Source organism: Alligator mississippiensis, chromosome 3 (genome assembly GCF_030867095.1).
Source record: "Alligator mississippiensis isolate rAllMis1 chromosome 3, rAllMis1, whole genome shotgun sequence".
Taxonomy (NCBI): Eukaryota; Metazoa; Chordata; order Crocodylia; family Alligatoridae; genus Alligator; species Alligator mississippiensis.
In genome coordinates this window covers 216,235,540-216,298,119 of record NC_081826.1, presented here as the reverse complement: position 1 = coordinate 216,298,119, position 62,580 = coordinate 216,235,540, and the positions used below count along the sequence as shown (strand labels likewise).

At 40.8% G+C, this 62,580-nt stretch overlaps 1 protein-coding gene across 4 annotated transcripts; it reads left to right on the top strand.

Annotated features, from left to right (window-relative positions):
- Positions 1-2,263: 2,263 nt before the first annotated feature.
- On the top strand, positions 2,264-37,418 carry PRRC1 (proline rich coiled-coil 1). 4 transcript variants are annotated; one of them, XM_059724896.1, is made up of 11 exons: positions 2,267-2,373; positions 6,318-6,400; positions 9,647-9,754; positions 10,826-10,951; positions 14,416-14,823; positions 15,902-16,065; positions 20,091-20,193; positions 26,344-26,507; positions 27,317-27,420; positions 30,304-30,406; positions 35,837-37,418. In XM_059724896.1, the coding sequence occupies exons 4-11, from the start codon at positions 10,846-10,848 to the stop codon at positions 36,044-36,046; spliced, it is 1,362 nt and encodes a 453-aa protein (XP_059580879.1). In that variant the 5' UTR covers positions 2,267-2,373; positions 6,318-6,400; positions 9,647-9,754; positions 10,826-10,845; the 3' UTR covers positions 36,047-37,418. The 4 variants fall into 4 exon arrangements, with proteins under 4 accessions (XP_006276722.1, XP_059580879.1, XP_019333685.1 ...); XM_019478140.2 differs by having other exon boundaries at positions 6,246-6,400; XM_019478141.2 differs by lacking the exon at positions 9,647-9,754 and having other exon boundaries at positions 6,246-6,400.
- Positions 37,419-62,580: the final 25,162 nt, after the last annotated feature.

Below are 62,580 nucleotides of genomic sequence, written 5' to 3'. Positions count from 1 at the left end.
TCTGCTGCTCCATTCCTGGGGACTTCAGTGCAGACTGGCAGCCGAGCAATTGCCCTGTCTGCTGGCCCCGTCTTTTGCTTTTCACCTGCTGTCTCCCTGTCAGCGCATAGTGCTGGAAATAGCTCCTGGAGTCCAGGTAGGGCCAATCCAGCTCACTTGGTGAGTTGGTGAGACTGACCCTGGGCGGATCAGAAGCCCCTTCCTGAGCGTGGCCACGCTGCTACTGCCAGATGCGCCCCTCTGACCGGGGAGTTCCCCTGGACAGGTATCATCAATCTTCCCACACATACCCCATTCTTTTTGGTGGCATATGGAACATCAGTCAATAAGAGTACAAAGTGTTCCCCACTATTCTGAAGCTTAGACATGAGCAAATGACCCCAATGAATTTCTTATATGAAACTCTGGAAGAAGAAAAGAGTTTTGTATTGGTTGGGCAATAGGAAATCTACAATCCAAAATGGAAAAAGTTTGCCCATATGATGTACAATCATACAGGGAAATTCTTAAGACACAGCCTAGTTTTGTTCCTGGTATCTGAAATTGTGTGGTTGATTATACTTGGTTACAAAGACGAAATCCAAAGTTAACCATAAAAAACACCTGAAAAGCTGTTAGACTGGCAAGACTTCAGGTTGTCTGTCCCAGAAACTGATAATATAGCTATAAAAACACAAGCTATTGAGAGAGAGGCATTCTTCATTAGAAGGAAAAGGAGAGTCTGATCCAGTCAATAGACTCCAAAGAAACAATAAAGGCTCTTTAGGGGCCCAATGAAGAGGCCCCTCCTGGACGGCTGAAATTTGGCAGGGAGAGAAAAGTTCCCAGGAGATGTGAATAGCTGTAAAATCTGTTGGGATTCTGGTGTGAAAATGTCTTGATAGAAAAACAGTATATAAATATGTGTAAATAAGTATGTATCAATTGTAATTTGAAAAATAATTCTCTATTTTGAGTGAGTCATAGATGGCTTTGCCATTTTGGAGTTCATTGGTACACAGAGCATAGCTGAGGCAATAGGAAGCTTTTTACAGTGGAAGCTGAGTGGCTCCCAGAAAGTATGGTGTTGAATTATGGGCCATCTCAAACTTCACTGCAGTTGATGGGCATGCTAGTGCTCTTTTATTTACGCTAAATGATGCAACAATTAAATGCTCCTTTGTTTAGTGATAGCAGAAAAATTGAGGCTACTATAGAAGGCTAGACTGAATGCAAATGTAATGGCTACTATTAATTTGGATGCATTTATTTGTCAATATGTGAGTAAAAAGGGAAGCAGACAGAGCAGAAGAAAACCAGGAGAAAGTAGCCTAAAAGCAGGACATAGCAAGAAAAGTACTGGTAGGTATGGGTCTCCTGGAAATGACAAACCAATGCTTTTTGTGCAGTGCCAGCTGGAAAGGCAGGCTTGAAACTACTTCCTGTTTTAATTCTATTGTGTTCAGTGAACCAAGAGATTATATATATGTATATCCTGGGTAAATTAATGGGACTGCTTTAAAGGAATGCTCATCTTTATCATTCATTTCTTCTAACAACCTGCAAGGAATAGCCTTGCATAACTGAACAGGCCAAAGGAGCTAAGTGTAGCAACACTGTATGGCTAATCTGAATAAATGACAGGTATTTTTTATTTTGAAATGCTTTCTTTTCAGGGGATTATAAATTTCTGCAAAAAAAAAAAAAAAATTGGGGGATACATTGTTGTAATGCTTCTTTTCAAACCAAAAGTTAACATCTTTGAAACTCTAGTCAAATTTTAATTGGACTTGAGTTATGAGTTTGCTTTTTTTTTTTTTTGTACTAATAGGAAAAGCTTCTTTTTTAGAAGTTCATGCTCAACAAATGTGTAGTTCTTTTAAAAAGCATGCTTTTTAACACTTTTACTGTTACTGATCATACATTGTAGAGAGGTCGAAATTATTGTACAAATAGGATAACGATCATACACGTATCAACTCTGGTATAGCCTAACCCAACCCTAACGCAGGGGCTCTATGACTAACATCCGCACGGCCCCAAAGGTGACACCCCCGGCACAACTCGCGCATGCGCCGCGGCGCCCTTGAGCTGCTTAGCAGCGGCCTGCAACCGCTCCTACGCCGCCCACTGTGCAGGCGCGGCCGGCCCCAGCTAAGCTCACAGGAGCGTTCTCCTCAGTTCGCGGCCAGGTCACGTGGATCTCTGCCCTTGCTGGGGGCGGGGGCAGGGCCAGTGCGGCTCCTCCCCCTGCCGGGCGAACGTGGCAGGGGGCGGTGGCGTCCCGCCCCCCCGCCGCGGCCATTTTAGATGCGGGCAGGGAGGGCGGACGCCGGCAGCAGCGCAGCCGGAGCCCCGCCAAGCAACCAGCGGCCCGGAGCCGGCGGCGCCCAGGTGATCAGGGTTGTTGGGGCGGGTCGGCGGTGTACATTGCTGGGCTGCGGGACAGATCCCCGCCCCTTCCTCTTGCCAGGCTGGGCACCACCGCGCCGCCAGCCGGAGACGTGGCAGCCCGACCGTCGGCTGCATGGCGCGTGCGCAGCACCCGCGGGCATCATGGGAGTTGTAGTCCGCGCCGGCGGGAGGGGGTGGTCAGCTCAGGCTTCTGCGAATGTTGGTGGCTCCAGCGCGCGTCGTGGCTGACTGCGCATGCCCGAGCTCGAGGACGCCGGCTGCGTTTGCGAGCCCGTGCTGAAACCCCCGGCGTGACGTCATAAGGGGGGGGTCCCTGTGCGCGTGCAGAGCGCCCCCCCGCGTCAACGTTCGAAGGCGGGTGGTTCTTCACAGTTTAGACTCGCGCTCCGCATAGATTAGTGCCTCACCCACGCACCACACCGCACCGGTTTAGTCTGCAGTCGTTTCTTGACCAGGGTGGGAATATTAGAGCCTTTCTTCTGTTGCCAGGCAGTTGGAAAGCCCTCGCAGGACAGCCTTTATTTAGTGCTGGGGCTTATTCTGAAACCTCTGGGTTTATGCGGGGAATTGTTTGCACAGCTCATGGGACTAACGTGGCATCCCCCCGCAGCACCCCTGAAAGGCTGCTGAGGTGCTGCGCATGGAAGTCTTTGGCTTAACACATCAGCCAGGGATGGTTTTGCTCACAAGTCCTGGGATCACGGTCTGGTTAGGTCTGAAGGGACATCACAAGGTCACAACTAGTCCGACCCCTTGGATTAAGTGCATAAACTGCTGCTAATAGGATAGCTGTGGCAGCCCTGGGAGCCAAGTCCTCTCTAAGTACATGATGCCGGCAGCAACTTGAATAGATGCTGCTTGCTTCACTGCCTCTTTTGCAGCATGGTCCCGTGTCTGACTGATCTAGTAGGATCACAGGAGAGGAGGGCTGGAAGGGGTCTCAGGAGGTTGCATGTAGTCCAGCCTCTGCTTGAGGCAGGGTCAATCCCTGACTAAACCACTCTAGCCAAATGTCCATCCAACCCGTTCTTGAAACTTTCCGGTGATGGAGATTACACAGTCTCTAGGCAGCCTGTCCCAATGTTTGACCATCCTTACAGTCAGGAAGTTCCTCTAAATCTCCAACTTAAATTTCCCCTGCTGCAACTTGAGGCCATGGCTCCTAGTTCTGGTCCCCTACAGCTACAGAGGAAAAACCTCTCTCTGTCCTTTTTTATAATCAGGTATTTTGAAGACTTATCAAATACCCACTCAGTTGTCTGTTCTCCAGGCTCAGGAGGCCTGATTCACAGATGCTAGGGTTGGAAGGGACCTCAACAGATCATCGAGTCCGACCTCCTGCCCTGGGCAGGAAAGAGTGCTGGGGTCAGATGACCCCAGCCAGATGCCTATCCAGCCTTCTCTTAAAGACCCCTAAGGTAGGGGAGAGCACCACCTCCCTTGGAAGCCCATTCCAAATATTGGCCACCCTTACCATGAAGAAGTTTTTCCTGATATCTAGCCTAAACCTACTCTCTGTCGGTTTGTGACCATTGTTATTTGGTACCCCAAGAGGTGCCCTGGTGAACAGAGCTCTCCGATCCCTTGCTGCATCCTTCTAATTAATTTGTAGGTGACCACAAGATCACCCCTTGGCCTTCTCTTGTGGAGGCTGAAGAGGCCCAGGTCCCTCGGTCTGTCCTCATAGGGCTTGTCCTGTAAGCCCCTGCCTGTAGAAGTGGCCCTCCTCTGAACCGTCTTGAGTCTGTCAACATTCTTCTTGAAGAAAGGTGCCCAAAACTGGACGCAGTACTCCAAATGCGGTCTGACCAATGTCGCAAAGAGAGGAAGTATCACCTCCTTGGGTCTATTTGTCATGCATCTGCTGATGCACGATAAAGTGTGGTTAGCTTTGGTGATGATTTTGTCATGCTGACGACTCATGTTCATCTTGGAGTTCACTATGACTCCAAGATCCCTTTCCGCTTCTGTGTTTCTGAGAGGGTCACTTCGCAGCTGGTAGGTGTGCTGGATATTTTTGCACCGTGGGTGCAGCACTCTGCACTTTTCCTTGTTGTACTGCATCCTATTGTGTCCTGCCCACTTTTCTAACCTGTCCAGGTCCGTCTGCAATCGTTCCTTACCCTCTGGAGTGTGCATTTCACACCACAATTTAGTATCATCCGCAAACTTGAACAGAGTACACGTCACACCCACATCCAAGTCACTGATGAAGATATTGAAGAGTATAGGTCCAAGGACCGAACCCTGCGGGGACCCCACTACTCGCATCCTTCCAGGTCAATACCGACCCATCTACTACCACTCCCTGGGTGTGGCCGATAAGCCAATTTGCCACCCACTGGACTGTGTAAACATCTATATCACAGCCTCTTAATTTATTTATGAGAATGAGATGAGATACCGTATTGAAGGCTTTGCTAAAATCCAAGAAAATGACATCTACCTCTACTCCTGCATCTAAGCATTTTGTGACCCTGTTATAAAAGGAAACCAGATTGGTCAGGCATGATCTACCTGATACGAATCCATCCTGGTTGCCCTGCTGCATTATTTTTCCCTCTGGACTCCCACAGATATGATCCTTCATAATCTTTTCAAAGACCTTTCCAAGGGTGGAGGTGAGACTAACTGACCTGTAATTACTCGGCTCCTCCTTCCTCCCCTTCTTGAAAATAGGGACCACACTGGCCCTTTTCCAGTCCTCCGGGACCTGACCAGAGCACCACAAGTGCTCAAACAGCCGTGCCAGTGGTTCTGCTATGACACTGGCCAATTCCTTCAGTACCCTCAGGTACAGCTCATCCGGGCTTGCTGACTTGAACACAGCCAGTCCATCCAGGTGACTGCACCAAGTCAGCGTCGACAGTTGTGGGATTCTTTCAGACTTTCCTCAGCAGTCTTGCTTCCCAGGCTTCTAATCGCTTTTGTTGCTCTTTGCTGATCTCTTTCCGATCTGTCCATGTCTTTAATGAAGTGGGGGAACCAAAACTAGATGAGATTTGGAGAGAAAATGGTAATGCTACTGCCCCTATTATCTCTTTGCTCAGTGGTTGGGGTATTTGTTCAGGAAGTGTTAGCCTGCTTTCCAAGTCGGGCTGCTGCTTCCTCCTGGCTACAGACTTCTGGAATTGAGGCATTCACTTTTTGTTTATTTAGCCCGAAGTGCGTTTGCTGAAGCTTCTGCTAAAAATTGAAGGTTTGGAACTTGAAGTACAATTGGTGCACGGATTTCACTGAGACTTATGCAAGACTCTTATGGCCTTATTCAGTGCATGGTGTCTGATAAAATATGCTGCTTATTAGATTTATATCCTACCCTATCCAGACAGCTGTGGCTCTGCAAAGAGCAAGCACAGGACTGACAATGGAAAGACTGTTTGAGTTTCTTCTCTCTTTCAATACTCTTTAGGGGTTTGGACAGTTTAGTACTCAGTCATTCAACTGACTCTGTGGAAATGGTTTCTTTATGCATATGTGGAGCACTGTAGAGTAATGGAGCTGTGAGGATCTTTCTATGCAGCAGGCTTCAGGATCTGTGCCTCCTTTTCATTCTCTTCAGTTGTAGATTGGAGCCAATCCCTCTCGTGTAGCTTGTCCAGGTGGTTTTTGAAAATTAAGTAATAGTACCCAGACTTTTGCATAAGATGTCACTTCTGTCACTTCTTTGCTTAAGCAGGCTGACATCACGCCACTTCTGACAACAGCTGTCTCTCATTGATTTTTTTTTTTTTTTTCCCTGGAATTTTTTCTGGACTTTTTCTGTGTTTCTTGCTACTGCTTTTTTTTTTTTTTTTTTTTTTTAATCCTTTCTTCTTTGCTTTTCTCCAAGTAATATTTTTTTGTTGCAGATTTTTCTACGATTCATCAGGTGTGTGTTGCTGAGAGCATGCCCAGCAACATATGCCTCCTTTGTTATCCAGGCCTGAGTGTGATGAGGGAACAAAAGAAAAAGCTTGAAGTGGCAGAGGGATTCTAGGCCCTGAACCCCAATGACACTGCTCTTGTGAGTGAGGGTTTTTTACCACTTTATCTAACTCTGCTTAAAAAACCTGACTGTACTAGGGCTCCAATTTTTTAGTGAGAGATTCTTAGGATTCTTAAGAGTACACAATGCCAGAGAGAAAAGCGTTAGTAATACATTACTTCTTACAGAGATACTTTTACCTATTTTCTATGTACCTTCTTCTAATGTGAGTATGCAGAATGCATTTAAGACTCGTCTTATAACCAGCACTGGCAATTTTCATGAAGTGAACTCATAGTTGCTGACCACTAGATGGAAGCAGTGCTACGAGTTTTGGGTTAGTTGCACAGAATGTGTCTCTTGAACTTTGTACTTTTTGCATTTGGTTGGAACGAGGGGTGGCCTTGTTTGTGTTTTTGTTTTGTTAAGTGAGGTTTGTTTTAGTAAGATTAGCTGTATAGTTGGAAAGAGGTGTTAGACAAGCCAAAAACACAGTGACTTTTCATTTACAAAATGAAGTTAAACAAAAGCCATGGTCTTTACCTGGGATTCAGTTTAGGCTGTCAGACCCTCCAGACCTAAGGAAAGGCACTCCAGCTGCTGACAGACACGAAGGGAAAAATAAGCGCTTTATTGGAAGGAGCAGTGCGCTAGTTCAACCTGGCTCTGCAGCGTCTGTTTAGATTGGGTGCTTCAATGGTGCTTTTGGGTGCTTTTATCTAATAGCTAATTCAATCAGCTATTGGATAAAAGCACCAAAAAGCCCCATTAAAGTGACTGATTTATACAGACATTGGGCGACCCCGGTCCAACTAATGCACACTTTTAAGCATGTGCTGGGTTTGCTGTGGGAGTGTGCAGAGTTTAAAGTAAACACTGAGCTATCAAGGATGCAGCAGTGCTACAGCCTTGCTATTAACTTATTTTGTTACATTTCCTTTGTAGCTATGGCAAAATCCTGGAGCCAGGCACTTTTATTCATTTAAGTGAAGTAAAGCAGCAATAGGTGTCCAGAAGCATTATCTAGGGTACAGTTTTCTCAATTGCACTGACCACTGGATAATCCATGTTTTTTTAGTTCCTTGCAAGTAAACAGATACAATATCACAGTTCATTGTTGATTTATTTGGACAGATGACACCTTTATTTGTAGTAAACAATATTATGCAGTATGTCTTCTCCTTAGAGGGAGAGCCTCATTATGGCTGTCTTATAAGCATGTCTAAGTAAACCTTTGCTGCGAAGCAGAGTTTAAACTTTAAGGGATACTTGCTTTGAATCATGGGCTTGTGGATTGGAAAAGTGAGAATGAAGTTTTTCTGTAGACAAAGCACTTTAGAAAAAGTGAAGATAGGCTGAATGGACAAAAGCATATTGGGATCTGAGCCAGTTGAGGTGAAGTGTTTGTAGCCTGGTCCCAATAACATTTGGAGTAACACTTGAACCACTAGGTTTTTTTTTTACCCCCTTTAATTTATCAAAAATGATCTTGCTGTTGAGGTTCAGTGGTAGACTCCTTGTCTGCCATGTGGGGGACCCTGAGTTTGATTCCCAGGCACATGCATAACAACAGCCATTGAGGCACCAAATGTCCAGACTCGGTCTGGTCTTTGGATTCTATCTCAATGGTTTAAAGTGGGGTTGGACAGTTTTAGGAGCCTCCACTCCACTCCACTCCATAATCCTGCCCAGGCTTATGCATCAAAGGTCCTGGTGACCTTCACACATACACCGTGATTCAGAAGGATCAGTGGTTGCCTACTGCTACCAGAAATGACTGGATTTGGGAGCCTACCACGGCTTGAGGGACTTAAAAGTTTGCTGTAGCTTTGGGTGTACATGCTGTTTATAATACTGGACATTTTATGAAAAGGAAGGCTTCAGCTCTCAATTACTTTCTTCTGTCCTCTCCATTTGTCCTTTACAGTAATATATTTTGTTTTTTTCTCTACTGCCTTGCTCCTTGCATGTTTACACACATGCAAATAGCATGTAAACACAAACAGTAGATTAAATTAGTGGAAAATGTTGCACATGTAGTATGTTTTACCAGTAGCATTGCTAAATTATGACTTTATAGAACACCTCCTGGTATTGAGTGGGTGTCTAAGTTTCTCAGGAAGTTATGACTTTTTGCCTTGAAGCTCAAGTTTCCCTCATTCAGAATGGCATAAAGTAACACAGGGGAGCACTACAGTTACTGGGTGTGGGGAATAGTTTGCTAGTCAAAAAAAATGTGAAGGGTAGGAAACAGAAGGGAGCCATAGCAACATATGGGTGCAGACTGTGGCAGCATAGAAGGGGAGAGAACTGGAACAGGGAGGAGATGGATACAGGCTAGCAATGAGGGTGGGTTGGAGAGGGATAGAATATTGCCCAAATATATGAGCACTAAGAGAATGTAAGGAGACTTCCTCCCTTCACACCATGTAGCCCATGAGGAGAAAATCACTTCAAGTTGAAAACTTTAAAAAATTTTCTTGAGTACTTCTAAGCATTGTTGAGCCTCTGGGGGGCAGACTTAAAATCCCAGGATAGTTTTAGTTAATAATTTTAAAGCTTTGATTTTATATTTTAGCTCTTTTTTTAAAACAGGTATGGTTGACAGTTCTGTACTTGCAGGAGCCTCGAGTGTAAAAGTTAAATGCTACAATACTGTACATACAAAGCAGTTGAGTCAGGGTCACAGAATTCTGTTGCGAGTTTCCCACTTATTCCTTGTTCTCTGGATTGTACGACACACCTACTTTTCCCTTTTTTGCCTTCAATTTGATGATTAGAATGTGTGAACCCTTTTCAGAATTAATTCAGTAACTATATAGACAAGCACTTTACATGGAACGCAACTTTTTGCTAACATGGAAAGAACATGTCACTTTGTAAGCGGAGGTCTTTTTATAGGTGTAGGTATTATTCTTCTCCAGGAAGAGCTCTAAGCCCTTCCCAGCTGCCTTGTTAGAGGAGTATGTTGGCAGAGCTAAATAGCTTCTGATGCAATGGATATTGTGGAAAATGCTTATCAAAACTACATATTTGCCATATATATATATATATATATATATATAATTAGTTCATATGGGATTTGCATTTCATTACAATTCCCTTAGGAAATGTTTTTCCAGTCAGCTAATTATTGCTGTGTGGTTTACCCAACTTATGCAAAGACAGGTTTGTTCATTTTTTTTTAAGGTTACCTGTATGCTATAGAATGCAAATCGGAAATGTACGAACATCCTTTTCCTGGTCCTCTTGATTAATCAAGGATCTCATTTTGTTTTTCTGAAGGCTGTTAGAATGGTGAGACGCTCCTGTTACACTGATGCTGGCAGTGAAAGAAGGCCTGCAGTTTTCTTTCAGTATGGATCTCTGCTGTTCTCTTACTAGATTATTAAGGTAGTTAGGCCTCAGAGGACTTGTCTATGTAAGAAAATTTGAATTAGACTAGCAAAATCAGTATGAAAACCATCCGTTTACACCAAGGTTAACTCCCTTGTGGAAATACAGCAAAACTGGTCTAATTTTTGCTTAAACTAATGCAGCAAATCATTTCAAGTGTGTGGTGGTGTGCTTGTTTGAAACCAGTTAAAAAAACCTGTGGATTTGTATTTAAGTAACTAAATAAATTGAAAAATCCATGTAGTTCATTGTTACAGAACATAAGTTCTCTAACAAAGGCACAATACAATAGTCTGTCTTACTCTAGTTTTCTAGCTAACCACATAAGGGAGTGACGTACTTAGCACTGCATATGACCACTTTTTGACTCCTTCGTCTGAATCATCAGGTACCCATATACAGCAAAAGTCTGGAGCAAGTTTTGCACGCTCATCTGTGGTGCTATAGCAAGGCACCTCTGCCACTATGACCCTCTAAGATAGAGAAGTCAAGGTACAAAGGTTTTGTTCCCCACCATGTCCTTAATGTGTATGTGGGGGGTTTTGGAGGGGAGGGATGGAGAGTTGACCTTAAACAAGTCACTAAGGCTACATTTTTTTTTCAGAGCTGCTGAGCACTATAGCTTCTGTTGAAATGAATACCTTGTGATATGCAGAAATGTTTGGGAAATGAGTGCTCAATTTGAATCCTTTAGTTTAGTTTATCTTATGATAAAAAGTTACCATATGTGGACTTGGGAAGATTTGCTTAATTTTTCAAAAATGTTTTGGTATCCTTGGATGAACAGTGTTGCATACATGAACTAGTGCAATAAGGATTTTAGAGAAAGGTGTCAAAATGTTGTCTCAATAGTACAAGTTAGGGAAGTAGCATTCTACTGAAAAAGGAAGGTAAGTGGAGCTGATGCAGACTGGGTAAACTAAGGCTGTTCAAATCTCATTTTTATAGCTGGAATTGGAAGTAGCGGGTCCTGAGTTTGGGGTCCTAGATCAGAAGTATGACTATATTTTTGTATTTTGAAATGTTTTGATATTCCATTTCTTAATATAGATTTTTCTTTCTCTGCAGCTTGGTGTAGCTGAAGGAAAATGATGGAAGAGAGTGGAATAGAGACGACTCCACCCGGCACTCCCCCACCAAACACAGCAGGGGCTGCTGCTGCCTCAGTTGCTACCAGCACACCTGTCTCATTAGGTATAAGTGGTTCCTAAGCAACTGGGTTCTGTTTGTCCATGTGTTTTTGAAGCAGAGCAATTTGTCCAAGTGAAAGTAATGTTGCAATCAATATAATTACTGCATGCTTTTCCACACTAATTTGAAGAACTTAATTTGATCTTTTTTTAAAGTGTGCTCCTTAACTTGCAGACTCTTTTAAGCATATGAGGGTTTTTTTGCACACAAAGTTGTATATGGAAGTTGTATTTTTTAAGGGATATGGGGCAGTATGTGGTGAAGAGATGTGGAGAGAGAAGCTAACCATAAAAGAAAAAAAGTGCCCCATACTTATTGCAGGGAGTAATAATAAAGTTGGATAGTACTATAGATAATCTACAGGTTTTTCATGATTGCATGGGAAAAGTAAAGCACTTGGTTTGACATTCAACCCTCCCCACCTCTCAATGTGTTCATTTTATCCTGTAGGCCAGTTTTTTCCCCCTGTTTTTGACTCCAATGATTTTGCTGTTTCCAGTTACATTTGTGAATTTTCACTGAGAATTTGATTTTGCAGTCATTATTTGCAGTCGAGTTTCCTTTTCTATTGCTTTTTGGCTTCAAAGAAGTATAACAATTACATTTCTAATAGGAATAAGTACAATCAATATGATTTTGACTTTAAGGGATCAGTGTGGGAAGTTTAAAAAGGACCCCTTTTTGTAGACAAGGTTCTTTGGGTGAATCTGATATCTTTTATTAGACCAACTTAAATAGTTAGAAAAAAAATTTAGCAAGCTTTTGGGTTTAAAAACCCTTAGTCAGGCTGAGAGACACTCTAAATAGCAATTTGAGTTGTAGCTCATGAAATAGTTATGTTGCAGCCCTGCTTAAGCTCCTCCTTCTGGACAGTCACCAAGTTCCTGTGTTCTGGCCTCGCATGTTAGGCCCAGGTGCATTAGAGCTTTCATGAGTCTGATCAGAGTCCACGTATGGTCTGTCTCTCTTTCAAGGTGCACACTCAGGATGCAGACTCTTGCATCCCATTTCAAAATCCAAGACTGTGGCCAAGGATCTGAGGCTACCGTGATTCTTCCAGATTCCTCAGTTACTAAAGCACACTTTTCCAAAGCTGCTACTTCGAGGGTATTCTTTCTTACACTTTACTTTGGTTACCACATCTGTGAAGAGGTAAACAGGTATAGGTTACATACGGTCATTTTGTTTCTACTGGGAGAACTATCAGTTTTCAAGTAGAACCTACAGTAAAAGCTCCATTAACCAGCACCTTACAAGCTGGCATGTTCTATTAACTGGCATGCCAGCTTGTAAGGTAAAGTGAAACCAGAAGTGCCCACCGTGGCACTTCTGGTTTCTCCAAGCCCCCACGGCCCAGGGCAAAGCCACCTGTGCAGGGCCCATCACCCTGTCCCACGGGGCCTGCAGGCCCCAGACACGGCGGGAGAAGCAGTGGCCCAAACAGGCAAGGACACCTGTTAGGGCAGCTCAGTTAACTGGCTTATTTTGTTATCCGGCATCCCCTGGGGGTTGTCGGATAACAGAGCTTTTACTGTATATATGTACGAGGTTTTTTTTTTTGTATGAGGAGGAGGCAGTGGCTACTGAGGGGGCAGGCTCTGCACTGCCCCTTCCCCTCCTCCATGGGCAGCACTACTGGAGCAGAGCCCATGGTTGTGGGGTGGGGTGTGGAAGGATGTGAGGTGCAGGTGTGGGGCACCCCACCCTGCTGCCCTCTTCCTGGGGCTCCACGGCCCAGTGGGCAGAACTTGGTGCGGGAGAGAGGGAGCGGTGTGCTACCATGGCTGCCAAGCTGAGGCGATCCTTGCTCAGCCAGCAACAGCATGGGCACAACTCCATGCTTCTGCCATGACTCACTTTGGCAGCCCTGGTGTTGTGGCACTCACTCCCACAATGGGTCCTACCTGCTGGGCCACAGAGGCGGCTCTTGTCCAGAGCTGGGCCAGTCCAGTTGCAGCCCTGCATCCTGCCGTGGGTGCCAAAATCCTAGGGGACACTTATGACCCCATCCACTGATGTTGCAACCACATTTGGGGTTGCAACCCACTGTTTGGGAACTGCTACTATACACAGTCTTTACTCATAACAAAACAAAGTTACAGAACAGAGATTTAGCAGATACCCCAGTGCCGTGACTTCATCTGTCCTCTGTAAGTCTGTAGGGGTTCACCTGCTCTCGTAAGTGGCATTCTTGCTTGTCTCTTTAGGCTCATGCTGCCAGCTCTCCTGGTGGAAGCAGGTGTGGTTGTGAAATTGTAGGGACTTGAGTGGCCCCCTACCTTTTATAAATGTCTTATCTGTTTTCCTATGACTTCTGCCCTAATCGGACTTGGAGTCTTCCACCAAGTGATTTGGTTACTTGATTTTTCAGCCCACTTTAAAGGACCATTATTTTTGATTGGGTCAGCTCTTTGTCTAAGGGAACTTATATCTTAATGAAAGTACAATAAGGAATAGAAATGAGGACATATTCTTGCACTTTACAAAGAGCTAACAGTCTGCAGCACATAATGGTGGTGTGATTGCCTATTTTTCTTGTATAATTGGAGCGCTAACATTAAGGTACAAAAGTTGTTTGTGTTTACTTTTGCTGGATTTTTTTTTTCCAATTGAAATGGTGGTCAAACATAAGTTTTTCAGTTCTATGCAGACAGATCCTCAGAAAAAGATACCTGATACTGTGAGAAATTCATATATTTCTTAATTCTTTATCTTGTGTAATTATACTTTATTAAGGTAATCCTTTTTTATTTGACTTTCTTTTTGTTGCTTTTTTGGTTGTTTGCATATTATAGGTACCCATGTTTCAAAAATTTTATGTCAGTCCTAGACAGTCATACTACTGAAATGCAACAGCTACTGAGGTGAAATGCAGTACTACTGTACACCATAAGAGTTTAGTTCAGGAATCATAGCGGTATATATCATCTCTGTCTAAATTCATGTGAAATCAAAGTAAGGAAAAAAGTGTAATTATTTATTTTGGCTGTGCACTGGAGAAAACTGAAAATTTTTATGCAAACTTTCATATCAGATGCATACTTTTTTTCCCTGCAAATGCACACTTCTTTCTGACAGTGCAGTTCCCCTTAATGCTGGAGTGTTGAGTCAAGGGTAACTCAAAAGTGTGTCACCTGCTGAACTGGCAGCAACTGACTCCTGTTTCGGAAGTTTCCCTTTAAGTATTTTTCTTCTGCTGTACTTTTGCTTATGACAAATGGAGGTAGTAGGGGGGGACAAAGTGAGAGATCATTTGGCAGTAGACGGTCACACAAAGTGACTGGAATTGTTACTACATACAGCTTTGTGTTGAACTCAGAAATGCATTTATTTTGGGGGGAGTAAACTAGAGTAAACTTTGACATATTTTATTCAGATATATCTAAGGAGTTTTAAAGTACCACCTTCTAAAGTGCTTCTCTCTTTCTTCCCCCCTCCCCCAACCCTCTGCCCTTTTCCTTCCCTAGCTTTATCCAGTCCCGTCATTTCATCAAATATATCCTCTCTCCCATCTTTGCCTCCTGCAACATTCTCCACGCTCAACCCCCACCCTGTGCCTTCACATCCTCCTATGATGTCTTCAGCTCCTTTGCCATTTGTGCCTTCTACAGTGGTTTCTACTCTTGCTCCATCTTTAACTTCTGTTCCACCTCCGATTACTCCTTCAGATGCTGCAACTTTTAGTAGCTCCATGTCTAATTTCTCAGCACCCCCTCCACTATCTGGTACTCCAGGCTCCAGCCTTTCCGCACCTCCTGTGGGTCCCCCCATTTCAGGATTTTCTGCTACTTCAACATATGATATTACCAGAGGTCATGCTGGGCGAGCCCCACAGAGCCCATTGATGCCAACCTTTTCTGCACCTACAGGCACAGGTAATATTTTATTTCATTCTATCTTAGTGGGGTATGTTTATCTCAGTGGTGACTTTGTAACTGAAAAGATTATGGGGTGCAGCTGGAGTTAGAGCCCTGCAGGGAAATACTGACTTGTGTGTTGTACCAGCTACATGTAGTTAGTTCAAGGGAAATGGAAGTAATTTTGTGAGTAAAGAAGTCATGGTTTAGGACAGGGATGTCATCTTAAGGAGACCCTATGAAGAACAAATCTCAGAAAAATCTTGACAGTTAAGACTGTTGTTGATTTAGGAAGCCAAACTGTGCTGTACTCTTATGTATGTAGACGTTGCTTAGAGCAGGGTGGAAATTTCACTATTGTATAATGATAGTATGGCAAAACATATTTTGACTTAATAAATTACACTCTAGTCCAGTAGACTACAAAATTATTGCTGGTCTGGTTGAGAGCTGGCTGGTCAAATGATTCTGGCTTCAAGTTTCTTATTTTCAGATATTAAATTGCATGAAGATTAGCTAAAAATAAGTAGATTTCCATTTGAGCAATTACCCAAGTTCCTTAAGGGATATTCCTGGGTGTTTTTTTTTTTCCCCCTGCCCCTCTTCAGTGAAATGGAAAGTAGGTTACACAGTTTATACTGGGTCAAGCCATGACCAATAGTATATATCTGTTATTAAGAAGAGATCTGTAAATATTTGAATATACCAGTCAATTGTGTCATGTAAAATAAAAATAACTCTGGACTAAGGCTGGTGACTGAAAAACTGTTGAAAGTAGTAAATGGATAACTGGCTTGTATCTATATTTTTCTGTGAATTGAGTCAGTGTGTTTGGTTGTTGTTTTTTGTTTAACTATAGTCATTCATTGTATGTTGTTACTATTCAACAGTCAGGATTAAGAAGGCATTCTTATTCTTTACTTTCATTTTAAATGTTATATAATCAGCTTCCAGGTCAGATATAAGCAGGTAAATCAAGTAGCCTTTAACATATGGCACTGTTCCTTGAAGGTCCCAGAATACTATTGTTCCTGCCTATTTTCCTCCTATGAATGTTCGCAATGTGGTGTTTGAATGTTTTGTTTTTGTTCATCAGGTGTTTTGGCAAGTCCTGTTACTCAGCCAGCAACTTTTACACCACTTCTGGGTTCTGGGACTGGCAGTGGGTCTGCAATTACTTTCCCAGAGGAGCATGAAGACCCCAGAGTGGCTGACATGCAGGGTGGAGCATCTGCTGGAGGACTGTGGGGCTTTATAAAGGCAATTTTTTCCTTTTTTCCTATCCTTTCTTGAGAGATCTCACCTTTCACAGGTTCCTTGAGTATGTATCAATGTAGATCCCGCTGCAGGGGTACCTATACTTCATGTATTCAAGAGTTCTTGAGAAGCAGGCCCTGAGGCTATACACTTGCCTTCTGTCTCTTTGTTCTTTCATACAAGGGCATAAAAGGTTGGAGCATCTGTGATTTACTTGGTTTCCTCTTACTGCTCATGGCAACTAGAGAGAACTTGGTGAGCTTGAGCCATTGTTCTTAGATCTGGCTAATTTGACTTACCTGGACCAAAGTGTATTATATTCCGTTACCCCTATACAGCAGTTTTGTATAGGGCTTTTCAGTGTGGCAAATGTCTATCCTGTAAGTTTTCTATTTGTCCTCCAAAGACAGATTAACGAAGTCTCTTCTGCCTAGAGAAGTTATATAGTCTGAGGAAGTGTTCTTTATGTTTGCCCTTCTTTGCTAGAATATTCTAGTTACAAAGAATGAGGCTGAAATTCCATTTTTTTGAAACCAGTTTCTGAAGATCCCTTTTACCACAAGGAAGTTAGTTATACTGGTGGACAAGCTGTCATCATCTAGTGTCCTTTTGAGTAAACAGCAAAGATCAGACTAATGTAGAAAAGATGCAGCCAAGGAAAGATTTAGCTTTGCATCTGGCACTGAAACTTACACCACCAAGTCCAGAAAGCACAGTGCTTGAGAAGCAGTTGTTGAGGATTGCTACAACTCTGGAGATTCTGAGAAACCCCACATCTTTTCAGCCATTGGTATTCAGCGTACAGTTCGTTTTGATGACATCAGGGTGTATGTGCCTGGGACATTTAGGCCACGTGTCTTGCATTTTTCATGATATTACATGTCAAAATTGACACAAAGCCCTTGCAACTATGGCTGAGGTCTGAATGTTCCATGTTTGGATATCGCATGAAAAGAACAATCATAACTCTGCCTCAGGTCACAGAAGAGCTTGTTTGGTGGCTAGACTTGTCAAAATCAGGAAAGTGGAGCCATTCTTCTTGATGACTCCTATTACTGAGGCATCAGCAATAGGCTGGGACACCCACCTAAACCATCAGCAACTCAAAGGTGCTTGACCTCAGAACAGTATGAAACCTGTGAACATCACAGGGCTGAGGGCCATTCAACTAGTCTTTGTAATGTTACTGACAACGCTTCTGCAGTGTGTTGTGTCAGGGGTATCAAACATATGGCCCATGGAGGCGGGCCATCTAACACGGTGTTTCCAAACCTTTTCCAGTCCAAGGCGCACTTACATTAATAAACGTTTTCTGTGGCACACCTGTCAAGACATACCCCATCCCTGTACTTATGAGCTCATTGTAGCTCATTGCTGTGGCAAATTTGCACAGCACACCTGTTCATTTCTAATGACACTGCATTGTGCCATGGCACACTGGTTAGGAAACACTGATCTAACAGATGGGGCTTCTCATTGTGGCTGACAGAGCTGCTGTATTCTTGTGGACAGTACCCAGTAGGTTAATACAGTTGCCCCTAGATGTAGGTACCTTTTGACACTCCCCCACCCTCCTCCTTTATCTGGCCTCAAATTTACTATTTTAGGTCATGATTAGCAACAAAAATCAGTAGCAGTCAATGATAGGGGTGAGCAGCAGCAGTGGTGTTAAGCCTTTTGGATACCATGATTTGATTTTAACAAACACCAAGATACACTCCACCAGGGCAGAAGTATCCTATTCACATGCTTCAAAAATGATACTTGAGAAATGATTAAGTTAACTGTGTTGCATAGAAATTAATCCTTGTTAATTATACATTTGATGTGGCATCCAGGTTGGATGTCAAGTTTGGGAGAACAGTGCTGTTTTTGCTGTTACAGCTGGAACTTCAGTCCTGTTCTCTAGAAGGAAAACTGCTTGCCAGATGTCTGTAGTGGGATGCATACTGACACCTATTTGAAGAGGAAAGTGAGTTACCCTTTGGTAACTAGGATCATTGCATGTGGTCCCTTAGCATTGCTCTCAGCTATCCCAGTTTCATAACCATCAAATTCATGGCTATTTCACTTTAGAGATTTTCTCCTAAACATCTTACCACCTCAGCTATGAGATTATATAGAACACATGTATATTTTGTGAAAAGGCAGCAGTTTAAAATACCTTATCATGTTAATTCCTCTGTTTGGTTTATAATTTTAAATATTGTGTAAACAAGCAAACAACATGCTTCATACAAAGGGAAAATGTGCTATAAGATGCTTATCTTTCACCAAAACAAATTTAGGCATGTAAATTTCTAAAGCTGGACTTAAAACTGTTTGTTCTGTTAATTTTTTTAATGAGGCCATGTGAAATATTACTCTAAAGTAGTGTTACAGGGATGCCCCTGGTGTCTTCACTCCTTTCCCCCATAAACTTGACCAAGTTTGATTATATTCTTGTTGAACGACATTGGCACTTTGTAAGAACTTTGGAATGCTATTTACATTCACATTGATTCCAGTTTTAAATGCAGAAGAAAGCGGCTCCACCTATGATTTGGTAGAGGAATGTAGGGCCTGTGCCAGTATTGTCTGGAGACTACATATAAATAGAGGACTTTCAGCTCTATTGCTTCAGAAAACATCAGTAATGAACCATTAAAAAATAAAGCCCATTGTGATTTTAAGATTCTTTTTCAAAAAGAGATCCTCCTTCATAGCATTCTTTTGAACACTTCAGGTAGCCTGGTTTCATAGTATGACAGCATTCAATAGTTAATGCTGGAAACCTAGGCATAAATTCAACCCTAACTTTTCTGGACCAAGGATACTGGTAGTGCATTAGCTTTAACAGGCAGTGCTTTTGTTTTTTGAGAGAGAGGTTATTTAATACACATTTTGTTAGGACCCTTGAATAGTAAGACAGTAGTGAAGTATTAGTGACAAAATCAGAGCAGATAGTATGATTCTTCAGTTAGGGTGCAATGAAAGTGAGATCTCTTATTTGTGGTAGAAGGGAATGAGAAGAAAAGAAAATCAGAGGATTTTATACATGGGCTTGTGTGTCTTCATAAGTACACATGAGGGTCCTCAGCCAAGGAACTACCAATCCAGTCTCTGCATTCTTCTCATGTTGTTGTCTCAGATTGCTTTAGAAGTTATATTTTGCACACACTTTCTAAATGTTAGTGGGATTTTTGATGTTTTTTCAGCTGAGGAGTTTTCATGCTTAAGTATCTACATAAATGTTAAGCTCAGGCCTTTGTTAATCTCTTTTCTGTGAGCACATCAACACCAAAAAAGTAGTCTTAACCAATGCAACCTTTTAATTAAATTTCTATAATTCAGAGCTTGAAATCTTTTAACTGAACTTTATTGGGTTTGTCATTTGAAGTCAATAGGACTTGTGCTACTAAGTCACTTAGGTGTTTCTGAAAACCCCACCCTTTGTTGCTTAAATATAGACATTGAGAGATTTCTCTGGGTTCTTTTTTGTGAAAACTTTGACCTGTTTGAGAGAGTAACCTATACTTCACAATAAATATATAGTAGATTGTTGATTAAGTCAACAATTAAAAGTTATTTAGACTTTCTTAGTGGTGCAAAATCTTTGGGAGATTCTTAAATACAATTTTAACCCTGGAATCTGCAAACAGTTATGTGCTTAAGTTTAAGTGTACTCATGAAATAGTCCTGTTGCAATCAAGTAAATTAAAATCAGCTGTCAGTCATCTAGATTTGAATAGCTTTGTTTCAATCTGAATACTGTCTCCTAGGCATAGATTGATGTTAAAGGGTTAGTTCCTAGAGATGCCTGCTTTTTGTTCTGAATGAGTGGAAAATCCAAAACAGCTTTTGTCTTAGTGTATGCATGTGTTGGGGTGGGGAGGCTGGGAAGTAGAAGTAGTGTTATGGTTCTATTCTTTTTTCTTTTTCCACTTTAGACTTTAGGAAAATGCCTGATTTTATTTTTTATTTATTTATTTAAAAAAAAATTTTAGAATAAACATGATATATAGTGCATGCTTCTTGTTTATCTGTAGGGTGTTGCTGGAAATCCTATGGTAAAGTCTGTGCTTGATAAAACCAAACACTCAGTAGAGACCATGATTACAACGCTGGATCCTGGCATGGCTCCTTACATCAGTAAGTACGTAAGACCAACTTCAAGAGAGTGGTGAGTGTGAACCATACTGTACTTCAGACCACATTTGGTTTGCTTACTTTCCAGAAGAAGCTTTCCAACTGTACAGTTGTTTTAAAATGAAACTGGCAATTTAACAGAATACCTAGAGTGTGACATACTAAATCTTGTATTTGTTAAGACAGACTATTTTAATTGTGGGGCCTGATTTCAAGTTGCACAATACTGCCTTTTAGTGGTGTAATGGTGATAGTGACAGTCATTACATTTAGGATCATTCTACGTCTGTGTTTCCAATCAGTAACATCCTCAAATATCAGAAAGTCATAAAAATCCATTCCGTTAGGTAGCCTTTGAATTAGCTGAATTTTGGCAGTCCAGTTTCATGGTAAAGGTGCTAGAATGAGATTTACGAAAACTTAGCTTTCATTCCCAGCTCTGCCGTAAACAGTACTCTTCAGCAAGTCTGTTCTCTGTGGGCTTTGGTTCCTAATGTTTTCCTTTTAGAGGGTATCCATTTCTCCCACTCATTAAGACTATAATAAACTCTTCAGTGTAGGAACTGTTCCTATGGTGTACAGCACCTAGCATGGTTTAGATATTACATTAGTGCTTGAAAGTCCTAGCTTCCTGTCCCAGAGAGCTCACTTTCTAAACAATTAAGAGAGGCTACCAGTGAAGGGGAACATGTCATGGGAGAAGTGAAGTGGCTTTCCTAAGGTTATGCAGCAAGTTGGTTGATGGCAGAGCTGAATGTAAAATCCCAGTCTGGTGCCTTACCAATTCCAAACTATTCCATTTCTCCTGATATTGGTTCAGCTTCTGTACTACATATGCATGCGTTACCTTCAGGAAGACTCATCAGAATGTGTTTCTGAATATTTGCAAGAGCTTTTTTTAATGTTCTGCTTGTTAACGCTTTGGGCAATTTTCCCTTTGCTGTGGTTGCTGGTGGAAACGCTAGTGAAATACAAAAACAAGAGGAAGAGACAGAGGCAGAGCTCAAGATCTTGCTAAAGAATACTGCATTTAAAACATTGTGCAGGAGTTGTGCCTCATTGAAAGGGAAAATTCTAGTGTAATGTGTCTTTTTTTTTTAGCTCTCAATTGCTTTTCACGTACAGTTCTGGTTAACTATCTACTTTTGTTTTTTTGGGAAAAGCATGCTCCACGCACCCCATCCATTGTATGCCAACAAGTGAAAACTGGAGATTGTTAACAAGGCCACAGAGTATTATTACTTAAAGGGTTATTGAGGCAAGGGAAGGAAAAGATAAAACTTCTGATAAAATTTCTCTCTCTCCTTCAGCCGTGTCATATTCCCAAACTGACTTGGGAACTTTGAAATAATTCCTAACATGGGTAAAGTTAAACTTTAAAGCTGTCCAGTCACTTCTGTGGCACTTCTGATAGGTGTGAGTGGGCTGGGAGGAAAGCAGCAGTACTTCCATTGCTGCTTAATTGGTGGGAATAGAACTTTAGAAGTGACAGGAATATGGTATATTTTCAATATACTGATCAGAGAGCTGTTTGGATGATCCAAGTTTCTTTCTTGCTAACAGAAAACTTTAAACCAGAAAGCTACAGGAGTCAAAATAGAATTGTGGGGTAGGTAGGAACCTATAGACCAGGGATGTCAATCGCATCTGGCCCCATAGACCGACCCGCATGCCACTCATCTGGTCTGTGGGCTAGATTGGGTCAATGGATGCCTCCCTCTCTCCAGGCATACTTGATCTAGCAGCTGCTTCAGCTCATCTGGGACCAGTGCTGTGTGCAGCTCAGATCCCAGAGCAGCTGGAATGTGTACTGTGTGCAGTGCAGTGCAGTCTGATTGGAGAGGCAGCTGTGCTGCACATGGTGGCCACCCCAGGTGAACTGAGCCACATGAGATACCCATCCTAGCTGCTTTAGGACTGTGCCACATGCGGTGCCTGCTTCAGCCAATCCAGGACCTGCGCTTCATACAGTATCTGTGAGTGCTGTGTACACCAGCTGGAGTAAGCACTGTGTGCAGCATTCATCCCCAAGCAGCTGTGTGTGTAGCATAGTCTGGCCAGGATGGGCACAACATTCAGTGCAGCTGCCACTCCAACTGGACTGTACAGCATATGGTGGGATTTGTGCTACATGCAGCATGGGTCCTGTACCAGCTGCAGCAGCCATCAGATCCGGTATCCCGGGGGAGGGATTTAAAAGGTGGGAGAAACCATGGGCCTGATCCAGCCCATGGACCAGTCCCGCCCCATGGTTATGTGCTGTGCCCTGTGTGGTTTTGACAGACCCAGGGGCAGCACCATGACCTGAATGGTGGGGCTCCACAAGCCTGATCTGGCCCATGGGTCCTATGTTTAACACCTCTGCTATAGATTCTGGCTGCTTGCTAGTATTTGGGGAGGAGGGATGTGGAATATTTAAAAAACGACAGATGGTTATTTATGTTAAAACTATTATGTTTAAGTGACAATATCTTAGCAGCTCATTGTGAGTGAAGTAAATGATAAGTCCAATTAAAAATTAAGAAAACACTTTCTGGGGTGAGGGGGGAATATAAAACTGTGGTAAACATTGATTACATACAGTTCAGGAAATTCAGAATTAAGCAACTGAAAATAGCATCTTACAATGGAGGTTGTCAGGTAACCTTATAGTGTATTGGCAGAGCTGGTAGCTGCAACTAATGTATAGCGCGCATTATGTAATGAAAGCATCTGTTGTAGTTTGGACAGTCACGGAGCAGAGGTGAATTTCAGATGCAAGTTTGTCACATTAATTCCGATACATGTAGTTAAAGCCACTATTTATTTGTGTTGCTATAGTGCCTGGGAACCACATTTAATAACTTTGGCGCACACAACAGTTATTTCCATGCTGTAGGACTATATGATGTCTAAGATGACTGAACACATGCTATCCATTTGCTAGATAATGTTTACAACAGGGGAACAATGACCATGCCTTGCAGTTATGATTTGTTGCTGTGTACTGCACTTAATTTAATGGAAAAACTTCCACTAAGCTCAGTGGGCGTAGCAATGTGCCTCTAAACTCTTTCCTACCCAGCTAGTTATATTTCTGAGGTGGTCCTTGAAACTGTTCACCTGTGGTATGATAAGATACAGTGTTATAGTCTTTGTAACGTTTCTTATATTAGAAGCTCCCTCTACACAATAGTTTAATGGGTGCATAATGAGTTGTCTTTAGTACTTCAGCCATTTCCTCTTTGCAGATTTCCTTCCATTTAAGGCAGTCTACTAGGATTTAATCCAGCATAAAATCTCACTGAATCTTAAAATGTTTAGGTGTTCGTAGTAACTGTCTCTTCCTGTGATTGATTTCTTCCTATTCAAATTAAGATATATTCTCAGCAGCTGGGATATTTTTCTGTTCTGCCATTATTCAAGTTTTAATGCAGTTGTCTAATGTTCAGTGATGGGCGTGCTAAAAAAAAATCATTTTTCAAACCTAGGTCATTGGTAGAATGTTCTGTAGTCACTGTTGTAGCAAGTCTTCAGTGATTTTTCCCAACCCCCACCCCCCGCTTTTTAAAATAATAATGAAGAAGTATTCCTCCAGTTGAAGGTTTGCAAATAATTTGGGCTGTGGTAAATGTTGTTGCTGTTGGGGGTTTTTTTTATGTTAAACTTCATGCTTCTTCTGGAAAATCTTTTGTGGTGGTGATTAAAATAAATACTGTAGACTTCAGCATCAGGTTTTTTAGATGTAATGCTTGTGTAAGCAGCACTTGTTTTTCAAATCCATTATCTACTTTGCTTTTCTCCCACTCATTAGACCCGGGTATCAAACTCATCTGGCCCATGATGAGTGGCGTGGGGCTGGCCCCATGCCACTCATCCAGCCTGTGGAAGCAGCCCCACAGCATGTGATTCAACTCTGGACTCGGGGACCAGTGTAGCACCAGGGAGCAGATGATGGGGCTCTGGGCTGTATCTTTGACCCTCGTGCATTAAGACTATATAAGGTGCTGCTTAATTTTCTATGTACTCCTGCAGTCAAAGAGCCCTCAAAGGAACTAGATTCATAGACTGGCAATTTACCAGTATGCTCTTTGTGTGCAAAGTCTTCATATTTGATACTTTACATGGAAAATTGACATCTAACTGAATTGCTTCAAATTTAGGAATGTTTACTGGAAAATAACAACACATCATACTTTTTCAACTGATCTTGCATAGTGAAGCATATTGTAACAAGAACTTTTGGACAGTGGTGTCATAGACTTTGTATAAGATTGTATGGAGAAAATTAGGATAACTTAAAATTTTTAAATCAGGGGTGTTCAACCTCTGGCCTGCAGGCCAAATGCATTACTGCCACCTTCCCCTTCTGACAAATTTCCAAACCCTGCACAGCAGGCTCAGCTCAGGGCCAGGACATGACTCCTGCACCAGATCTGAACCCCCTGGCTCCAGCCTACACAGGGTCTGAACATTGTCTGTTTGCCCTGAGGGTAGGAAAAGGTTGGGCACTGCTGTTTTAAGTCATAAGCAGTTAAATAAAAGCTGCATGGTGAGGGTAGTGCTCTTTTTGGAATAGTTTTCTAACCTTACACTGAAAGTACAAACTGTTGTGCTTATAGCAAAAGCTCTTTTTAAAAAAGAAACTTTTTCCTTTTAGATTTTAAAGTTTTAGATGGATATTAGAAATAAATTAATGTAAGAAAAAGAAAGCCCGAGGTAGAAAGAGGTAAAATGCTTAAAGAGACAAGAAAAAAGATTCAAATAATGTTGAAGCTAATGGTTCATGGATGCTTAGAAGTTAGCCAGAGCCTCAAAAGAAATGTTTTTACTGTATTTACTCAAATATGACAACCCTGGTTGTAAAATGACCCCACTATTTAGATTTTATGTATGGACAATTTTATAAATTTGTTGTAATTTTCCATATAGAACTAATTATTTTAGGTTTGTCTTTTTAATTTGTGCCCATCCCATTGCAACAACAGGGGAAATAAATCTTGGGGTGGGGCCAGGTAGTCCCCTTTCCCTCTACCTCCCCCACAACAACTTCTTCCTCCTTCAGCTTCTTGTTCTCCTCCTTACTGTCAGACCCAGCACATCCTGAGCATGTGGAAGTGAGAAGCACATATAAAAACACAGACCTTGAAATTAAACATAGCTATAGCAATTTGCATTTTATACCCAAAGATTTTGTTCATTCAATTGATGTAAGTTACATTTTTTGAAACTGCTACAAGTTTTAGCTCAGGTACTCCATAAACATACTTTTAAGCAGCACTTTGTCACCTACTTTATATAGAGTACAAGCTAGACTTGATATTATTCCAAAGCTAAAAGTCTCATGATTTACCATATAGATCATTGGGCTGGGACCCAGAAGTGTCAACAGCATTTCAAACCATGGTCACCCTACAGCTCAACACTGCTATGGGGGAGTCTGTGTGTGTATTCCAGATAACCCTCCTGTAACAAAGGATACATGTATTAATTAGCCCCCACTCATGACTGGAACCAGGTGTTCTTGGCACTAGTCCTGGGATGCTCCAAAATTTATATGCAGATAAGTTGCAAAGAAATCTGGTCTGACTTCACTTCATGGAGGGTGGGGCCACATTAAATGTATGTAACAGGATGGGCTGTACTATGTTTGTCCAGTATGGCAGGGAAACACCATGTATCTGGGTCCATGAGGGCAGTTTTCCTTAAGCGCCTGGGGGATAACTGTTCTTTTGGTGCGGTTTAGTACCCATCGAGGTGTTGAGGCTTCTCCCTAGCTTGCTTCTGCGGCCATATGGCTGAAGGCAGGCAAAACTTGGGGGCATCCGAACCCCAAGTCTCCAGGCTTGGGCCTGCATGTAGGATGCTTGCCAAAAGACTTTGGAAATATCTGAAGCCCCTGGTGGGGGTGGAGGATGTTTGCTGGTTGTAGGGCCACGCATGGTTCTGAACTGACTCATGGATTTGGACCTGATTTGGCTTGGAACATGAGAAATATCTTTAAAAAAAAAAAAGCATAGACCATACATTTTATATTAATGCTCAGTGTTGGCTACATTTAATCAACTTCATAGTTGGTTTCCATTACTCAGCACATGCTGTTTTTGGCAGCAGTTTAATCATACCCAGTGTATTTAATGAGGTGTTCTCAACAAAATCATTTTGTCTTTGTAGAATCTGGAGGAGAGATGGACATAGTGGTTACCTCCAACAAAGAAGTAAAAGTGGCTGCCATTCGAGATGCTTTCCAGGAAGTCTTTGGAATGGCTATAGTTACTGGGGAAGCTGGACAGTCAAATATTGCACCACAACCTGTTGGCTATGCAGCTGGATTAAAAGTAAGTGGGTGAATAATGATGGAGAGAGCCCAGTTGGGAGATCTTGACCACCAGCAGTTTTTGAGTGACAAATTTACGTAGAAAATCCTAACTGGGGCATTGAGGAAAGGTTTCTTGGTTATCGTTGTCTATTATTATGGTCATGTCAGATCTGTTATTAGAAGAACATATATGTCTTCTTGGGAAGGTGTATATTAGAAGCAACTAAGGAGCATAACTATTATTTTTGGCAGCTTCTTGCATGGTCACTGACTGCAACCATACCTGGTTATTTATCATTTTATAATATTTTCAAAGTGTGTCAGTTCTTGGCCCCCAACCTACTTGGGTTGTAACATTCTAAATAAATTGCACATTTTAAAGGATAGAGTCTCCCCTACCATTTTTATGTTGATACAAAATATATTAACATGATTATCACAACCAAAATATAAACCTAGAGAATGAGAGTACGAGCCATGGAAATATTTATGGACCTACTAACCATAGTGAAATTCAGCGCTGTTTAAAAGTAAGGGAATCTTAAATTTCTTTAAATACAAAACTTTTTCTTGGGAAATGAGTAACTTGATTCATAATATGGAAAGACAAATCTAAAATAAGTGTTTTGTCATAGTTTCTTTAAACTTTTGGAATTTCAGAGCTTTATTTCCAAATATTAAGCATTGTTAAAATTCCTGTGGTATTGTATAATGTCTGTGGTTTATCTTGGAGGTTAAAGGTTACATTCTTCCATTTTTTTTTTTTTTTTATGCTATGTTGTGGCTTTTTCAGAACATTCTCTAAGAGCTTGTTATATTGTCGTTTAGGGAGCACAGGAAAGGATAGACAGCTTGCGTCGGACTGGAGTGATACATGAGAAACAGCCTGCTGTGTCTGTAGAAAATTTCATCGCAGAATTGCTTCCTGACAAGTGAGAAGCTTTAATTTATTCAGGTTGGGAGCAAAAAAGAGCATTCTGTATTGGGTTCAGCTAGTCCATAAAGAATTATTAGCAGTATCCTTCTCAAAAGATAAAAGGAGGGAAGTTGTCGGTATATGGTATTGCCTTGGCAGACTTTGCTTTGGACAAGAGACTGCACAATTTCAAAAAGCTGTATAAGTTCACTAATAGCTAAAATCTGTCAGATGTACTGGGATTCAAAGTTTAAAAGCATGACACAAGGGCAGCTAACTGTCAAAAGTGAGGGAGTTTTATGTGTTCCAGTTTGATAGCTTGTTCTGTTTTTGAAATGACATCTCATTTGGAGAGTGTATTAGCTGACTTACTGGCATTGTAGTGGTACACTGAGGTATTTCTATTCATTACTAATTGACAGTATTCTCAAGTGAGGTTAATTTTCAGTTACTTTTTAAAATACTTGCAACTCTAGGAAGTTATAAAAACGCTTCTATTTTAGAGATTCCATTTAGAATTCAAGTTTGAATAAGTTATCAAAGGAAAGGTGGAGCTAACAGATTACTGTTGATTAATTTTGTAGTGCAATGTCAGAAGCATTAGGGTCTACTTCTTAGGCCTTAATGTATTTAATTTAGAAAATAGGCATCTCTTAAACAAACATAAAATACACATGTAAAATTTGCATCCTTCCTTTATTTATTTAACCTAATATTAACTGAACGGAGCAAAATATATTTCATACATTCAGTGAACATAAAAGGAAGCAGAATAAGCGGGTATGTTTATTTTATCTAATTTTTGGTTTAGATGTTTTATTGCTACAGAGAAGGTTTTAATAAAAAATCAATTACGCAGGAGACATTTGCCCCAGGTGCAGCAAAAAAAAGAAAACTTTTTGTTCTATTTACCTGTTCCTAAATCTTTGTACGTGCAGTCTGTATAATGCTCACAATGACCCAGGACTGCGGTGTTGTTAAGAATGGGAGCTGGTTTTGCATACTTACAAGTACAAGGAATATTCCACTGGCTTGTCATTGTAACTGAAGCAAAGCCTGATCGAATGAATGAGCCCTGGTACTTCACAAGAGCAAAATTATTCTTTATGTATAAGTTTGTTTGTTTGTTTTTTTTACTGAAAGGGGAATATTAAAAGTCTCTCTATATAGTAGACTAAAGATATTCTAGTTCCTTTTGGCCTATTCTTGCCTCTAACATTGTGAAAATAATAGAACTTGGTGCTGGTAGACATTATATAATATTAAAATGTGTATCCTTGGATATATAGCTCATCAAGGTATCATTTTTCAGCATGTCACCGTCCAGGGTGTTAACCAGAGTTGTCTTACAAATCCATTAATCCCACAAAAGAGGAGCCTTCCAGTGAACTCCCACCAATCTCTGGTACCTCACTTGCTAAGAGAGCCACTCATTAAAACTTTATTTTGGTCAATACGAACTTTTCCCCTCTCATATTGCAGCAATTGGAAAGGAAGGAAAATTGCTACCCCTTTTAACTTCTGCTAGCAGTATTTGTGGCATTGAATCTCTACCCAGTTTATTGGGTCTATATAAATATACTTTTCACCTCCTTTATTTGGCTGTTCGCAATTCAAGGTAACTTGCTCATCATTCTTACATGCTTATATGGAAGAGTGGTCCCCTGTTACATCCCCTTTAAACTCCTTCCCTCCCCTATACCTTTTTAGACCAGGAACCCAAAGCAGTGTTATCAAGGAGGTAGTAGGTGCTAGTCCTGTCCTGGCTGGCTTTATTAACCTCACCCTTGCGTGAAGCAAAATTGGCCCAGCTAGTTGGTTCCTACAGTCTGAATCTTCCAGACTACAACCCTGACTTTACATAATCTTCATAGCAACAACATCCATTCTTCCAAAGTAAAGATAAAAAAAAACACCACATTAATCCTTCTAAACTTGATTTAATAGCTCCTGTGCCCTATTCTCTCAGCTGGAACCATTTAACTGTAGACACAGTTGTGAGAATTAAATAAACATGAGTTAGGGACAATATGTCAGCCTTCATTTTCTGCTAGGAAAAAATCTTTTAGTCTCTACAAACCAGATGAGGAAAATGTTTAGATGCTGGCCCTGTGTACTTTACAAAAAAATATGGAGCACACTCCATTAAACTGTCTAATTGTTCTTTTCAATTAACACATTAAATAATTGGTTTTAATACACCTAGAGTTACTTTTTTTGTGAATTCATGTGAGTATACAATATATCTCCACAAATGGGATTAATTTTGTGAGTTTGAGTGAGATGCAGGTTTTTATTTAGTGAGTAACCAGATTTAACAATTATATCAAGTCATTATTGATGTAAGCTGTTACAATGTAGCTATTAGAACCATTGCCCTGTTAGGATACAAATGTAGTAAATGTTGAAACTGTAACACTGTTTCATTCCAGGTTAAACCTACACGTATTTAGCTAACTTGTATCATTATAGGAGCATACCAGTGTAACAGGTGGTGTGTGCTCCCAACCTGCAACTTCCCTTCCCTTTTCACAGTGGTTAAATGTTAACTTTGTCCATGGGCTTAAAGAAGGCTGACTTAAGAACAAAACCTCGGTTTTATGAAGACACTGTGAAAATTACAGTATAGCTAATATGTCCAAATATATATCCTACTGGTGTTCCTTTTGATTTATTTTTTTTCAGTGAATGGTGAGTTACCTATGTTTATATAATAGAGCAGTGCCTTTTTATAGGCTCTAGTTGTAAAATATCAAAATGTACCCATGAGATTCTTTATTGCAAATAATAGTTTCATACATATACTCTGCAACATCCTGTAAATTGAAGACCCGTCCTTGACAACACTGCATTCTTCAGTTTACTGCTTAAAGGTTAGGTAATTTGTATGCCATTACAGGTGGTTTGACATTGGCTGTCTGATTATTGAAGATCCAGTCCATGGGATTCATCTAGAAACTTTCACCCAAGCAACACCAGTGCCTTTACAATATGTTCAACAGGTAAGTTTTCTGCATTTCTTATCAAAGAGTGATTTAATAGCGTGAATTTTGGGAGCCAGGACTTCCTTTGATTTAATATCATGAATGATACTCCATATTATAGGCAAATTATCTCTTCGCTTCAGTTCTTATTTATAAGATGAAGGTAAGATCTGAATGAAAACTGCTGTGATGGTCGATATTTATAAATACCCTTAGAGATAATTATGACTCAAAGTGGTTTTTATTTATTTAAAATTCAGTATATCCAGAAAAATTGTAGTTACTTGTAGAGTTTTCTAGCTGATTTAGACTGAAGAACTACTGACAAAAGGCATACTGTAAAAACTCTGCATTGAGCCCAGAAAAAAATTATTTAAATGTTTGAAATATTTTCAGTAAAAGAAACATGGAATGTTTGGAAAAAATGAATTATTAAAATAAGCTATACAGCTTAATGCTGATTCAGTATCTTTCTCTTTCTTCCTAGTGATTGTGAGAGAGTGACAGCAGCTTCTGAATTGTAACAGACTTGCTTTTGTATTGAGCATAATGGAATAGCATCACAAGCTATTGCTCCTCTTGTGCAGTTTGTAACTAGGCAAAACCCTGAGCCAGCATAGAGGCCCATGGCTTTTACCAGAAATGCAACCGTAGGGGTCTGCCTTTACACTGTACATCACGGAGTGGGAGCTAGTGTATCTAGCACATATTTAATCTTCCTTTTAAGTTTTTCTTTCTTTATTGATAACTTCAAAGCTTTGAGTTGTGTGTTCATGGCATTGTAGCTCTGGCATCATACTACAGTTAGCCAGTGGGATTAACCATGCTTGTCCCACAAAAATACTAACCTGGACTCCCAACAAAGAAGAGCTTCTGAGGCGAACCTTACCAAATCTAAAGTAACTTTAAAAAAAACCAATAAAATGGATCCTTTCCCATAACTTGAGGTATAGTTTGGATCCAGGAAATTTGGGATGTGGCAGTCCTGGATTCAGTTCCCAGCCTTACTACGGTTGTCCTAATATTAATGCATATTATTAATATACAACAACTAGCAACAGGCTGTCAGTTTCAGTAAAAACCACCATTGTGCAGTAGGTGAAAATCACTAGAAAAAGAAAACTCTATTTCTAGTGACAGCGAGACTGCTGCCATCTAAATAATCTGAAGGGTGAGGCAGTTTTTCCTTTTGGGCTCTGGTATTTCAATAAAGGAAGGGAGTGTCAATGATCCATCTCCAGTGGGAAGGTCCTTTTGAGGGTTTAAGATGAAATGTCTTGACTCATTTCATCAACAGTGGTCCAATATTACCTAACTTTTGTAAGATGTAAAGGATAAGAATTTGTTTGGTCTTCATTGGAACCTTTTTCTCTGCTTTCCCACCAATTCTGCAGTCCCCTGCAGTGGTTGCAATCTATAAATTACAGCTGGACCTGGCATAACTTTTTTTTCTTTAGAAAATTTCCCATGAAAATATTCTAAACAAAACAGTTGGTTTGGCGTTTAACTTTCAGTTTCTTTTAAATCCCAAATTCCTGTGTACTTGTTTCTGAATTCCAGTAGAATGTCTGTGGTGTGTGGAGTTTTTGTTGCTGTTTTTGTTTTTTTACATTTTTAACTTTTTTCAGAAGCTCTTCAACCTTATAAAAATTATAGAAATGCTAAAGGAAAAAATGCAACATTGTTACTCAGTTTTCCTCAAAGAATAAGGAAACACGAAGCTGGAGGAAAAATTTACTACTAGCTTCAGTGGGTGAAGTTCTCATTGTCTTTTGCTCCCTGGCCATGTTAGCTAGGATACCTACCTGTTCTTTATTACAGCTTTACAGTCTCTTTGAAACAACATTTATTATTCTAATATGCAGTAAAATAACTATTTCTTCCACTTTATAAGACTATATATGTCCATGTTCATCTTGGAGTCTATAATGACTCCAAGATCCTTTATTGCCTCTGTAATGACGAGAAGGGAGTTCCTGAGCCTGTAGGTATGCTGCTGGTTCTTCCTCCCTAGGTGCAGTACCCTGCACTTGTCAGTATTGAATCCCATCTTATTCCCATCCGCCCACCCCTGTAACCTGTCCAGATCCAATTGCAGCCTGTCCCTCCCTTCTAGCTTGCCCTCTTCTCCCCACATCTTAGTGTCATCTGCGAATTTGAACAAGGTGTTTTTCACCCCCTCGTCCAAGTCACTGATGAAGATGTTGAACAGTGCAGGCCTGAGGACCGAGCCCTGGGGGACCCCACTGTCCACATCCCTCCAGGTCGAAAATGACCCGCCCACCACTACTCTCTGGGTGCAGCCCTCCAGCCAACTGGCGACCCATCTGACTGTGTAGGCATTGACACCACAATCTCCTAATTTTTTAATGAGATTGGGGTGAGAGACAGTTGTTGAAGGCCTTCCTAAAGTCTAGAAAGACTACGTCTAACGTGACACCTGCATCCAAGGATTTTGTGACCAGATTATAGATTCAAGTAGTATGATTCCTTCTTAAGTTAAAAGTCTTCAGGCTTTGAAAAGTTTTATTTACTGCATAGCAGGGGTTGACGAGGAAGATTTCATAAATGGATCTGCTTAATTGATATATGGTATTTACTCTAATAGAAGACAGCCTTGATTATAAGATGACCCTCCCCCCCCCCCCAATTAGATTCTATATATGGAAAATTTTATAAAATTATTATAATTTTTCTAGGTATAGAATCTAATTAGTGTATTGGAGGTTTGCCTTGAATTTGTCCCATTCACACTGCTACAGCAGAGAAAATAAATTGGGGGTGGGGAATAGGTCAGGTAGCCCCTTTGCTCTCTGCTTCCCACCCCCCAGCAGACCTTTCCCTCACTCCTTATTGACAGATCCTGTTCTCTCTGAGAACAGGGAAGTGAGGGGCAAATTTGAAAACAATAACCTTGAAATTAAGCTTGGCTGTAGCAATTTGTTTGTAGCACTCATGTACTTAGTTAATCCAGAATCAAACCTTTTTCTAAAACTGCTGCAAGTTTTAGCACAAGTCCTCCATAAACACACTTTTGAGCTGCATTTTGGCACCTACTTATTATTATCATGTATAGTTTGTACTATGTATTAGTCTAAAGCCAGAGCCTTCTCTTTAGCTTGCTCCTGTGGCCATACGACTGAGGGCAAGCAAAATCGGGGACATCTGAACCCCAAGCCTCTGGGCTTGGGCCTGCATATAGGATGCCAGCCAAAGGATTTGGAAGTATCTGAAGCACCAGGCAAAGGGAGGATGCTTGCCGGTAGCAGGGCCACGTATGGTTATGGAAATGACTCACATGGATTTGGAATTGATTCAGCTGATTTGACTTGGGACACAAAATTTTCCTTTAAAAAAAATACAGAACAAACAAACAAAACCTACCATGTTTGCACAGTGTGGGCAGGGGAAATACCATAACCAAGGGAATGCAATTAAAATGGCACTGTGTAGTAGAGGGTGCATCTTTGTCTGCATGTGGACAGGACTCCCTACGAGAGCCTCATAGTTAGCTTCCCACTGGCCGGCTTCCAGTGGGAGGATCTTGGCTACATGCCATCTGTGTGGAAATGGGAGATTCCTCCCTAGCTTGCTCCTGCAGCCATACAGCTGAGAGCAAGTGAAACATGAGGGCATCTGAACCCCAAGCCTCTGGGTTTTGTCTGCACATAGGATGCCTGCCAAAAGATTTAGAAGTATCTGAAGCCCCAGACTGAAAAGTGTGGGATGGAAGATACTTGCCATATACAGTTCTTGAACAATTAAAAGGATTTGAAACTGATCTGGCTGATTCTGCTAATTTGACCTGGGATATGAAAAATTTTCCTTAAAAATAAAAAGTTTGTCCAGTGTGGGCCATGTGTTTGTCATGCTCAGTATTGGCTACATTTAATCAACTTTATAACGGGTTTCCATTGCTGAGCATATGCTGCTTTTGGCAGCAGTTTAATGATAAACAACATATTTAGTGAGATTTCCTTATATGCAGTTATAAGATGAGGGCCTTTTCCTCCCCATGCCAGTTGGGAGGGAAAATCTCATCTTGTATTCAAGTAAATATGGTATCTAACCAGGTTCAGTATCACTTGATATGGTGTATGGACGCTATGTAGGAGTGAGTGTAAACTTTTAAGCTTGCATTGTATTGTAACCAACAGAAATAACTCTTAATTTCCTATATAAAGGGACTATGTCCACCTTTTGTGCTTTATAGTTTTAGGACTTTTGTTTTCTCTACTCGCAATATAATCCATCCGTGAAAAAACAGTCCTAGGCTATGTTTATGTTGCTCTTGACCCAATACTGAAGCATTTATTTAAAGGATCAGATTTTTTCTCTTGTGGATGTCCAATAACAGTAGCTCGAAATACAGCGTTTCCATCAATTCAGTTCAACATGTCTTAATTAACTGAAAGTAAAAAAAAACAAAACTACCTTGCCTATCCCAATTTGATGTTATGGGTTAGATCATGTATGAAAGAACCCGTTTATCTCTCCCACTGCTTTAAAGCTGTGCTTCCTTCTATTTGCTCAGTTCCTTCTGCTAAATCTGTCCTTTTCCTTGCCTATTTATGTATTTAAGAGTTCCTTCATATTTGCTTTGTTCTATGACTTGTGTCTAGTGCCGTCTACATGTCTATGCAGGTCATTTTTGCATGACTCATTTTGAACAAGTCTGCTCCTGACAGGGATGATAAGCCATTTGTCCCCTTGGACTGCTATTGAACCACTCATTACTGTCATCTTTCACTTGACATTCCACTATCCATTGCAGGATGTTGTATCCGAGGTTAGTAGCGCGTAGCAGAGAAACAACCCAGTAAGTGCAGTTTATCCATAAAGAAGCTGTCCAGTGTAGTAATACAGAATTATAAAACCAATGCCCACGTGGCATCTGATTTCCAGTTCTGTGCCAAGTTCTAACCCTTCTTTTGGTGTGGGCTCCCTCTCTGTTCTTGGGCAAATAACTTACAATCACATCCTCCATTTCCTTACTGAGATAGCCCTATGAAACAAGTACATGCTCTGTTTTAAGGATTGGACATTTTTAAAGCCCTCTAAAGATGAAAATCATTTTAGAAATACACATATCCTTATTGATTACATCTGGCTGGCAGCTTTTTCAATACAACTTTGTGGTAATGCCAGGGTGACTTTGTTACTAGGCAAACTGCATAGTAGTCTTGGGAATGTCTAGTGTCATCTAGGAACATAATATGTGGAACTCTAAAAAGCCCCATTGACTGGACCAAGTATCCAGTTACCCAGAGACAAATTTTTAGAACTAGGATTTGGGGACCTTCAATCTTCACATATTTCTTATTCTCAAGTGAACCCATTGGAATGAATAGGGCTACTGTCCAAATAACATACTAATGAAGGCAAGGATTTTAGAATCTGACCTTTTACCTCATTAATTAAATAATTTCATCTGATATTATTACACAGGCTCAGAATCTTACTCCTGAGGACTATAACCTGAGGTGGTCTGGCCTATTGGTGACGGTGGGGGAAGTGCTGGAGAAGACTTTGCTGAATGTCAACAGGACCGATTGGCATGTGGCATTCACTGGTATGTCCCGTCGACAAATGATCTACAGTGCAGCCAAGGCTCTAGCAGGAATGTACAGACAGCATCTACCACCCAGAACCATTTGAAAGAAGACCTGACTCCTGACACCTAAAGAGAACTTCCTCCCCGACCCCCTTTTCTGTCTGATGTGAAAGAAAAGGTTGCATCTTCAGCTAAATATTTTAGTCCTTGTTGGATACAGCACAATTTTTTAATCTACCTGTAAAAATATATATATATTTTCTTTTTAGAAAGCAAAGGTACTGTTTCAATAATGGAAATGAACAACTCCTTTTTTTATCAATTATATTGACTTCTAATATGATGCGTAAGGAGAAAATTAGAGTGAACTGGTACAGCAGGATCACATAGCACTAACATTTGTTGGATGGAGGATGCATTTTCATTTCAGATATGTAATAGGCATTTGTTGAAAAGTCAAATTTAATATAATATTTACTCAAGTATAATTTTTAAAGAGGGGTACAAATATTTACTAGTTATGGCAGTAGTAGCCTTGTTCATAGCATCTCCAATGTATTTTTGCATTTCAATTCAGTACCTCTGTGTTGGGTATTTTCTACGGACCTAAGATAAGTAGGTGCTTAGTACTTCCCCTACACATACATCATCTCAGGACTGATGCTGAGTAATTTTAAAGCATTTTAAAAGTGAATGGTTGAGAGAGAGCATAAATGAATGCCTCTTATAGTTGAGATCTGGTCCAAATTTGAATTCTTGTCTTCCACTTTTTGTTTTGTTTTAATTTTTTTGTAGTATGTATTCAGTCCATCTCCCAGTGAAACCAGCAGGAAAACTTTGAGCTGTTTTAGTGAACATTAGTTCAGACAGGATGTGCGCATGAAAATGTCTCGGCAATGGAATTTAACAAAATCCATTTACTTATTTCTTATCTTCAGACAGTTATTCTGTGTTTGCATACTGAAGAGTCTTAAGTAATTTTTATCAGTGTTCATCCATCAGCAGATTAGCAAAATGTGACACTCGGATACTTTGCTCTGACATTCTGTATTTTTGAAAGCAGGTACAGAATCCTGAATTGCCTTACAGGTGTCATGGACTCACTGCATTCCATTGCAAGTCTTTGTGACATCTCTTCATAGCTAAAAATGCCCTATATCTATGCTCAGACATGATTCTACATTTTTTATTCAGAAAGATGGAGATACTTGGGAGAGGTAATATTTTGATGATAGGTTTTGTTTTGTTTTTTTTAAACAAAGAATAAATAATTGTTTTGCCTTAAACACTAGTTTTTCAGTTTATACTGATCTGCCTTTATCTTTTGTAGATGCTTTCAGAGGACATTTTTATATACTGTTTAGCCAACTCCTATTTGTACCCAGTGAAATTCTGTCCTGTTTCCAAGTAATATATTTTGCCATAATTGGCTTACAGTGTAAATTAGATTTAAATAAATGTTTTTTTCCTAAAGAATTGTACTCTTTTACTTTAAATGTGTGGGGTTTTTTCTTTGTTTTGTTTTTCAATCAAAACTTATGTGAATGAGTTTTTACTGCATCTTGCACAGATCACTTGCGTATCGGGTATGTATTCCATGTAGCTTTTTCTGAAAAAAGAACCCTACTTCCTTTTCTTTGAAGTATCTGTCCATAAGCATTGGAGAGAGCCAGTGGCAAGTGATCTAGAATACTTTCTATGGTTTTTGCTATATATACATTAAACTTCTCCAGCCTCATTTTTTTTCACAAATTTAGAATATTTAACATCTTTCTCTTTCCCATGCCAGGAAAATAACGTGAAGAGTGGTTCAGACTATAGTGCTGAGACTCATGTAAGCATGTATCATTCCTCCTCATGAAGCTTTTTAAAATAAGTGGATAATAGAAAGAGGGGGAGTTTGGGAGATGGACAAATTAAGAGCCAAATTTTCTGTTTTTAGTTTTTGTACAGTCTTTCCCATAATGAGTTTATTCAGTTATTGTTAATGGTACCACTGCTGTAGCAACATAAAACTCAGAAAGTATTTTCAGGTAAATTGTTGAGATGCCTAAAGCTGTTCCCGTCGTCTAATCCCAATTGCCAGTCCACGCCAGCGTCTTTCATTACTTCATAATCCAAAAAAGACATCACAGGAACCCACTAGTGCATCCCTTTACTTTAATAGGTGCTGTACAAAATGCTAGCTGCTTCTTCCTCTACTATAACCATCTTCTCAAGGTGTGGAGAAGGTGAAGGAGAGAGTTTTTTACTACTTTGTGAGGTTGTGTGTCCAGGTATAGAGCAGACATGCTGTTAATCCTTGCTTATTAAAACTGAAATGGTTGTTTTGTTTTGTTTTTCTCCTAGGACTGTTTTCTCTCTCCTTTTGTCCTTTCTCTCTCCTGGCAGTTGTCACCCATAAAGCAGGTTTCTTAGAGCCCAGCTTACTGCAGTGACAGCTGAGCAAGAAAAGACGGCTGTGATTTCTACCTTCTGTGATGCTACTTGCTAAGATGGAGGTTACACAACTGTCCTGCTGAGATTCGTTGTGTAGAATATACAGCACTATTGTACCTTTTTTGCCTCAAAGTTCATCATTCCTCAGTTCATTCAGGAGTCTGTGCTAGTTCAGTGACTGAATTCCTAGTGTCTACTGATGCTTCAAGTGCTGCAAAACTAGTTCCAAAAATATAGTTTAGTGCTATTTTTCTTTAGGGTTTGCTTTATGGTTTAAAACTATCTTTCTATTTGGGATTGGTGGGGCTCCTGGAGTTAGTTAGGACACATGTAGGCAATCCATGCTAACAACATGTTCTTGCTGGGATCCTATGACCCCAGCTGACTTCGTGCCCTTTGGGCGGGGGGCTGGACTCGATGATCTTCCGAGGTCCCTTCCAGCCCTAATGTCTATGAAACAAGCCAGAACTGACCCTGGGACCCCTCACATAGGTTTGCAGCCGGGAGGGTTCCAGCTATGGGAAGGTGACAGTGTTCTTTTTGTCCTGTGCCTGTTTTGGCACCTAGTTATAGTTAGAGCACAAGTAGGTTAGTGCAGTCCATGCTAATTGTAAGAGAATTCTCTACTTTCTGTTTTCTAGAGAAAAACATTCTGCTAAGACTTCACAAGTGATGCATTAAATTGTGAATGGTTGGAGTATATCAGACAAAACATATCTGCTCCTGTGGAATGCAAATAGATCCAGAAAGAGACCAGTACTGTTACAGAGGGCTGCTAGAAACATGAAAACTTGATGGCCATAGTTGGCAATTCTAACCGACAAGATCTGGATTTAATTTCTTACCTTGATAATACAAGGTAAAGCCAACACAGTGTTTTCCAGTTATGATGTATTAATTGTTCCTAATTACTCCTCAGAATTACATAAATAATTCAGGTCATAGAATCATATAAAATGAGGGTTGGAGGGGACCTCAGGAAGTCACCTAGTCCAACCTCCTGCTCAAAGCAGACCATCCCCAACTATATCTTCTAGTCAAAGCTTTGTTTAGCTGGGTCTTAAAAAACCTCCAAGGATGGAGGTTCTACAACCTCTCTGGGTAACCTGTTCCAGTGCTTTATTACTCTCCTGGTGAAAGAGTTTTTCCTAATATCTAACTTTCCTTGCTGCAACTTGAGACTGTTGCTCCATGTTCTGTCATCTGCCACCACTGAGAACAGCGTAGCTCCATCCTGTTTGTAACCACCGTTCAGGTACATGACGCTGCTATTAAATCCCTCCTAAGTCTTCTGTTCTCCAGACTAAATAAGCCCAGTTTCCTCAGCCATGTGCCCCAGCCCCCGAACCTTTTCAGTTCATTGCAGGCATCAAGAAAGATTTGTATACAGCAGGCTCCTACTGAACAACTTCTGTGAAAGAAAGCACCCTCAGATCTGTCTATTTTGTTTTAAGATGAAAAGTGCCTACACACAGCTCCACGTACCCTGCCAAATAATTCCGTTTTCTGCCAGCTTGCACTCCTTACCAACCAGCTATGCTTCGTACAGATACTAACACCTCCATACAAAAGCCAGACAAAACACGTATCTTACAGTGTATCCTCAAAAGCTGACAAGTCTCAAGCTGTTTTACTTCAGAGTCTGTGTCCTTGCAAATACTCTGCTCCCTTCCTATTAAATGGAGGGAGATCATATATCGGCTCTTCTGTTAATTGGAAGACTGTCATGCGGGGGCAAGAGGGGAAAGGGGGACAGCAAAAGGCAATCTCAAGTAGCTTATTTCCAGGGGGTTATAGTTTTATAACTCAAAACCAGCACTGCTTGAATTTTTTAGATCACCTTTCATCAAGCAAGTCACACTTTTTTTAATATGGGATACTCCAGTCACCTAATAGGGGATTGTCTTCTGCACCAGTTCTGGCTTCTGAAAGAATTAAAAATGCAATCCCTTGTAGAGTGTGTTACATTGGTGTAACCTTGAAGTAACAAATATGGGATATGATAGCACGTGGGCATGATTTGAGATGGGGAAGGAATCAAAGATGATGCATCTTTGGAAACTGGATAAGGAAAGAAAGATATGGAAGTATAGGAGAGTATAAGTTTGTAGGTCATCCATGTAGATAGTAGCTGAAGCTGCATGAATGGATGGGTGTCAAAATGTGCAGGTTTAATTGGAAGTGAAGAAGTGAGTAAGGACAGTATGCAGGAAACCCTGTGGAGTCACCCAGTATCCACTATAGGAGTGTTCAGAGGGGAACACAAATGGAGGGATGCTGGTACTTCAAAGCTGCTGTTTACAAGCTCAGTGCTTTCTTTGGTTGTGTTATTTCATGTTCAAGGTCACTCTTCTACCAATCAACTTGTTCCCTGTACACTGCAGCAATAGTGCCATGTTTCTCCATTCCCAGGTGCTGGGTCAGAGAATAGCAAAGTACTGTTGTAAGATTTTGTAGTTGTTTTGCTTTAAAATCAGGATTATTATCCGAGTGAAGGTTGTGCACCTTTTGGTATGATTACATAAACAAACAAACCCATAACTTCATAACTTGGTTTGACCTGTTTCCATTTTGTCCCTAGCCTAACACTAACATCTAAGCTGTGAAATAGCACATGTGGTTAGGCTGAGAGAGACTGGTAAACAACATGTGTAGGTAAACAATGTAAAATTTGCAGTTCTTTACACTTTGCTAGTGCTGTATGCTGATAGGGAAAGAGTTCAATTTTCAGGAAAAATTATTAAAGCAAAGAGACGTTAAATTGTATTATTATTTTAAGAAAAAGAAACAAAATTTATAGGTTTAAAAAATCTTAAGTTAAATCTAATTCTGTTGGTATAAGTGTCAATGACCTTAAATACTCTTCTTTTTTTTTTCTTCTTTTTTGTAGTGCCAGTTCTCTCTGATTTACTAAGCTCTTTAGTTTCTTTGAACAAAATAAGATTTGGGTGGAGGGTTCCAAAGGAAATCCTATGAACACCAACAATGTCAATTACTTTGTTAGGCGTCCCTTTTGGATGGGATCAAATTCTTATATCTATCTTTTAAAAGAATGGTTTAAAAAAAGGCATTACTAAGTTTTCAGAGGGTAGCTCTTACTCATGTTAAAAAAAAATAAATTGTGTTATCACATTGACTCCATTAGGCTTTTTTGCTAACTAGAACTTTGTGCTGGCTTATGAAGAATGAGTCCAAAGGTGGCTTTCAACTCTTTGAATCATGTAGCCCTTTAAGTTTGCTATAATATGTACCATTATGTATCTGTTATATCACTACAATCATGCTGCAACCTCTCGCAACAGCCTAAGAGTATTGAGGTATTTTACCTTTCTTTCTTTTCCTTTATTTATATTTGTCCTTTCTTCTGCTTTCCCATTCCTCTTTTTCTACCCTGTAGAAGTTTTGTTGAAGATCTTGTGATGTAAGCATACCCCAGTTTGAGTAGCACAGGCCTATACAGCAGGAACTTGGAAATACCTGTAGTCTTCATGAATACATGCTTATGAAGATTTTATGGTAGGTTACTCACAATGGAGTTAGATCAAAAGGCATTGTAAAGAAATCAAGTGGGGAAAAGTGAAACAATGGTTCAGATAAGAAGCATCCCTGGAAATGCTCAAACACAATAGCAAGGTTGATAAGTCTGATGGGAGGAGAGATCAAAAGAAACAGTAAATCATAATAGGAGCAGGGGCACAGAAGAAGAGTGAATGGGATGAGTGAGTTAGAGTCAGCCTGCCATCTTTTCACTGGCACTCCCTGGCAGGCTATCCCAAGTGAGAGACAGTCAAGGAAGTTTGCTTTGCAAGAATGCAGTCTACCTTCTTAGCCAAGGTGAAGATTCATTGAGGGTGAGTTGGTTAGTGAAGAAGGTGTTAAAAGTTTAGGCTTTTTGTTTCACCCCTTTTTATCCCAGTACACCTGAAAACCATATACCCTTTGTCTCTTAAATAATGTCTTGTTTTGAAAAGGCTGCCCTGCATTTCTCCAAACATCTGCTAGCTGAATAACTCTTAAGAGAGAGAGGTAGTTAGCTGTGCTAATCTGAAGTCAGGCAGAAGGCAAGGTAGAGATGCACCTTAGAGAATCTCTCTCTACCAGGGCTCCAAGCCAATTTAGACACATACAAGGGGTCATGGGGGAAGCTAGGGACCCTGTCTCAGAGCAACGGAGTCACTCTTGGGTTCTCTCTTGGGAATGAAGCGGAGGCCCAAGACCTATTGGTAAGGATGCAGCTGGGATTGTAGCATAGGAAGGAAAAGAAACCAGAGTATATATCCTGATTCCTGGCAAGCTTGTGTTCTGCTTGCTAGTCTATTCCAGTGTCCATACTTTCACTTTGCTGTGCTGGCATAGATATACCTGCCTCTCCCCTCCTTGCCTATACTCCCTGCAAATCCTGTGTATACCTGCCAAGACCAAAGTAATCCGTAATGGATATTCACTGACTTCACTGATGTTACAGCAGACATGACTGAGTAAATAATTATTTCTACAGCCCCTCTCCCCCCAAAAATGTACTGTGGGCAGAGGCTGTATTTGCTTTTCAGAAGATGGAAAGATTAGGAATGTTAATAACAACCTTTAACTTGTGCACCAGCATCCATTTTGTTTAGTTGTTTATAGAGGGTGAATCTCTAATATCCACTTGCCATATGCTGTTGCTATCATAACAATCACTTTCACTTTAATTTGGCAGCTGTCAGCAAGATGGCACTGAAGGAAAACTATAATTATAAAATATTCTTTTCTATTATAATCCAGTCTGTGAGGGACATCTCAGCACCTAAGGTTTCTGACTGCGTGACTGAGTAAAATAGGGGCAGTTTTTATTTAATGTTACTCTGGAAAAATTATGAACCCAAGAAAGTGACAAGTCTTACTTTTATACTCTCTTCACATAAGAATATAGAACTACAAGGGGCTTCCTGGACTGTTGAGTCTAGTCTGCTGCATTTGTAGGCAATCAAACCCTTATACAAGGAGTCCTAAAATGTTGCCCATTTCATCCCCTCACATATAAGCACAGATACAGAATACTATGAAAATAGAACCAAAAACACCTTTCAATGAGCCACATGCAAACTGAGAAGACCAGGTCACCACTAACCTCCAGTTCAATGACAGATAAGTTATTGGTTTAATATGATCAAATAACTCTAGGAAAAGGAAAATGCCTCATGCTACAGAAAAAGGCAAGAACCCCAAAAGCCCCCCCCCTTTGACTTCTTGATCTATTCTTTTGCACAGGGCTTAACCATTCACAAAGCTAAAAACATGTAAGTTACAGTAGTTACAGCAGATCTGTCTTCTTGCATGTGGCTGGGTCAGAATGTCCTGAACAAAAAATGCTTCAGTGTTGAATTGCTATGTTTATGAATTGTGTGTGCCAGGTGGCTGATGAAGCATAATGACTAGGAACTGACTTAATCCTCAGTTTTCATTCTTGCATGGGAAAGAAGTGCTCTCTTCACTGCTTCACTTTTTAGCTTGTCTCCATTTGTTCAACAGTCTTTGGACTCTGCTTTTTCTGGAATCTAATAGTCACTTTCACCAACAAATCTTAAAGCACTTCTTTTAGACTTTATTCTTTGTTTAAAGATCCAGAAAATACAGCACAGAGTAGCGAAACATCCCTTTTTGGGGATGGGGGAGGTTGGGAGTTAGAAAAAAACCCAAATGCAAAACTACCCATAGAATACACGTTTCTTGACTGACTACTACGGAAAGGAAGAGGATGGAGTGGAGGCTGCTACTAAGAATCTGAGAAATCCCTTCCAGTGCCAAGTACAACTTCAAAAAAAAAAATCTTGCTAAATTTTGGAAGGGGGGCGAACAAGAGTTGGAAGAGGGAAAGAAAGGAACGGGAGTGGGTTAGAGATGTAGAAAAGCTTAGCTGGAGTCTCAGTGGAACCAAGCAATGAAAGATGAAATAGTGAAGAAGAGAGAATGGAGATTCTTCTTGAGCTGCTCATTAGGGGGAAGCAGGAGATAGCCAATTCCTATTTGTAAGTGCTGGGAAGGGGAACTTTGAAAAAAAATTATGCCTGTAGTACTGTATAAAAAAAGGTTATGAGAATTTTTAGCATGTTTCAAAAAGCAGCCTCTTTCTGCTCAGTGATCTCTGTTTTGCAGGATGGTACAGAATGAACTTTGCAAATGAAGAAAATAAGTGCATCTTTGAACAGCCGCTGAAAAGCCAGAACCCTGGGTACAGTTTTCAATTATATGTTTTCTTTTGAAATTTGCTTTGGTTAAATCAAACGTTATCAGGCCCTCATTCTCCTCTTAATGTTAATCAGTCACTCGAGAGGCCCAAAACCAGAACATAATGCATTCCCTCACCTTTGTTTTAAAAAAAAAAAGGCAGAACCCAATATGCAGAATCAAATATCTACAAACTTTTTGGTAATATTCAGATCAGAATCTTAAGTTCACGACTGACCATGTCTGTGAACATGGTGGACAAAACCTCCAAAGCATACACCTCCCCCCCCCCCAAAAAAAAACCCAAAACAACCCAACCAAACAAACAACCCCTTGAATTTGAGTTTGCTCCAAATCTGTGTCTTTGTCTTATCTCTAATTACACAAGTAAAAAGAAATACTTGCATCAGATACACAGGGGTGAAGAAACAGAGTCTCAATGGGGAAGGTCCTAATTGCTGTATTTACTCAAATCTAAGAGGAGGGTTTTTTTCCTTCAGTCAGTGTGGCGGAAGGGAGCCTCATATTGGGTCCTAGGGCCTGTCCTGGGGCAGGTGGCAGCTTAGCTCTGGCTTTGGCTCCTGGGCTCAGGCCAGAGCTGAGCTGCTGCCTGCCTCAGGCCAGAGTGGCTTGTTGGGTGGAGGAGACTGCAGGAAAGGAAAACCTGCAGCCCTACCCCCTCTTCCCCCACCCCATTTACTTTCTCTGCCTCTGGTCCCTCCAGCTGGGTTGGGCTGCGGCTGGGCAGGGCTGCCAGCATTGTTCAGTCCCCCAGTCCAGAGTAGAGCTGCATCAGAAGGTGGAGAGGGGAGCAGGGGGTGCAAGCTGTGGGTTGGAGCAGGGAGCTGGGAAGCAGGCATGGGGACAAGGGGCACGGTGGCATGTGGGGGACAGGCAGCAAGGAGGGGGGCAGGCATAAGTGGGGACAAGGGCCCTCACCCCTTGCTGCTGCTTTTCTGCCACAGCAGTGGGGGAGGAGGGGGAACAAATTAGACAATCTTCCACCAATTAGATAATGTACTTGGAAAATTATAGCAAATTTATCATTTTCCCTGTGTAGAATCTAATTACTGCGAGGGGGAGGGGGGGCTGTCTTGGATTCAGGTACATAGGACACCTTATATGAAAGTCATGAGTGTGGTAATTGTTCTTGACTCACACCTTATAACCAGACATCAAGACTTTTTCAAATATTTCCTTTGCAGCAGATAAATGAACAATATTTCCTTTGGAGTGGGGAATGAGTTGAGACCTGTCCTACACACATTTATATTCTGGAATTGGAGGCTTGACTCTGGGTTTTCTCTTGCTCTGCACGAGGCTTACATGATTATATATAGCAAAACAGCTGAGTAAAATGCTGACATTTTGTTTTATGCCCACTTTGTACAGTCATCTACACCAGTGCAACGTAGAGGGCAAGAGATAATCGGGCCTCTTTAGTCTGCTTTGCTAAGTGCTGCTCCATCTGAATGATTAAGCTCCATGTTATGAGAGTGCCTGATATTTGCTAAATGTGTCCTGTTATGAACCTGTGTGTCTTCATCTGTTATGCAGCTGATCCTATAGTCTGTGCTCTATGCTTTGCAGAGTGGGGACTGTGGCTTTGGCCTACTTCCAAAATGAACTAATGACTTCCTTTTCTCTGCCTTCTAAGCTCTCCCTAGAATGCCTCTTAGGATGAAGAGAGAGGAGCACTTTGTGTGCCAAGATGCAGACGGACAGATTTCTGTCTTCCCCAACACAACTAGAACTCCCTGCCTCCCTTATGGCACTGGATTGTGCCATGCAAAAATGGTGAAGAACCATTTTAAACCATAAACAGGAACTTAAATAGAATTTAAAAAGGTATTATCCTGAAAGTTATTCATGTTCTCTTTCATTGTAGGGTTTATTCCTATGGCTTAAATTTTTATCAGATTTTTTCCTTCCTGATACAGATTTGATTAAAAAAAAACACTATCATATCTTTCATGTTTTTCCCTGTAAGAGCAGTTTTTATTAGGGTCTAAAATCCATTGTAACAACAGAACATAACATGGAGATGAATCCGGGATTTTGCTTTCATTAAAGGATTTTCTAGGAAAGACACTTGATTTAAGGTTTGAAATCCACAAATTGGATATTGCTTTGATACAGGCAGAGAGAAAGTTAAAAACCAGTTACGAGATGCTATCACTTTCTCTGGTACTTGAAAAGCCCATATAATACTTGAATATAGTTTTGTGTGTGAATGAGAGGGGCTGACAGCTAGCATTCCCCTTCTACCCCTCTTAGTTTAGAATCTAGATGGATCCTTTTCTATCTAAAATGCATAGCTCTCAACTGATAAACAAGTTTGTAATTCTGTCCTAAAATTGCAGATATCACTTAAGAGCTAGCAAATTGCCAGACAGTTGAAGAAAATGCACGGTGGTGTTGACAATTAAGTCCTTTGAAACACTTCATGCTATCATCTTACTGCACATTCCTGGGCTTTTTCTTTTTTAGAAGCAGATATAATAGGATGACTGGATGACTCAGTGAAGTAGTATAGAGTTACAGAGCTTTTCTCTGTAATATCTGTACAGATATTAGAAAGAGGTTTATGACTTTCAGGCCTATATTTTGTATCCTGCTTAGGTTGATAACAGTAGCGTGCAGAAGTTTTATTAAAACCTCTAAGCTCCTTAAAACATGGCTAATTTTAGGGGCAGATAGACATTTGTGTGCCTGTGTGTAGACAAAGAATATGTTGTTTACATTAAAATGTGATTGCATCCAGCCAGGCCCTCGGCTGATGCCAAAGCTACACTGGCTTACATCATTGGAGCTACACTGATTTGCTCCAACTGAGTATGTGGCCCTGAACATTGTGATTTCATTCTGGTTTCCAAATGAAATTTTGTTACCAAGTATTGAAGGATTCAGTTTTTCTAAGTCCTATAAAACTGGAGCAACCAAAACTGTCAGACAAAAGGAACAAAACTTTCTGGTTTCAATTTGAGCTCTGGATTTATTTCAAAACCAAAAAACAGAGTGTGTTTGAATGCACTGAAACAGGCATAAAAGTTTAATGAAACTCATGGAAACCTAAACTTGAAAATGCCTCAAAGCTTTGATAATAATTTGAAAAAGGCTTTACAGTTTGCAAAGTATTTTGGCGTATGTCAGATGAATCCAATTACTCATGGGCCATGACCAAATCACTGTTCCAGTTTGCCTTAGATTGGCATACTTCTTGGCTGATGTCAGGTACAGAAACTAAAAACACATTTTACTGTTAGAGCAGATCCCCCTCAGTGTAAAGACATATTTCCAGGAAAAAAGAACAAAAATAGAACAAGGTAGTATGGGCAATGGCCAACTTCATCCATATATGAATAAAGGAAGACTTCAGACTGTTGAGCCATCTATGCATTAGACATACTTTCTTTTTTTTTAAGAGTATCCAAAGTATATAATCAGAATATAGGTACATATATTGGAAATACTGGCAGAGTCTCAATACAGTGATCTTAATACTGGTCTTAAAATAATACGTTGTGAATGAATAGTTTTCCTTTTTTGTATGGCAAAGGAAAAAGTGCTGCTTGTAAAGAAATGTAATTAGATATTCTACATGTCTTCAGCTCAGTGGGAACTGTAAAAAAAATGGTTGAGACAGCCCTCCAGAAATTCTACCCTGTTATAAGCAATCACAAGGGACAAGAAATAAAGCAAATGCCGTACAATTCCTCACACTTTTTGTGACAGAGTCTCTATATAAAGGCAACCATCACTTGCAAAAATTAAATGCCATGCTAAAATAAATGAAGGTTTGTCTGTCTTGGCATTTGGATACAATCATCCCCCTGGCATCTGTGTGTGTGTGTGTGTGTGTGTGTGTGTGTTACAAATTCTGAAAGCAGCACATTTAACACATCTTTTTCTTTCTCTCCTGATGCTAGTCAGTGAAGATTTATTAATTGTTGGGAAGCAGGGTCAAAGAAGTCAATTTACATTTCCATTCTGAAGGCAAAGAGATTTGCATCATTCTAACTGACTTTGGGAGTGAATCCCACAGTTGTGGGCTGGTTGCTGAGAAAACTAGGCCTCCTGTGTACACAGATGGTTTGCCCTTTAGGTTGCTGATTCCGTTGTTTCGGTAAGATGCCATGATCCCACAGAGTGAGATACTTGGAGATGTAATTTCATAACAACCCCCAAAAATAAGAAAAGAGACTTGAGCTGGCTTAAATATTTGTATGAGAAACCTATATGAATATGGGATTTTTTCTTAAACAATTTTCATTTAATCTAAAAAGGGTTGTTTTTTGTTTTTTTTAAATAAAATAAAAGCCCCCCTCCCCAGCCCTTCCTTTTTCCCCTCCAAATGTTACTGTTTTGGATGGGAAGACATTTTTTGCTTTTCACTCAATTTTTCCTGTGAAAAAGACCATTCTATAATTTAGTCAGTGCTATGGTCAAAAAAGCACTCTTATCAGGGAAGCATGAATTTATAAGAATTCCTTGTATTGAATGTTTCCTGATCATTGGTTATGCTTTAAGAACTTTGATTTTTGTCTTATTGCCACTATGCCTCTATCCTTCCTTCAAGGGTTACACACTGTTTTGGAAGGACAGGGTTGGGATAAAAGGTGAAGGTGTTGCCTTGTATGTCAAAAACGCATGTTTTTTTTCTGGTTCAAGTGGAAGAAGATGGCAAAGCAGAATGCATTTGGGTGAAGATGAAAGGTGAAAGATGTAGTACTGATAAGATGGTGGGGAATTATAATAGGCTATCTAATCAGGAAAAGGAGGTAGATAAGGCACTTTTCAAGCAGGTGGCAATGCTCCTTCTGGGATCAAAGCTGAAAGTTCCTGGCTAGAGGGTCTTGCCCCTCCACTAAGGTCTGACTGATTGCCATATTTGGGGATAGGAAATGGTCAGATTGTAGGGTTGTGCGGAGCTTCGGTCCCTGATTCAGTTCAGTGGAGATTTGGCCCAATTTGGTGACCATATTTCTGAATCCAATTGGAAGGCCCTTTAATCTCTCCATATTGAATTGGAACCCTCCGAATCAATTCAGAAAGATTCAGAGATTTGGATATAGACACAGCTTTAAATGTTTTTTCTACATACCTCAAGGTACCAGGCGACTCGTGAATGCTGTGATGGTGGGGCAGATGGAGTGTCCCACGAGCTCCCCATTGTGCTTGGCAGCAAACCTGCAAGTGGACCAGAAGCATCTCCGGCCCACTTCTGGGTCTGCCAGGAAGCATGCTGGGGGGCGCCCCCATGACTCCTGGCTCAGTGACTGGTGCCTCCTGGTGCTGACTACTACCCAGCACGTCCACAGGTGGCAGATAGTAGAATAACCTTCAGGTAAGAATAGGTATGCAATAAGCAGGGGTAATTCTGATGAACAAGCAATTGTGTACCAAGCAGCAGCAGCACTGCTAGGATGTGGTGAGGATAGTAGATGGCAATGGTTTTCCTTTTGAAAAGTCACTTATATCCTTTGATGGTGCTGTGACATGGTGAGTACAGGTTGCCACTATAATAAGCCTGCCCAGACCCCAGCTATGAATCTACAAGTCCTCAGTGGCAGAGCAGGTGGAAGAAGTCGTTAGCATTTCAGCAGCTGCAAAGGTGGATGAAGGCTGCAGCAGAATGAGATTCCCAGTTGTCTTGTTCTCCTTGCCTTTGGATCAAGGTCCCATTCTGTCAAGAGCCATGTGAAAGCTGATGTGCAGCAGCTTCTCCACAATAAAAGAAGTCATACACAGGCATCTTCCATGCCGGCACATTTCTTAAGCCCTTTGACCAGCCAGTGGTGACAGGAGCAGGATTGTGAGGTCTGGAAGCTCCTAGTCATGAACTGGCAGGAAGGTGGCAGTTACAGAAAAGATCATCTAACACTTGGATGAGACAGGAGTATGATTTGGCAACTGTAACTGTGACTGAGCAGCCCTCTTCAGAATCTGCTCTTCTCACCCCACACGTGGAGGTGGCTAGAAAAGGTGCCCTAAACATAGCCTGTCTAATACAGTATTCCGTATTTCTTCCCGACTGGATAACTGTGTCACCTTTACTGCGGTCAAAAATACCAATGAGACACATCATTATTTTAGGGACCTGGAACATCAGGACTCTCATGGACAACCCTAATACTGAATGCCCAGAGCGCCCCATTGCAATCATGGCCTGAGAGCTCGGGTGACACAATACTGACATAGCTGCACTGAGTGAGACCCGGTGAGTGGGAGATGGACTGCTGAAAGAACATAGAGGTGGCTAAACCTTCTTCTGGAAGGATATACAGGAAGGAGAAGCAGACCTTCAGGCAATTGTCAATGTCTTTATTGAGGTATACAAAAAAATTGGACTGACGCAACCTTTGAAAGACTAGGGTCCTCCACCAACAAGCTCCTAATGAACAGTCCTCAGCTCTGGTAATCCAGATTCACAGTGAGACTCTGGAGAATGGTGTTTCCCATACCTTAGAACCCAGCTGTCTCAGAAGGCTGACATCAAAGAAATCCAACATTGCCTCAAATGTGCAAGTGCAGTCTTTGGATGCCTGAAGAAATGAGTGTTTGAAGATCGCAACATCAGATCTGAAACCAAGCTCATGGTTTATCAAGCAGTCTTAATCCCCACCTTGCTGTATGGAGCTGTGTCATGGACGATGTACAGGAGACATCTAAAGTTGTTGGAGAAGCACCATCAATGCTGCCTGTAGAAGATCTTCTGAATCCAGTGGGAGGACAGATGCACCAATGTTAGCATCCTCCTGCAAGCAAACACCATGAGTTTTGAGGTGATTGATCATCAAACATCAACTTCGTTGGGCCAGCCATGTCATCTGCATGTCTGACTCCAAACTCCTGAAGCAAATTTTATTCTTCTAGCTCAGCCAAGGCATTCACTCAAGAGGAGGATGGAAAAAGCACTTCAGAGATGTCCTCAAGGCCAACTGAAAATGCAATATTGATGTCCGTTCTTGGGAGACTATTGCCCAGGATCACCCCAAGTGGAGGAACAGTTTGCTGCAGGGATCTCAGTACTTTGAAACCTCACAACAACAGATGGAAAAGCGGGAGCAGTTTATTGCAGACCAAATCAAGAATCCAGTGCCACCCACCCCACATGGAAACACATGTCCAAACTGCAATAGAGCCTGTTGATCCCAGATAGGCCTCATCAGCTGTCGTCAGATAAGACAATCATAGAACATGATCATCCTAGACTGAGAGATTGCCGAAGAACTAAGAAGCTTTACCTATTGTCAGGTTAGGGTGTTAGATCTGTGTTGTGTCAGGGTTGATGGTAATCTAATATAGAGTTTAGATTATGTTTTGTATGGGATGATTTGGATAGGGATGATCCTACCTTGGGCAGGGCATTGGGCTAAATGAATTCTGGAGGTCTCATCCAGCCCCACTTCTCTATGATTCGTTATTCTATGACATGTTTGCCCACACATTCTTTTATGGTGAAGCAAAAAGTCGCTCGTCCGTAGATATACTACCACTTATCACAAAATTTAATACTGATTTTGACAGACATACCAAAGATAGATCTCATAGATTATGTTTCTATCTAAAATAAATAAAATGGGAAAGCAATGCCTGTTTATCTGGGAGTATGTCCACCTCTGATCATGCTAAGAAGCCCTGCAATGAAGTATGTCATATCCATTCTGGATATGGTACAGCATGAAAAATTGTAATGTGGTATCTGCTATGAACCATTCAATGGCTTCCACTCTTATGCATGTTCATTGTAATGTACCTAGTGCCACGGTAGCTATATTTTTTGTAGTAGGGTTGGAGTAGTGTTGTTGCTGTGATGGTCTTGGAAATATGCAAGAAATAAGTGTATTCTGGTGATCTTTTATTGCCCTGAAAAAGGGGGCCTTGTGCCCAAAAGTTATCACCTCTCCCAACTATACAGTTGGTTATATTTCTTTCTTCATTTGGCACACATGTAGCAGTAGGAAATAAGTTGCTCCTGCATAAGTTGTGCTTTATGGCTCATCCCAAGTTTCTTAGGTTCCCACTGGATGCCACCCAAGCTATTGGCTTACTGGAAGGGTAACTGCAATAGCCTGGTGTTAGTGTTATGCTGCTATGCTCATCGTTTTTCCTTCTGACATCATAAATTCCTCTTGGGATACACAAAAAATTTTGGAACTTGATTTTCAAATGTATTCATTCACACACACTAACTTTTTAAAGTTTATTTCAGTTATCTGAAGACATTTGGAACGTCAAATCCTCTTTTGTAATCCATTACAGATTAATAAAGATCACAAAGGTTAAAAAACTCTACACAGACATGTTTAAGAGCCAGAGCAATCACTGTCATTGATTGAGGATAGAAAAGACCTCAGAGTATACAACCTTTCTTCTGACAAAGGCATGAGACAACTTTCAAAGCCGTTCATTCTACCATGATGAATATCCTGTCAATCTGTTATGTGATTTACTTCAGAAAAGAACTACCCTTTCTCATTTGAAGACTATGTGAAAAACTTCTATTCCTAGCAGTGACTCCTGTCACAAACTGGCTCCATAAACCACTTATAGTCACCAGATTGTTACAAAGGGACCCAGCTGGTCTCAAACTTCCATGCTAACTAGGACAGGTAGCATTTAAGTATTATTTCTTTAGGATCCACTTCCCAGGTTTAGACCACATGTCTGAGCCCTTTCTTGGAAGTAGTGCATCACTTCTTAATTGCCCTAGGTACTGAAGCCAGTTTTTGAGACCTGAGCTACCCCAGACTTTTCCCTTGGTGGTAGGTACTTCAGATGACCTCATGCTCCTTTGAGGACAGCATGCCATTAAAACAGGAACAGGGATCTTGAGAAGGAATTTCTTAGCCTGCAGTAACTTGGCTTTTAAGGCACTTCAGAATTACAGATATTTGAAAATAACAAAATATTTGAGAGGTACTCTCCCTTGTCTGAATTTATCCCTTTCTATCTATGTTTATCAGAATATTGTGTTTGTCAATGTCCTTCCTGCCATCTTTTTCCTGCAAGCTCTTCCTTTATGGGTAGTTCCTTGGTCAGAGCAGGGTCCTGTCTCTGTGCCATGTGCTCAAATAATTGAGCTCACACCCTCTCCTTTGTGTCTCCAGTGTAGAAAGGCAATTGATTCAGAGTATTTGAAAGTATAAAGCACTTGGACAGTAGTATTGGTGCCTCTACTGATAGGTTCTTCAATGAGAAGTGTTGCAACCCTAAGCCCACAGATTCTGGTTAGTGCTGCCAAAACCAAGTTTCTCGTTTTAAAATCTTTCACCTCTTCCTGTACTTATTATTTCCAAACACCTGCCCTCTGTAGCAGATGCCTGCTGACATAGATGGCTGGTGCTTTTCCAAGATTGCTGCAAAAATACTCAGCTAGCTCAACTCTACTCCAGACTTGAATATCAACTCTGCACTTAAAATTAAAAAACAATAAAAGATCTCACTTACTAGAGGCATCTCCTTACCTTTTCAAGCTCCTTCTCTCAGTTTTCATATCTACCTAACTTGGTCTCTGTGGCTGCCTGTACACATGCTCTGATGTATTCTAATTAGAATGCTGCAACATCACGTGTATTAAGCCCCCACACATTTGAAAATGGCTGTGGTGCACTTCAACTAAACCTCCTTAAATGAGCTTTAGATAAAGTGTCCCATGGCCATTTTGAAATGTGCAGGGGCTTAATACACGTGATGCTGCGGCAGTTTAATTAGAGTGGCTGCCTGGAAACCTCTCTAATTAAAATGTCATTGTCCCCCCTCCCCCTCCCTTCCTTTCTCTCCTCCACCTCTGAGCATATGTATAGGCAGCCAGTGTTGCATTTCTCATGGTTTGGATGTCTATAGCCTCTAATGGTCTTGTAAGTCCATTCCTGGTACCATTGCCAAGGTAGTAGAAACTGACCTCCATCTTGTGAGACTCAACTTTCTCTTCTACTGATTGTGGCAACTGTTGGCATATTAAGTAACAGTCCATTTTGGTTCCTAACAATCAAATGGGCCTTTTATAGAGTTGTCAGATGCTAAACAGTGTCTTTGATAGAACCACAGGCTTTTACTTCCTGAATCCCTATTCAGAAACCAACTTTAACTTACCGCATTCTCTTAAACATTTCAAATACATTTTACTAGGCAGGAAGGCTGTAGAATAGTCTTCCCATGGAAAAGTTGGAACTACCGCAGTCTTTGTGTAATCCCATCAGCGTACAGCAAAAAATGGATTTCAAATCTGATGTGGTTGTACCTTACTTTTATTATAACATCCACTGGTGATTCCAGCAGGCTGACCAATTATACTAACTCTGAACCTCATCAGGCCACTTTTGCCTGAGCAGAAGGGGTGGATTCCCAAGACTGGAATAATGGGAGCAAGGTATTTGGTATATATTTCTGCGTGCAACAGTGAGCTAATGAGAGAGAAATACTTCCCGTTTTTGCATAGAATTGTGAGATCCTAGAACTGGCTCTGGCCAGGACATAATTCATTGTTTCATTACTGTTATTGCCTGGAAGTTTATCTTAACTTTATAATTTCCTTTTGGCAAGATTACAAATCCTAAATCATTTCCCTTGACCCTCTTGTGGAACTAATTAGCAGTTTTTTTTAACTCCTGACCTTAGTTCCCAGTGGAGAGGAGAAAGGTTCATTATAATGCTTTGCTTAGCAAGTAGGAATTCTCATCTGGTCCTTAGATGTCATATTTTAGTAGAGAAGGACATGGACTCTGTTAGGTTTGCTTATCAACTGCCCAGTAGTGTTGCCACAGCACTGAGGTCTACTCTTTCCTTCATCTAAGGCTGAGTGATCTTAACCCCTAAAGTATTAAGAAGAAGTTTATTTACTGATAAAATGGATCTTTATGCCATTTTTTCCAGCTGCATCTTTAAAGTGCAGTTGTCAGAGCAAAAAATTTCCCTCTACTACTGTGTGTCACCATCTCTTTCTATTGTACCCCATCATCCCTTACTTAATACACATTAATACATAATGCTATTATAACATTACTCTTATGCTGCCATAATGCTATGAATAAAAATATACAATTTTTAAAATTCACTAAATAAAACATTGCATGTAAATGGTGCCATTCATATGGCCACCTTTAGTGCCATAGTGACACACTAGCATTACAGATGATGACACTAAGGCTTACCACAGCTCAATAAAACAAACCAGCAGTATAGCCAGAAACAAAACCTAAGTCTCCTGCTGGTTTCTAGTGCACTGCTCTAACCAATTGTGAGGCTACTTTTCTGCAAGACCCTTTTTCCTAGTCTCATCCTTTCTGTGCTGAACCCATCACATCAGGAACTGGCTTATAAAGGGCTGCTTTAAAATGTTTTGGTTGCATGATTCATCACAGCTGACATGTATTGTAAGAGTGGTGTGCCATTGTTAAGAGTAGTACTGAACTACTCTTAAGGATGAGTGCCAAGTGCATGCAGCAAGATGCACATTCAGTGCAGCTGCGCCCATGGGAAGTGAAACACCTGCAGAAGTCAGCCATGTTCTGCTTCAGCAGAGATTCCAGCAGCAAAGTGGTTAAGGCTGCTATCATTGTATGAAAGTACCATTTTATTGTGCTGCCATTATCCTGGTCAGACAATTAATAAGAATTTTAAAATAAAGACAAAAGCAGAATATCCAATGCTTGCGGATGTTATCAGAACACATTTTCTTTTCCACTCAGGTTCCTCACACTAGTTATGCAGTCCCAAAATGAAATATGGCTCGTTCACACAGACATTTGTATGACTTTCCTATATTGCAGCCTGCTTTGACCCTATTTCTCTTTGAACACCCGTAACAAGCAGCAGAATCAATAAATAAAGGAGCTGCCTCTCTCGATGGCATTTGCTTTGCTTTGCTTTTAGATTTTCTTTTTTAGTTTCCCTCAGTTCAGTCATTCTGTTTGATCTTTGCATTTTCTTTTCTCCTCCATCTAGTCTTAAACTCAAACTTATTGCTTGCCTTCTTTTAACTTTCCTTCACTTAACTGCTCTTAAATTCTCCACTAAAAGGGAAGCCCGACTACTGTTACTAATGTTTTTCTTGCACCTTTTCTTCCTTTCTCTGGCTGCTATTCTGAACCTTCAGATTCCAATACATCTTCTGCCCTTGACATCCTGTCACCTAATCATTCAGGCTGCTCTTTGAAGCAAGAGCTCGGTGTGACTTGAGAATGCAAGTCGTTCATTTCCTTTCTGGTTTTGTATTTAGCATTTAGCATCAATACTAAGTGTTGATGTAGCTATAGCATGCAAAACATTAAATGGGTCATGTCTTGGACTGTGCGAGTGAATTTTGGATACAGAAGCAGGGGTTACATCTTTTTTAACCTATTTCTAGAAGCAACTTTCAGTGTTTTATCTCAGTTGATTGTTGTTATGTGTTTTATTGCTCCTTGGTCCCCTTTTGGTGTAATTGGTACACAGAAATTTGCAGTTGTCACTCCTGCTACATATGCCATAGTTGTACTGCACGGTGCCAGAGAAGCTAAATATCAGATACCACTCATGTGCCGAAGAGCACAGATCTCTACCATGTTAACTACTGGAAAATATTCCACGGCCCCAAATTCATTTACAAACAGTTCTGCTAATATCCAGCAGAGAGCAATGTTATACATACACACTAACTATGTCATGCTGAAAGGAATACATCATCCAAGGTTAAAAATCTTTTGTTTCTTTAAAAACTAAAACAAATCTGTATGCTGATCAGGTTATTGCTGGTTCTTGGTTGCTGGGTTTCAGATTTGTCATGTGAATTATTTTAGATGAAAAGCTGAGAGTTTCTAGAACGAGCGCGCGCGCGTGTGTGTGTGTCAGCATGCACTCTTTTCAGATCACAAATCACTTCTATTTTAGTCATCACTGGCATAAGCAGACAAGCATGACTTTGTCGTTTACTGATTGACACCTCTAACATTCTTTTAAATATGACCTGGATTTGTTTGTGCACCAAGTGACAGGCTAGCTAACCATCCAGCAGAATTAGGGCCTCAAATGTGAGTCCCCCTTGACAGAACCCTAATTTGTTTGAAAAAACTGGCAAAAGGCTCTTAGGCACAAAATGAAAATTATATTAATATATATATATTTTTTTTTACATGATGTATTTTCTACATCAGCATTAGTATGTAAGAACTGTCCTACTGGGTCAGACCAAAAGCCATCTAACACTATCCTGTCTCTGATAGTGGCAATTAGCCACTGCTTTAGAGGATGAGTATAAAAAATAGGACATGATAAAGAATGAATCACTATACATATACTCCCAGTAATCAGCAGTTGTGGTAGGGAGATCATGAGAAGCACTCTCTTTCAGCACAAAGAATGCTAGCCCTGAAGGAGGAAGGTTCAGGAACAAAGTTTTGCATGATTTATTGCATGATAGCTACTGAAAGGTATAACAAACTAGTACCCAGCTGGGCTTGATTAAATACTGATTGGAACTAGCCTGAAATAGTCTGCACTAAATCTAGAGCATCACTGATTTCAAGTAAGTAGGTATTCAGTGGTAGCAGATAGACCGCAAGTTCTATTTCAGCTCAGTCTTCACTTACTTTGCTCTCTCTCTTCAGCGGGAACACAAAAATACTGATTATCTCAGCACCTTAGGCTTCCATTATTTGCCTAGTGTGAAGAGAAACAAATCCAGTGGATAGGATGAAACTGGACCCTGAGGTAGGAGATCAGAGTTGCGGTATCAGGTCTGGTATTTGGCCTGGTCTGATACCATGGATAAAATGCCCCATTTTTTTATACCTCTGTTCCCCAGTTTGTAATACTTACTGTCATGTGTTTAAATTCCCAAGTTAAAATTTGTCAAATGAGGCAGATAATTGTGTTTTAATATTTATCCTTCAGAATAATAGAGCCAATATGGGATACTCCCTTCCTCCCTGAGAAGCCGAGTGGATCCGTGCAATACGCCCTTTACTCAGCTTGCTTTGAGATTTCTGGGCGTCTTTTCACTGACCCCAGGCCGAGTTGGCTCAGTTTCTACAGCTGCTGCATAATCCATCTGATTTTTCAATGTGTATTTTTGTTTTGGAGGAAAAGAAAAAGTTCTGGGAACAATGCATAATGCTGCTAAATGCTACTGATTGTATTTGAGAATATGTTCTTCTGGTCATGATGAGGGCGCTAGCAGATATGTCCTTGAGAACTAAATGCCATCACATGTGCAACTCCTGGCCTCCCTTTTGAACGGTTCCAGATTTTGGCTTGGTGGTCTGGTGCTGGAATGGATATGATGTTTAATTGATAGGTATTGTCAGGGATCTTGGTTAGAGCTGAGAGTTTTACCAAGTTTTTTATTCAGAGAATGTGTGAATGTAAAGTTGTCCTACTTAGATCCATGACTGCGGATAATTACAAGATATTAATCGCCAAAAGAAGTCAAAGGCTGATATAAGAGAGCTAGGAAGGGAGACTACCTATTTTGTTTGGTCCAAACACCTGAAATATATGTACCAGTACAGCAAGACTGCAAAATATATTTACAGATGCTTCCAATTAGTACTTTATTGCCAATTAACATCAACAGCTATGTGGCTGAACTTGAGATCTAATCACTAGAGTGAGCTCCACCGAGCAGCTTTTCCTAGTTTTAAGGGTAGAATTTCTTTCATTCTGCCTTGCTAGAAGTCTCCAGTGCTCAGCTGAGATACTTATGCCAGTCATTGGAGCACTGAACTTGATTTTTAAATCAATTGATTGATGAAACCCCCTTATCAATAGCATTCATTCCCTTTATGAAACCATCTTTATAACATAAAATTTACTTTATAAAGACTAACCTGCAAAGTTTACTCTGAATGTAGTTTTCCTTCTCCCCCCTCCTTTTTAACATGGTGGTTTCTTGACGGTTGGTGTTACAGAGAAAGGGAATTCAGTCAGGCATTTCATTAAGGATGTCTGTGTGTGACCTTATGAAAAGGTTCTGCTTATCTCTGAGACTGAAATGAAGCCTGTATGAATGTTTGATGATATTTTATTATAAATTTAAACAGTGGCGATAAATATATTAACAACTTAGAAAATAACATCATTGTGCTAATTCTGAGACAGTATATTGCCCTGGAAACAATTTTATTTACAGAATTATAAACAACTATGTGTTTTCAATGTGTCGCATGTAATGCTTACATAAAAATGTGAAGCTGGTCAGCAGCATTACAACTCTTATTGATGTGGTCCTTTTTGTTCCAATATTGTTCTTTAGCTTGATTAGTTCTATTCTTTTCCCCTTTCCCTTTCATCCTCACTTTAGCTAGATTAAACTAGCAAAGCTCTTGTCTCTCATAAGAGAGGCTCTCTAGTCCCCTGATCATCCAAATTGCCATGCTTCATACCTGTTCCAGTTTATTTATCTTTCTTGAACATGGTTGACCAGAACTGCACAGTGTTCTAGGTGAAATGTTCCTTTCCATCATGCTGACATATGTAAGACCTCTTCACATTTCTGCTGTATCTCTTTTTTTGCTGCACAAGTGGTATAAAAATGCTGGATTCTGGTTAGAAGGGGCCAGCAGAAAATTCCCCTTTGCTCTGGCATAAAGCCAGCAGAATTACTCCTGCACCAGTTGCCCCCTTAGCCCTTGTAGGAAAAGTGTATTGAGGGGGAGAGGGGCTTTATAAAGCTAATTTCTGCTACGGTGATCCTCCATTGGATTTGGTCATTTAAGGGCTATGTAGTACTAGCATAAATTACAGGAGCCCACAGGTTCTTCTAGTTTAGTCCAGGCCTAAAAATAGTTTTCATGCCAAGCAGTATTTGAATTTAGAACAGAATCTAGCCTGTAAACTGAGAAGTTTGATCATTTCTTTTCTTATATGAACAAAGTAATAGATCCTAGGGGCAAAAACAAATTCTTTTTCATTTGAAATCTCCATTTTATGCACAAGCTGTTAGAATAGTTTACAAAGGTCTAAACCAGTGGTGTTCAATATCTGACCTATAGGATCATGTCATCCAGCTGCAGTGCTCCCCAGGGGTCTGGAAGTTTAGCAGTGGTGGAATGGTGGCAGCATTAATTGCCATGGCTTACAGAAGAGTAGTAATTAATCCTGCCATGACACCCTCACCACCATATTTTCAGACCCACGGGGAGCTCTATGTACCTGAGTGATACTACCCTTTGTGCCAGCACCTGGGGTCACTCAGCAGCTGGAGCTGGTCAGTGGGGTTGTGCTGCAGCTGGATGGCATCTGTGGTGCAACCTCACGCCCACAAACTGACCCATCCATGGGATCCAGCCCACAGACTGACCCCATAACACTCATTCAGCCCATTGGGATGGCAGGTTGAGCACTCAGACTGCTCTAAGCAGTTTTCTAACAGAGAAGCTTCCAAAAGTCTCTTGGCTGTGAAAGAAAATAATTGTCTGGAGATCAGAAAGGCCAAAAAGTAAAGAACATCATTTGTAAAGCTAAGTAGAAGAGAGAGCATGGACAAGCCAGCTGTACATTAGCAGTGCAGATGTTACTTGTCTTAAGCATCAGATTAGGTTGTATAAGGCTGCTAAATGGACTGTTAACTTCCTATTGTTGATGACTTATGCACAGTAACAATTTCCATAATTGAGAAATATTATAATGAGAAAACAAATATATTCCTCCCAGTAAACAATCTACTACAACCACTTAAGTAAAACATAGCAAAGTGTAACACAAAATTAGACTAATATTATATCATAAAAGTTATATTTTTCAATCAAATAAACATTTTTAAATGAAGTCTTGCCACAGTGATATTTAACCTATAGCAACTTATTTTGGCATTGCTCACTTCTGCTTCTTTATGTCTTCAGCTTGAATGTTTGAGCTATGGTTATGAAGCAAACCACAGGCTAACAGCTTGAACAGAGCTACATGCTGCTGCTGTTCTCAGTAATGCATTCTGACAAGGAAAGATATCTTGGATCAAGTTTAAAGAAATAGTGATTGCTTGCTTGTTTGAAGGTCATTTTGACCATTCTCAAGAAGTGGCTTACTCCGAAAAAACAAAATGTGCATACAGTGTGCCATATGCCATACAATGTATAGGCCAAAAAAGATAGTTAGTTTACATCAATACTCTTTGGTGTTTGCCAATAGGTTGTAGAACCACGCCCACTACCCCACCTCCAGTTTTACTAAACTCTTCACTTAATCTGTTATTAGGAACAGACATTACACATAAACCAGTTTAAGCAATCAGAAACTGGTTGAAACCTGTAACAGAACATAAATTCAGTGTACATAAACCAATTTCAAAATGGCTGAAACTGGTTTAAGATAAAGTTGGTTGAATGTAGTATCAGACTTGACTGATTTGGGTCAAACCAATTTATGCAATGTCTGCCCCAAACCCTGTCCTGGTTTAAATTAAGCCAGAGTCCCCCAGCATCCCAGATACTTTGCAGCCCTGGGGGTGGGCTGTCTGCTCCAGACAGCACAGCTGGCCTTGCCCCTCTGCTCCCTAGCCAGAGCTCTGGTGAAGTCTGCAGGTATAGCAGCATTTGCCTGGCTTCCCCCTGCCCCACCCCGCATCGCTGCTCACTGCTCAAGCAGGGATCCCCCTCCCACCCTCCCATCTCCCACACCACAGATCCCAGCCCCATGGACCCTAGGCATGTGGTATGCTAGCTAATGCTGAGAGGTGCCTGTGTGTCTCCAATTTTACTGGGACAGGGCAAAGGCAGACAGGACAGTGTCTGCTTAGGGCTTTTGGGAGCTAATCAACAGGTCATTTAGTAATGCCCCTCCATTCCTTCCTTGGAAAAAGCTGTTTAAGAAGAGCTTGAACTAATGAGGGAGGCTTTTGTTTTGTTGATGGGTTGATGAACACTGTTATCAGCTCCCTGCTGGCTCCCTCACCTGTCAGGTTTGCTGCAGAAAGTATGAAGAAGCAGGGAGAGGGAGATTGAAAAACTCCATATCATCAACAGATGCATGTACTGCACCCCTGGCTTCCCCTTTGCCTCAGAGTGCCAGCTTG

Excerpts from the sequence above, each read along its gene's own strand:
- PRRC1 (XM_006276660.4), top strand. The coding sequence starts at position 10,846 with ATGATGGAAGAGAGTGGAATAGAGACGACTCCACCCGGCACTCCCCCA. Across the intron at positions 16,066-20,090 it reads GACTGTGGGGCTTTATAAAG|GGTGTTGCTGGAAATCCTAT; the intron begins GCAATTTTTTCC and ends GTTTATCTGTAG. Across the intron at positions 26,508-27,316 it reads GCTATGCAGCTGGATTAAAA|GGAGCACAGGAAAGGATAGA; the intron begins GTAAGTGGGTGA and ends ATTGTCGTTTAG.